This window comes from Peromyscus californicus, unplaced genomic scaffold (genome assembly GCF_007827085.1).
Source record: "Peromyscus californicus insignis strain IS unplaced genomic scaffold, ASM782708v3 Scaffold_19__1_contigs__length_69161282, whole genome shotgun sequence".
In the NCBI taxonomy this organism is placed as follows: Eukaryota; Metazoa; Chordata; class Mammalia; order Rodentia; family Cricetidae; genus Peromyscus; species Peromyscus californicus.
The window spans coordinates 45327309-45399397 of record NW_026294491.1 but is presented as its reverse complement, the minus strand read 5'-3'; positions in this window follow the sequence as shown (position 1 = coordinate 45399397).

Here is a 72089-nt window from a genome sequence, read left to right as displayed (position 1 = left end):
AGATAATTGTAATCATATAAAATGACTCAGTTCAATGATTCCAATGTGGCTTAAAGATAATGAATCTTTTGTATCATTCATCTTGGGAATATTAACATTATTGAGTCTTATGACTGCTAATGAGCTTTTTGCAAGGAAAAAGCATAAATTACAGACACGATATTTTGATTGTAATAAGGATGATGCTTTAAAAAGCAATTAGTATGCCTGTGAGTAAATAGCAGATTTGAAATTGACTTTGATCACAAGGAAACTGAATATTTCAAGCATCATAACCATTTTATGAAAATTAATCCCTTAGTAAATCTAGAAAAGTTGCAGAAGTTTTAAATAAAATACAGCTAAGAAGATTGTCATGTATCAGTGGCAGAAGAGCTCTGGAAAGATAAGGGGAAGGATCTATTAGTATATGGATAATCAACTTCTATTAGATAGTGAGAAGTAAAAGGTCTACTATGTAGAATCCCAGAAACCTTATAGGAAAACATAAACATGACATTTATGGAATTAATTGAACTGTATATATGAGGTGTGTGATTGTGTGCATGTGTGCATGTGTGTGTGTGTGTGTGTGTGTGTGTGTGTGTGTGTGTGTGTGTACTCACTCACTCTTTGTGCCTTCACTTGATGGGTTGATATTTTTAGGAGTTAATAGCTAACATAGGAAAACAATCTATGCTTTTTTGGTTTTGGAAAACTAAGTCATTCTAATAAAAAATGCAAGAGTGAGATGTATTAGAATAGTTTAATGGATGATAAATGTCTTGGAATTTCAAAAAGGGGTCTATTTCACTGATGCTAAGACTACAGGTTTATCACAGACTCTGGCATAGAAGTGATACTTGAAACCCAGCATTTTTGAATCAGGATTTTTTTTTTTTGTGAACTCCAGGCCAGTCTGGGTTACATAGCAAGTTTTGGGGAAGTCAAGGCTATATAGTAAGATCCTGCTTCATGCAAACAAACAAACAAAAATAAGATTGTATTTTATTTCAGGTAGTAGCAATAATAGAATAATTGTATTTTGTGCCTCAGATAAAATTTATAAAATGTGGACCAAAAGTTTTACTGACAAAAGGACTAAAATGGGTGGAATATAGATATAAATTTGGATATAATTTGTCATTTCTTTCTTCCATATTTTCTCTCCATTTTTCTTCTGGTCATTCACATTAAACTAGCTGCAACCCTGCCTCATCACAAGTGTTCTTTGTGTCTAGTTGAAGGACAGAATGCAGAAACATCATTGGAACTCCCAATTTCTCCTGGCTGAAGAAGCCCACCTTCTCTTCAGCATTCAGAAAACAGATTTGGCTTGGGCCTGGGATTCTATATTATACATGCAGTTTTAAGAAAGTCATTTGTTATTTCAGAAGATAGTTATCATCACATGGAGCCCATAAAACAGAATTGTGGAGACTCTAAATCAGGGTATTTTGTAAGACATTACTGAGGTCCTGCAAAAATACTCAATAAAATATTTGCAAACCGACTCCCAGAACACATCAAAAAAATTGTCCACCATGATCAAGAAGGCTACATCCCAGAGATGCAAGGATGGTTCAACATATGAAAATATGTCAATGTAATATACCATATAAAAACAAACCGAAGGAAAAAAAACACATGATCATTTCATTAGATGCTGAAAAGGCCTTTGACAAAATTCAACATCCCTTCATGATAAAGGTCTTAGAGAGATCAGGAATACAAGGAAGATACCTAAACATAATAAAGGCAATTTACAGCAAGTCAACAGCCAACATGAAATTAAATGGAGAGAAACTCCAAATGATTCCATTAAAATCAGGGGTGGGCAATGGAGGGTAGGGGGTGGGGGATGAGAACAAAAGGGAATGGGATGGTTGAGCTGGAACAGGGATGGAGTGGGAAAGCAATGAAAGAGATACCATGATGGATGGGGATATCATGGAGACAGAGAGAAACCCAGTGCTAGGGAAGTTGCCAGGAATCCCCAAGGATGACTCCATCTTGGACTACTAGAAATATTGGAGAGGGTGCCTGAACTGAACTGGCTTGCCCCAGTGATCATATTGGTGAATACCCTAACTATCATCACAGAGCTTTTCTCCAAAGACTGATGGAGGCAGATGCAGAGATCCACAGCCAAAGACCAGACAGAGTTCCATGAGTCCAGTAGGAGAGAAAGAGGAGGGATTCTATGAGCAAGTGCATGGATCATGATGGGAAAACCTGCAGAGAGGACCAAACCAAACTAGTGGGAACTCATGAAAGTTGGATCAATGGCTGTGGAGCCTGCGTGGGACTGGACTAGGCCCTCTGTATGGCAAAGTAATTGTGTAGCTTGATCTGCTTGGGGGGCCCTCTGGCAGTAGGATCAGAATCCATCCCTAGTGCATGAGTGGGCTTGTTGGAGCCCACTACCTAGACTTCCATACATTTACTATGAAACATTATATTAATTATCTGTTTGTATAAAATATTTATGTTAAAATACATTGTACAAATTTTAAAGTCAATATGCTCATTCTTCAAATGCAATTTTTGAATTATTTCTTTTGTTTTTTTGATATTATACATGTTTTCAAAGCTAACCATTTGGTATTGGATACCCAGTTGGTGTGCTTTTTGTTGAGTAAGACCATTTCTCCTTTTTACAGCATTCTCTCATTGCCAGAAATTTTTTGTGTAGGACTGAGATTTCTTTGGACTTCTCTCCATTCACATAAGCATGTCTATTGTTGTCCTTGTTCAGTCTTATTGGTGAGACTTATGGGTGTAGCTCCTGAAATTCTTAGTAGGAACAATCTCAGAGTAAACTCACTGATTGTCTGACTCTTTTCAGCCCCCAACTCATACCCTACTTCTTCTCTCCACCCCAACACTCTGCTTCTGCAATGATCCCTGAGCCTTTTAGTGGCAGCATAATGTTGTAGTTGTATATACCTGGACTGGGTTCTACAACTCTAATTTTTGATTAGTTGTGGCTTTCTATATTGGTCTCTATCTGTTGCAAAAACCAAACAAGTTTCTTTGATGAGGTTGCTGACTACACTTATATGTGCCAATAAAACAGATATTTAGAATATATATAGGCATTATGCTAGTTTAGTAAAGTGGTGGTTGTAGGATGTCTTCCAAGATCTGTGACTTTACTAGCCCTGGATAGTTGACTGACTTTAAAGTACCGGGTGTAATTTTCCTCTTGTTGAGATGATCTTAATGATCAGCAAGGCAGGATAACCCTAAGGATGCAGTGTTAGTACACATGTACTAATTGTAAAAAACAGCTCTTTAATTGTATTCAATTATTTCTACAACATAAAGTATAATGTCAAAGATCATTATCTTTATTATTATTTTAAAATTAATCATATTAATATTGGGGTATTTTTTAATTTAGTCATAAGAAATTGGATACACAAAATATCATAAAATGTACTAAGGTAATTTGACATTAACATGCATTGTTTTTAAATATACTTTTTTTTAATTTGAGGAATTCATTCATGAAAAGTGTACTTGCATCCTTTCTGTTATAACTCTCCAACATGTCCCCTCAACCACAATCACCTATTCTCAAATTTATATGACCTCTTTTCTGTATTTTATGTTTGTATTTGTTAGTTTCTTTTTGTTGTTGTTGTTGTGATTAAACATCATGTCCAGAACAACTTATAGAAGGTAGAGTGTATTTTGGCTTAGGCTTCCAGAGGGACAAGAGTCCAATCGGTGGGAAATCATGACAGTACACAGAAGGCAGGTCTTCTAGAGCAGGAAGTTCATTGTGGACAACTTCGGTGGCAAGCAGGAGGAACAGAGAGAAAATGAGGAGCTGGAAAAGCATTTTACTCTCCATGTCTGCTCCCAGTAACATACTTTTTCAGCCAGTTAACACCACCTATATATCCATAATCATTGCTACCAAATGAGAAGCAAATGTTCAAATGTACACGACTATGTGGCCTTTTAAAGTTGGATTAAATGCATTATGATGTAGCTAATGATATACACATAAAATGTATATCATTAGCTTCAGTATTGGAAGCTACTCATTTCCAGTAAGAAGTACTTCTTGGGGAGTTTTGTGTGAAGCAGTCTTGCTGTAAGAAGTATGTCACTGGAGGCAACTGTTAAGTTTAAAAATGCTACTTGCAGTTTATTTTTTCTTCTTCTTCATGATTTCAGTTTGGGTTGGGAGTGCTCAGCTTCCCGTTCCCACCACAATGCCTGCTGATTGCTAGTATGCCTTTACTTGGCCATGATGCATCATGGACTCCTATTCCTCTAGTAGAATAAGCCAAGATAAATCCACTCTTCCTTAAGTTGCCTTGATAATGATGTTTTATCACAGAAAGATAACTAATTATGTTTGATTGCTGTAAAGAGACACTATGAAAGTGTCACCATTAAGAGACACCTCATAAAAGGAAACATCTAATTGGGGCTTCCTTACAGGTTCAGAGGTTTAGTCTATTATCACCATGCCTGGAAGCATGGCAGCACACAGGCAGAAATGGTACTTGAGAAGTAGGTGAGAGCTACATCCAAAGGGGCTGACCCAGGAAGAGACTCTGGGCTTGGCATGGGTTTTTGAAGACTAGGAGCCCACACCCAATGACACTCTTCCTCCACACCCACTAATCCTTTCAAATAGTGCCACTCCCTTGTGATAAAGCACTCAAATCTATAATCTTTTTTTTTTTTTTGGTTTTTTTTGAGACAGGGTTTCTCTGTGTAGCTTTGCGCCTTTTCCTGGAACTCACTTGGTAGCCCAGGCTGGCCTCGAACTCACAGAGATCCGCCTGGCTCTGCCTCCCGAGTGCTGAGATTAAAAGGCGTGCGCCACCACCGCCCGGCTCAAATCTATAATCTTATAGGGGGGCATTCTTAGTCAAATCATATATATATATATATAAATTAATAGTATATATATAAATAATAACTATAATATTATATTTATTTTCATTTTTTTAGGTCTGATCCCTCAGGATTGTGGCCTCATCCTGATTAAAAAAGAAAAAAATAATTAAATAAATTGATTATCCCTCCCTCAATAGCCACTGACTCAGGTAGCTCTTCATCTGGCAATAGCTTTTTTTCATTGTACAAAATTCAAATCATTGTAAATGTATTAATATTATTCCTATAATATATTTTATTGACTTTGGATTTCAAGATCTTAAAAATTTTGTTTTTCAAAATATAGTTTATAACACTTTATATATAATTTGTAGCCCATATAGCTAAATTGAAATTAACTAAATAAATCTGTAGGTAGATATGATTTATGGCTGATGAATTTTATTGGCATAGGAATTTAAATAAATATAATTTGCTTATTAAAATAATACCTAGTTTGAGTGTGCATTCCATTCAAATGAATAAATGTTTTTAGAATATACTTAGAAAAATTGATCCATTTGAGAGGTTGTTAAGACTAATTTTGAATGGAAAGAAATATGAACTTGAATTGTATTATAAAATATCTGATAAAGATGAAACTTAAATATGATATTATAACCCACTGTCAAGTGGCAATTTAAACCTTTCCAAAAGTGTGAGATAATGGGATATCTGAAAAGATAGGCCATATTCAATATAATTGAAATGATGTTAGAACAGATGAGACTCTCCTGTTGAAGCAATGTGAAACTGTCATTGAAATTTTTTCATATTTCAAAAGAAACCCCTCTAGCATATTAAGAAGAGTGAGATGGTTCATATAATTTAATTTAAGATTAAATTTTAAACAGTTCTTAAGTGTTAATATTATTATTACTTCCTTTGTATGCCTTTCTATCATTTACATTATCAAATGTGTTTACTTCCACCAAAGCAAGAGACTTTGAGAATATTGAGGTTTATTCCTTAGAAAAACAAATATGCAATTGAAAATATGGATGTGAAAATATAATTACAAAGTGATTTCTACTGCTGCCTTCTCAATCTACAGAAAGTTAATTTGCTTCATTATTTAGAGAATAATACCAAAGGAGAAGTATAAATTTGCAACAACTGTATTTTCTAATTAAACCATGAAAGTGGTGATTTTTTTCATCTGTTCATCAAATATAAGATTATAAATTCTGAGTAATAGACTTATGTTTTTAAATAATATGACTTTTGTTATACTACTTGTCCTGACATTATAAGAATTAAATATATAAATTACACTTTAGTAAATTTCAAGTAGGTTATCTCAGAGAACTATAACAAATTAATTTATTTTCAAAATATGGAAAAAAGGAGATATAGTATCATGATAAAAATTTCTATAATAGAAAATGTTTTAATAAAGATAAAGATATTCAGGGTAGACTGCAGAAAAGCTAGGTGTTCTAGTTGCTGTATTGGATCTGTTAGGATGAATTTTGCAGAGTTGTCAAGAGCATAAAGGGCATAAAGTTAAAAAAGAATAAGTTTAGAAAGAAGTAACTATGGCTTCTGTCAGCTCCAACAGTGTTTTAAAATTTAATAGGAAAGAAAAGTAACAGAAAGCAACTGCTTAGCCTTAACAAGTCTGTACATAATGTCAGTGCTCACAAGAAATTGTGTGTTGAATTCTGTGAGGTCTCGCAGTACTATTCTAATGCAAAATTTGAACAGTTGCCAATTTATATAAAATTAATTAAATTTAAGTCACTGGGAAAAATTCAGTTCCCTCAAAAATTTAACATCAAATGTTACAGAACGAATTAAATCATATATTAAGCATATATAAATATACATTAAACATATATAAACTTATATTAATATATAAGCTAAGAACATTTTGATACCATTTTATTAATAATTCACACAGCTACATCTCCCTATATATGAGTATCAATTGTTTTTTGTTAATAAAATATAACTCATTATTATCTTAATAACGACAAAGCTGTGAAAAAAAATATCACCCCGAATGTACTCAGAAATTAGAAGATAGTCTTTCAATAAGTAAACCTGTGCATTTTGTTTGAATGTATAAGCTTCTAGCTCTAGGTTTAATTTATGTGAAGATGAAAGGAAATCATCAATTTAAGTCGACCCTCCCTACCTATCTCCTTTTTACCTTTCCCATTTGTTTTGGTGGCTTTCCTCTGTGATTGGCCAGGTTGGTCTGTGTGCCTGTGAGATGGAAACTATTCATTGCCGCACTGTAGTTTGCAGTCGTACACACCTAAAGATAATGGCTTCTCCCCTCATACAGTCCATCGGAGGCAAATAATTTAGCAGTGAAGTGTATTATCCCCTGATAAGCTTCCTGACCTATGATTAAATGTTGGTTGACAGTGTCTGTCTGGTACAAACCTAGGGTAAGTAATCGGCTGCTTTGAGTGCATGATTTCATTGGCTGACTAGTTGGAATTTCACTGCTCTTTCCCCCATCCTTTTGGCTGTATTCCTTCTGTCTCCACTTCTGCAATGTTCCCATATCTTCTTGCTAGCCTCCTGACTTCTGTGGGCACTCCAATTTAAATATACATGTGGACAGTGAAACTTAGTACACATATATGAGAGAAAGCATGTGATATTTGTCCGTCTGGGTCTGAGTTATCTCACCCAAAATGACTATTTCCACTTCCACACATGAATCTGATAATTTCATAATTGTATATTTCTTTATAACCAAAAAATTAATTTTTTAAAATATACCACATTTTCACTATCCATTCATAAGCTGATAGACAACTAGGCTGATCCTATTTACTGGTTGTTGTGAATAGGGCAGCAATAAATATGTTCATGTAATTTCTCTCTATTAGGCTAGAGATTCACTGGGTATATGCTCAGGACAAGTACACCTGGATCATTTATTATTTCTAGGTTTTCTAGTACCCTCAAGATTGATTTCCAACTTAACTACATTAGTTTACACTTCCAACAGCAATGCAAAAATGGTACCCCATTACCCACAACCATGCAGCATTCACTGCTATTTGTATGCCTGATGATGGACATTCTGACTAGGGTAACATGAAATCTTAATGTAATTTTATGACCTGCATTTCTACAATGGCCCAGGATGTTAAATATCTTTTAAAATGTTTGTTATCCACTTGTATTTTTCTCTTTTATGAACTCTCGTGGGATCTTCCCAGCAGGCAAGAAGAAAGTCAGCCCGGGTCCTTGGGTCCGGCATGTGGGCCTCCTCATTTAAACAAAATAAGGGGCAGAGAATTGAGAGAGTTAGAGAAACGGAATGGTTCATATGCCATGGAAAGACACATAAAGGACGAATTTAGAAGAAGGGAACTGGACAGATGTTGGAGGTTAGTTTGCCCCCTGGGTCTATGGTGACAGTACTGAGGAGGGAGGTCTGTTTGTACCAGGGACCACTGCCATGTCCGGATCAGGCTGCTACCAAGGGCCATGTGTATGTCTTGGGTCCTACAGTAGCCAGGGTCTGTATTGATATCCATGGCTCCTGTTGCTGTAGAGTGCCATGCTGACTCCAGTGGACTGGGCCACCTCCTAAGTCCGAGTTCGGGTCCACGAGCCATGCTGCCACGGGGGCCGTACTGATCTGGGGGTCCTTTGCCGTCACCTGGTCCCATGGTGACAACCAGGCCTAGGCTGCTGCCAAAGACCATGTCTGTGCTCATGTTTCTACAGCACCTGAGGTCCGTGTTGATGCCCATGTCCACACGGTGCCACCAAAAGCCAAGTGAAGCCTTGGGTCTGGGCTGCATCCTGTGGCCGTGTTGGTCCCCAGGGGCCATGCTGCCACCAGAGCCATCCTGATCTGAGTGCCTGGAACTACCACTCAGAACAAGGATGTCAACCAGGCTAAGCTGATGCATGAGGCCATGTCTGGGTCCGTGGCCCACATGCACCTGTGGGCTGCGTTGAACTCTGTGGCACAAGTTGCCACTAGGGCCTATAGAAAGGCTCAGGATCTGGTCCAGAGCCTGTGGTTTTGGTGGAGTCAGGGGGGTGGGGACACGCCACAGCAGGGGTCATACAGATATGGGTGGCCTGTGCTACTACCCAGGGCTAGCATGTCATCCGGGCCCAGGCTGCCGCCAAGGGCCAAATATGTGTCTGTGGCCTTGTAGTGTCCAGGGTCAGGATTGATATACATGGCTCTCTGGTTACCACCAAGAGCCATGAAGAAGCCCAGGGTTAAACCAGCCACCTGAGTCCAAGTTAATATCCGAGGACCAGGATGCATCCATGTCTGAGTGGCCTGTGCTGCTACTCAATGGCATGGTGATGTCTGGGCCTGAGCTGCAGCTGAGGGCCATGTCAGGGTCTGTGGTCCCACTGAAGCCAGGGTCAGTACTGATATCCCATGCTCCTGTTGCCATGGAAGGCCATGCAGACACCCAAAATCAAGGGCCAAGTTACTGTCTCCGGGCTCTGCTGCCGCGGGGGCAGTGGTGACCTCCAGATCCAGATGCTGCTAAGGATCATGAGCGGGCTTTGTGGAACCCACTACCTATGATGGGACACCTCTTGCAGCCTTGAGGCAGGGGGGAGGGCTTGGACTTGCCTCTACTGAATGTGCCTCCCCATGGAAGGCGTTGCCTTCTTGTGGGTGGGAGTAGGAGAGGTTGGGAGGGGGAGGCTGTGGGGGGGGGGGGGGGAAGAGGAGGATCTTTGGTGTGTAATATGAATGAAAAACATTTTCTTAATAAAAAATGTTTAGTCTTATAACTCCTTTAAAATCCTTTTTTCATGTAAAATGAATGAAAAAATTTTCTTAATTAAAAAAACAGAGAAAAAAAAGACTGTCTTTCTAGTTGATAACAATAATCGGTTCTTTCTTTGCAGCTGCAGTTACAGTCTATCAATTAGGAAGTTGAGATTTATTGCAGGTGTGTTGTTGGAATGACTCTGTTTCTTATTACTTAAGAAATAGAATGTGATCTTCAAATATAACTCCTACATTCAACATAAAACATTCTGTTGTGTATATATAGCTGTAAGAACAAAGAGATGCAGAGCAACCAAGATGAGAGAATAAAGAGAATTCAACATGAGAAAATAAAGAAAAGTAGCCACCAAGAAAACAGGTGTGAGTGTGAATTTTTTTACCCTAAAACCCCTCAGATAAAAGTCGTAAGTTTTGGGACACTGTCTACTTTTCCTTTGAGCTCTGTCTGCATCTAGAAGCTGGTTTCCCAGGCTGCAATAAGATATTAATTATTATTTTAGCTCAGTAAATGTATGGTAATCTCATTGATTCGTTTGACAAGCTTCAAGAAGGACAGTCTTAAATTTGTAATTGCTTCAGCTTTTGTGGATCTTATGAAAGATAATCAATAAAATATCCTTTTAATTTTTATTTTATGATAATGAAGTTATACATTTTCTTTTACTTTTTATGCATGATCATGTATCTTCAAGTTCTCTGCTGGTGACCTTCAAAACATTGTAGTTTTGATTGGTATCTCAATGTGCTACAGTATGTACAAAACAATTATTTAGAAATATTTTCCTTTTCATAATTAAAATGAATATTTTAGCATTAAGATATTTTTCTCTTTATAAATTACTGTTAATTTTTTATACAATAAATTTTGGTCATGTTCCTTCCCTACTCTATAAATATTTCAATAATTTATTGTGAATATTTCAAATGTATGAAAAATAAAAATATTTTTCTGTGAATAGATCTCCCTATTGATGGATTTTTATACTTATATAAATCAATATGTACATGATACACTTTATTTATATGTTAATCAATTTTATTTTCAGACTTAACTTTAGATGCATTATAGACATTACTTTATCCTTTTTAAATACTTCATTATAAATATCACTACAAAGTATTCCAGTTTATTAATTGCTCTTACTTTCCATGTGCATTATACAGAACTTAAATTGTATATGGAAAACTGAAAAATAATATTACTCTTGTGTTTTTGAAGTGCTGCTACTTTTTGAACTTTAGATTGTATTATTTTGTGATCATAAACTTTTTCACAGTATTGAAATAAAGAAATCTAACCAAAAATATTTATGTCTTATTTGGAAGATTTTTAATAACAAACAATCGAACAAAGAAAAAACCTTGGAGTTTTACCAGAAACAGACAAAAACAAATCTTTGGGTTAATTAAAATCAACAGTGTAGTCTTCAGTGTGATGTGTTTTAAAAATTGTTACAGCTTAACTATGAAAGCTACTTTACTGTCATTTTTGCAGCAATTATATTCTCAGGTGAAATATATTTTGAAAGGTATATTAACAGGTGATAACGTGAAAATCACTTTCAACAACAATTTACTCTAAGAAAAAATTTAAAAAAATATATTCTCTCTTGCCTAGTGTTGAAAACTTGAATATTCTTGATACTGCCCTATGAGTTAAAAGATTATCATTTTTGTCTAATGGAGGACTGCAAGTCACTGTCCTGTAAATAATTTCATATTCTTCACAGGTATAGAGAATCTTTCTTTTCTCTGTGGTTCATATTCTGGTCAGAATGCTATCATTCATGCAATCCTAAATTGTAGGCACATGTTTGGACTTCTCTTCTTAAAGGTCCAAACTTCCTGAAGCAGAAGGTGTGATAGCTTTTTCTTGCTGCCAGCTGAGCTGATTTGAATAAGAATGTCCCTCATGGCCTCATATGTTTGAGTATTTGGTCCTTAGGTGGTGGAATTGGGGAAGTGTTGTTGGTTTTTGTTCTTTTTTGGGTGGCCTGACACCCAGCTCCTCAATAAATCACACACAGAGGCTTATTCTTTTTTTTTTTTTTTGATGTATTTCTATTTTCTTTGTATTTATTTCATGACTTTCAAAGAGCTAAAGTGCAAAAATTCATCCATGTTTTCATATAACATTTAGTTGACATTTCTCTTTTAGGCTCTTTTAGACTATGATATGATCTCATTCTTTGCTTGTCAATAATGACCTTGGCAAGTTGGAAGAGTACTCACCAATGGTGCTGTAGAATAGTCTTCAGTCAAATTTTTTTTCTAAATATTCTCTCCTGGTTAGCCCAGGATTGTGGATTTTTGCATAGAGAATTTCAAAGGAAAAATTTAATACCTTTCTTTTCACAATGTATTACATTAGAAAAGTGTGAAATGCGGCCGGGCGGTGGTGGCGCACGCCTTTAATCCCAGCACTCGGGAGGCAGAGCCAGGCGGATCTCTGTGAGTTCGAGGCCAGCCTGGACTACCAAGTGAGTTCCAGGAAAGGTGCAAAGCTACACAGAGAAACCCTGTCTCGAAAAACCAAAAAAAAAAAAAAAAAAAAAAAAAGAAAAGTGTGAAATGGTACATTTTTACTCCACATAGTCAGTACATGCAGTGATTTCATGTTAAGTTTTATATGTAATATTTTTTTTATTTTATTTTGCAATACCATTCAGTTTTACATATCAGCCACAGATTCCCTTGTTCTCCCCCCTCCCGTCCCCCTCACCTTCCCCCCAGCCCCCGCCCCTCCATTCCTATCTCCTCCAGGGCAAAGCCTTCCCCACAGACTGAGGTCAACCTGGTAGACTCAGTCCAGGTAGCTCTAGTCCCCTCCTCCCAGGCTGAGCCAAGCAATCCTGCATAGGCCCCAGGTTTCAAACAGCCAACTCATGCAATGAGCACAGGATCCGGTCCCACTGCCTGGATGCCTCCCAAACAGATCAAGCCAATCAACTGTCTCACCCATTCAGAGGGCCTGATCCAGTGGGGACCCAGAGGCTTATTCTTAATTATGAATGTCCAGCTTTAGCTTGGTTTAGTTTTTAGCCAGCTTTCCTTGACTTAACTTATCCCATCTGTCTTTTGTCTCTGGGCTTTTCCCATTCTCTTACTTCTGTAAATCTTACTCTTACTACTTGAGTTGCTGTGTAGCTGGGTGGCTGGCCCCTGGAGACCTCCTTCTTCTCTGGCTCCTCAATTTTATCACTCTTCCATCTCTTCTCTCCTTCTTCCCAGATTTCTCCATCTATATAGTCTCTCTGCCTGGTGGCTCTGCCTATGCTTTCTCCTGCCTTGCTATTGGCCAGTACTTTATTAGCCCATCAGGTGTGTTACACAGGCACAGTTAACACAGCATCATAGAGTTAAACAAATGCCATAAACAAAGCTAACACACCTTAAAATAATATTCTACATCAGGGAAGGATTAGGAGGATGTGGTGTCTTTAGAGAAGCTTTGTCATGGGGAAATGAGAGGTAGGCCTCTGAGTTTCAATGGACTCATGCCATTTCCAGGTAGATCCTCATTCCCCGTTTGCTTTTCATTACGGGAGCTCTCAGCTGCTCCTCCAGTTGCCTGACACCTGTACTCCTCCATCATGAACTCTAACCTCTGAAACCTGTAAAAATCAAATAAATGCAAACTCCTATCACTTGCCTAAGTCATGCTATCTTATCAAAGCAAAAGAATAATCACTAGTATAGCATCTCTAAATGGTAAACATGACTCAAATAGGTCTGGATGGATGGGAGTCCGACACACATGGCCAGTCAAAATTTTCAGTGGATTCACATCAATCCTTTGGTAGTCCTTGATCTTCATTGTTCTCATTACAGGATGATTTAGTGCTTGCAGACAGTTCGTATTTTAGACATTCTCCTTATTATCTGAATGGGACAAAGACAACCAAGTAAATGTCATAATATAAAATAATATTGTCTTTGAAAAAACTGTCAGCCCTACAGTTTTCAATTTTGTTATTCCACTACAAAGGCTGTGCGCTTAATCTGTGACACATGTTTATGTTTACTGAGACCATCACAACTAGTACTTGCCCTCTTAACTACATGTTCACCAGCTAATGGACTAAATATGGACATAACTTTATGATAGAGGTTTTGCCTCTCTTAGTTGTATGCAAACTAATGATGCCAACAGTATAGTATATTTTCCATTTCCTCCAAGTATCTGATGCATAACAGGACCTTAATAAATATATGTTAATGAATAAGCAAATCACTTTGCATAGCATATTCAACATGTATGGATAGTATTTGATGAGTTATGAATTATTTGACTTAACAGGTTATTAATAAAGATAACTTCAAAATTTAGTAGATAAATATCATGGAGAAAGTATATTTTAATTGTAATTTATGTGTTATTCTCCATGTTTCATATATACTATGTTTCTATTCTACTTCAGTACTGTACAGTAACACAATTAAAACACATAGTACATTTCAGAAAATCATAGTGGTAAGAACACTCCAAACTTTAGTAGTACTTCTATTATTTTCAGTTAGTAGAAATAATTTTGTTAGAACTTTTTGAATCAGTGCCTTTCTACTTAATTTCACATTTTAAAAGGAATGGAAATAAATAAAACACTAGTAAGATTTTTTTAATGTCAAACTTCCACTACAAACATGTAATTATATCCTTTAGTGTACATCTATTTTGATGCAAAACTGATGCACCCACACTGCTACTGATTCAGACCAATCAGTATCCAGAAGTTCTTGTCATTTTTTTTACTTATGTTGTAACAACAGAGCTATTATTTCTTTCCTCCTTATCAAGATTATATATACTGCTATGGAATAAAAACAACCCCCAAATAGCATATAAACAGGTGCTGGTGTTTAATTAACAGTTTTTGAAAGTAATTACATGTTTAGTTATTTCCATACATGGAAGTTTGAAAGCTTCATTATATCCTGTGGTGTTTTCTTCAACATTGGCATGTTGCTACTAATTGGTCAAGAAAGGGAAAAAAAGTCTCCCATTTGACATTTAACCACATGTTCATTTGGTGAAGCAGCTGCAATTTTATAAACTTTCATTTCAGGAAAGATTAACACACAGTTCCATTTTATTTTATGGAAAAAGTCATTTTAAGCTATTAGTGCATGTTAGCTCTCAAGTATTTGATAATCTCACAGTGAAATAAAGGTTAACAATGTCTCCTGGATAGAATTAGCATCCATCAAAAGCATTGGCAGGGCCCATTTCTTATTATCAAAAAACACAGCATGAGATAGAGAACAAATTGTACTCTTACTGGTATTGGAGTTTTCTGAAAAACAAGCAAAATTGAATGCAGCCTCAGGGATTCAGACAATTATATGCAGTCTTACTGCAGGATTTTTATAGCACTTTATACTACTGAATTCATAAACCAAGATGCAGAATTTATTAGGATTGCTGGTACTGATATTGTTAATTATTTTGTCAAGTCATAATGTGGGATTCATCTCTAATGTAGGAAAACATCTATGTGTAAGCTACTCAAGTTAACCTTGGGTGTGGTTCCATAACTTCTGAATAATTTAATATCAAGATTTGTGATTTATAAAAAACATTTAGGTATTTACTATTATATAAAATGATAAAAATCTAAGAAATAATTATAAATTATCATCTACTGGCCAATGCTGAAAGTCTCCAAATATGGCTTGGGTTAAAATCTACTATTATTGTTTTCTTGTTTATACTTTTTAAATATATTTGAAAAAGAAAAGCTTGAGGAAGAGGTCCTATATCATTGCCTGTTTTGTGACTAGACATCACTTTAATGAAGTAACAAGAAAGAAGGGTGGTAAAAATCTAAATTTTTTAACCAGTAGGTGATAAACATGTAGAGATAATTTTTCCACTAAATAGACATTTACAGTTGTTGATGCAAAGCAATGAATAGAACTTTTAAAATTTGATAGAACCAAATAAATCATAAGTTTATGCTTTTCTGAATGTTGAATTATATAAGACAATGTTGTGAAACTGATATAAAAAGGGAGAATTTGAATTACTGACTCCATAGAGATACATTTACTGCCAGTACAAGGGCATCTATAAGTCAGTTACAAAGACAGATAATATAACATTCTGGAACTGATAGATGTGGAGAAAGGATAAAGAATACAAATGCTTTAGTTATATAAAGCATCATAAAGAAAACTATCTGTGTCCATGTGCATGTGTGTGTATGTGTGTGCATGTGTGTATGTGTGTGAACCTTTGCTTTTGTGTTACCTTGTCTGAGTATGTGTCTAGACTAAAACATAAATTAAAATTGAAGTAAAGAACTTTCATGCTTTCCACTGTAGAATTTGGTGTGTGTGTGTGTGTGTGTGTGTGTGTGTGTGTGTGTGTGTGCATGTGTTATTCACTTAACCCTAAGAAATAACCCTCAAATGGTTTATGAAGATATTCAAGGTGAAAATGAGTGAATGGAGGAGTTGAAAATTGAGCAATTCAGGGAAACTGATATCATGTCTAAACTACCTTATTTTTTTTCTAACCCTAGCTCGTCCTTTGACAATGTCCTGACAAGTATGTTATGTTCTTAACTGTGCATAAAAGCTTGGCTAGAATTTGCACAGAAATCTCTGATGAACAGCTAGTATATTATTGAAGCTTTCCTTGGATTAGATGCACATGCATTTGCAATGTTGGAAGTGAGATAATTAAATATATTATCATTTATACTCACTTTATGATGCTATAGAATGTATTCATTTATTCCTCCTAACAACTTCTAATTATGTGTTTATTATTATGTCACAAGGAAAACATTAAAGGGTTAATTTTCAATAGGATCAAATTCCTGAAAAATGGTAGACATTACCATATGACAGAACAATTCAGTTTGTAAGGATCCATCTATAAAAAATGGTAGTCCACACTGGGAGGGCATTGATGAGGCACGTGTTTATTCTGCATCTGAAGTACTTAGGAATAAGGGAATCATGGGAAAACAGTAAATAACAATCCCAAAACAAGGCAGGTAGCTGTTCCATTCTGAAGTTTGAAGGAGCCAGATGTGTTTGGAAGATGCTTTGCTGGTGATGTAATTCAGCATGCACACAGGCAGTGTGTTAGCAGCACTGTTAGAAGCTACAGGACTGTGTGGTTCAGATTCTTTGTTGGGCTCTAATTCAGGTGATGATGTATAGTAAAAAAAAAAAAATTGGTTAGAACTTGAATTCTAGCTCCCACAAACAGAATAAAGCCATTTTATACCCAGGTCCAATTAAAAATCCTAAAATCATTTGTAGAAGAATACTAGAGTTCCTTGACAAAGAGAAGTGGAAGATATTCCCAACTTCCAAGAACAAAGGGTTTCATTGTTTTTTGTTTGTTTGTTCAGTTTCCTGTGTAGCTGAAAATCCATGAAAGCTAAGTCCACCTATTGTCAAAATAGTGTTAACAGTAAGCATTGTCATATATGACTGAAAAGCCTTCGATATTTTAGAGTGATTTCAGTACTCTCAGGCATGAAGTACAACTGCATAGCCACCAGCCTTCAAAGAACACAGGGAAACTCATCAATAATACCGATGTTGTTAGTATGCACCAGAATTCTTGAAAAATAATATAAACTGTGTCTGCAAAGACTGGTTGACAGATTAGGATTGCAGTAATGTGGAAAAGTTCGAGTGTTGCAGGTACAGAGGCTAATTACATTAACTGACATTTGGTGACTAACAGTCTTGTTACCTCTCAGCTCAGGTTGCCAATAATATATTCTAAAATTGGCTTTCTTTGTCCTGTTACTCTATATCATCATAAAGCTCCTTCCACACTGGAACATGGAACCTGTGGCAAACCAACTTCGAGTTTCCTGTATATTGGGCACATAAATTTGCCTCGAGAGTGAACTATCGCTTACTCTCTCTGATATGAAAACTATGATTTGCATAGGCAGTAGCCCTCAAGCCAGATCTTTATTACATACCCTCCCTCATTTCTCAATGGTATGACATAAGCTGTACACTGCTGGAGTGACATGGTGTTTGAGAATGTGATAGGAAAGTGGTTAGAGAAGATTGGAGTCCTTAATGTAGGGCTCAAGAAAGTGTGTGTCCTGGGGAGTAGGCAGATAGGACACAGTCAAGTTGTATTGAAATACTCCACATATAAATTTACTGCCTAGGAGATCAGGGAAGGACATCTCACATGCTTTGCATATTACTCTGTGAGTGTGCTCTGAAGATCCATAGACATGAGCCATCCAGCATGGAATCTCTCTTCATGTCAAGAGTTAGCAAACATTATGGTCTGTGGGTCCACAATCACCTTTCAGGTGCACATTCAAGTTTTTAGATGTGTGTACTCTCCCTGGTTTTTTCCTGTGCTCTGCTCATTAGGCAAATTCAGAACCCAAGTTCATCTCTCTTACATTGTTGCCTCGTTTGATTTTACTGTGCCAATCTCATATAATGTCTACCCTCTGGTGGATTAAAGATTGATTGTATGGATTATTTATTTAAAACTGTTTATTCCAGAGATAGGTCTATTCTTTCCATTTATTTACATTTTCACACCACCTTCTGACATTGAAGTAATTACATAATACACAGTGGACACCACTCAAAATTATTTAATGTGATTAAAATGTATACAGTATTTTAAAAAACATATTTCTTCTTACAATTTGCTATGCTACTTTTGTGTTTAAATGGTCTATAAGCATCTATATAGGTTCTAGAAAGCCCATATATTTATTGTTATTAAATTAAATTTAAATTATACTTTAGTAATTTTCTTCATTACCTAGAATAATTCTTGAAATCTTAAAAATAGTTTATAAATACTATATAATATACTCGTGCATTTTGGGGGCAAGTAGATGGGACTAGAAAAAAAATCAATGTAAGTGAGGTAACCCAGACCCAGAATGGCAAATATAGTATGTATTTGATTACATATGGATATTATGTAAATCAAACCATAGAGTCCATAGGGCCTAGACTGCTCAGATTCCTAGAGGATTTAACTGAATTCAAGAAACTTTAGTCAACAGTTGACAATATTTCTGAAAACCACATACTGTGCTGGCAAGGTCACATGACAAAGAATGTTTGGGAAAAAAGTGCAAGTACTTAAGGGAAATGCTGGGACTTGCTCTCACAGTTTCTCAGTTCAATTAAAAAAAGTGTTGTGCAGGCACCAAGTCTGCTGCTAATAGTGCTGCTGCCTGAAAACACAGGTGAGAACCAAGAATCCACATTTAAAATAAACTAAGATGCTCATTGTCACTGCCAAATATCAAGATTCAGAGCAATCTAAAATTCAAAGTCTTGAATATCTCTACCAAAAGTTAACTAAGAAGACAAAAGCCCTGAGTTAGGAAGAATCAACTTGTATTCCAGGAATAAAAATTATTTTGCTCAATATGAAAATTGGGAATTATAAAAAGGATAAAGCTGAAGAGAACAAGCTTTTCATGTTTATCTCTTGAATTTTTTCATGGAATTAAGCAAGTAATGAAGATTCTTAACTAAGAAGGAGATTAGTACCAGGCTTTCATTCTTCAATTTATGTTACAGTCTGTGGTCATAACTGTATGCACTGATTCAGATAGATTCTTATTATCGTCATAAATGGGTAAAAAACCATGTTGGCTTTTAATACCATGACCGTGATAGAGGTTAATCATAAGTTACAGATTCAGTTTAGATTTAGAAAATATGTTTGACAAGATTAAAGACAGAAAAAAAAGTATTGTGCAATATGTAGTTGTATAAACCGGGATAACACCTGACAGGTTTGAGGAGAGGAAAAAGATTGCTTGATGATTTGTAATTATCTAAGTCAGCATAGGCTAAGTTTACCTGTGTGGAAATACAACAGAGGACTTCAGGCTGACATGTTTATGCTCATTATTAGCAACAGGGGACTCTGCTTCAGGTTGATAGAGGAGGTACCATCTGCAACACACTGGTTCATGACTGTTGTCACAGAAAACATAACTAGAGGTGCTAGGTGCCCACTTGTTTACATCGCCTGCAGTTCATGCTCATCTTCACAGTTGTCTTAGGTGCCAATATAGTCAGAACCATTTTTCGGATCCAATTTAGTGTCAAAGTGTATATGCAAAAGAACAGGTAGAACTTTTACTGACTACCAACATTTAGTGTGATAACATACATTCACAATGATTTTTCTTAAAATTCAGATTATAGCATGGGCTTGAAACTCACTATGAGTGAAGACTGTTTTCATTCCTCAACCTTATGGATATTTTCCAGCCTCAACGTCTTGAGTGCTGATTAAAAGCATGAGATACAATACAGTGATAAAAATAAATTTCAACTTGTAACTCAGTTTAGAATAGTTTGTTTATAGTCATGCTTTATTTTTTTTATAAAACATTAAATTGCTAAAGAAATAATTTTAAATATGGGATCAGAAGATCGTATCACTCTTGGCTGATAATTATTTCCCATGGAGTTTGAGTCGTTATCTTCAGTGATGTGACCACTAGTATCGTACCCATTCTCAAGGAAATAAGCCAGCATACATCCTTAAAATCAGTCATTCACAAAAATAAAAAAAGACACAACAATACAAAGGGTTTTGGGAGAAACAACACAAAGGGATTCTAGTGGGGAGATATATTAAGGTAGTGGGATGTATATAATTGAAATTATATGCATGTATGAAAGTGTCTAAAATAAATTTATTTTAAAACATACAATTAGTACTCAATAAAATACCATTTATTTCTAACATATCATGAAATTGATATATAGGATTATATCTTAATAGGAAGTGTTTCCTTGATTTGGAAATATAAGCAGTATTACCATCATATATTTGCAAGACTTAATTTAAACACAAAGTTTACAGTCTATTTTAGTTTCCTGGGAATTAGAGAATGGTAGAAAATCCCTAAAAAAAGTAACTAGATTTTTAGTAGAACAATAACTTATATTTAGTTCTTCTTCTGGGCACCAGTAAGAAAATATTACATTTTTTTTTCAGTTTAATCTTACATTTTACAAGTAATTTAAAACACTGAAAGCTATTACAAAATACTAATGACAAAACGCCTGATTAGATGACAACAGAGTAAGTCCGTAGATTATCAAGTTTGTTTGTTTACAAAGCTATTGTTTTTCCATTGCTTATGCACAAAGAAATGGGTGAGAAGCATGTTACCTCCAGCAGTTCCACTAATCAATGGTATTAGTAGTGAGGAAAGGATTGCAAGAGGCAGTCAAGGGAATGGCTATATCAGATTCTTCCTGACAGATAATTGTGGTTTCAATAGTGAATACAAAGCAGGAAATGATCACAAGAGAGCAGTCTTCAGTATCTGCAGACACAGGATGGTTCAGAATTGCTCAGAATACATCATGTTGTGTGCTTTTGCTTACTGGGTGAATGAATTTTCATTCTCCATTAATGAATAACAACTTTTTTGTTTGTGTGATTTACTTGGGAGCTAGGTGGCAGCCCCCTGCCAAATAGCTAAAGAGTGAAAAATAAACAACACCACCCAGGTCCAGTTTGAAGAAGAGTACATTGTGCCTAGGGATCCTTGTTTAAGACATAGACTCATAGGCAATAGTTTCAGGACAGGTGTATTCAGTTGAATGAATTCTTCTCGAAGGTCAGAAGGCCTGGGGAACAAAAAAAAAATCTGTTCTAAATGACTGTTAGGACATTACTCGTCATCTAATTAGTATAACATGGGATAAAATGAACTTAACATGACATAATGTAAGAAAAGTAGCAACCTTTAAAAAATGATGACTGCATAAGGCAATAGGTCTATATGTTCAAACAAAAGTTAATTTAGAGTTTTTAGCATACAAATATACACTCTTTGCCACCAAGATCCTGTTTGCTTACTTAAAAACAAAACAGTGTGTAGCTAGAGTTTTCCTGCCTTGCCCACAGTCAGGACAAATCTTTGTCACCTGCCAGTCCCATAAGCCGCTCAGACCCAACCAAGTAAACACAGAGACTTATATTGCTTACAAACTGTATGGCTGTGGCAGGCTTCTTGCTAACTGTTCTTATAGCTTAAATTAATCCATTTCCATAATCTGTACCTTGCCACATGGCTCGTGGCTTACTGGCATCTTCACATGCTGCTTGTCATGGTGGTGGCTGGCAGTGTCTCCTTCTGCCTTCCTGTTCTCTCAGTTTTCCTCTCTGTTAGTCCCGCCTATACTTCCTGCCTGGCCACTGGCCAATCAGTGTTTTATTCATTGACCAATCAGAGCACACATTTGACATACAGTCCATTCCACAGCAACAGTGTATAATCATCATTAATAAATCATATTTTTATAAAGTCCTTCCTCAAGGTGGGTGTTGGCACACGCTCATATGATTCAGAGGTAGGACAATCACTACAAGTATGTGACTAACCAGGTAAACAAAACCAATTCCAAACTAGCTGTGGCTACATAGCAAGGTCCTGTTTCATAAAGCACAAACAACTCTCACTTAATAACATTTTGATATTGTTTGTAGTTTGTTAGTTTTGGGGTTACTGAATCTATTGTAATCACACATCACATTTCATAACTTTTCATACAATGAGTCAATGTAGTTTCCTGATCATATCAGAGGGGCTCTTGCCCTGTCAAAACTCTATGAATATTCTTTTATGAAATAAGTAGAATTATCTCATAGTAAGTTGATTTGTTTAGGACCAATACTGTGTCTGGTAATACATTTTTTTTTTTTGGTTTTTCAAGACAGGCATACATTTTTAATGTCAAAACACAATGTAAACAGAAGGGAAGCTTCAAAATAGCTTAGAAGAAATCTGCAATGAACTAGACAGGTAAGTGTGATTTTGTAAATTTGGTACATCTTTAGAGACAAAAAAGAAAAAAAAAAAAGATGTTCCCCACCCACAACCTTGAGAGGGTTGGCAGATGCTCACAAATGTTAGGCTCAATCTGGAGCTAATCCCTAAGGGCTAAATGACAACTCTTTCTTATGTTAGTTGTGTGGATTTTATACTACTTGTCACTCTATGATTAATGGTTTGTGGGAGAAAAATGTCAGTAAAAATGTTCAGTGAATGGGTAGAAGGTATGCCATAGTGATAAGACAATAGACAAAATCTGCATCAAGAGAGATTCTTCAGTGGATGTCAGTTGATACCTTGCAGAAAATTTCAGCATCTAGTTTTATGCCTTTAATTCCACTTTGGATTAGAGATTTCAGCATTTAATCATTACCAAAAATTGTTTCTCTAAATGTCATTTTAACAGTGATTTTTAACACTGTTTTACCAACCCTGTCCCCAGTGAAAAGTAAACAATTGGCTAGGCACCAATTCCTGAATGATTCATGCTTCAAACCAAAATAATTAAGTCATCAGTCTGCTTTCTTTAGCTATAATCATGAAAGTCAAGAAATTTCAAAACTTGAGATTCTCATTGCATGTCATAATTAGTTAGACAGCAAATATAATGAGCTATTTGTTTGGCAAAACTTACACAATCAAGTATCTTACAACATAATTGGATGTGTAACTCTAAAATATTACAATTTAATATTTGAATGAAATTTTATAGAAAATGTTTCAGAGTCTACTTTATAACTCATAGTACCAAAGGTGTCATCCAAGAGAAACTTATTCATTGTGAACCTTTAGAACAATCATGTTTGGATCTGTGTACTCTGTAGGAATGTCTAGTAAGAGGTAAATTTAGCCCACAGTTTGGGTGCTTAGGTGGCCGATTACAACAGTGCAGAACAGAGCATCCAGAATGACTCCTATATTGCAATACAGGAGTGGTCTCTGACTAGCCCTCATCAGAGTGTCTTCTCCTTCTGTAGTGTGCAGTGTTTGCTGCTCAAATTTCACATATTTTCATTTTATACTTTAGAAAGTAAAAGTATGTGTTTAGAATTAAGTAATATCCATTGTGAACTTTTAAGGAAAATAGAAAAGATCAAGGTAGGTTAGTATATATATATATATATATATATATATATATATATATAATTGTAAATAAATATGCCTATGCTACTTAAGGAAAAATTGGACAATAGAATTAGAATTAATCTAGCTTTAAGTATATCTATAGTAAAAATTTCCAGTAGTTCATCTTTTATTGTCAAAGATTTTACTTGACAATTATTTACTTGACAATTATATTACTCTAATAGTAAATGCTTTTCTGTCAAGTCTGCACTAATTTTCTAAATTCAGTTCCTATCTAGTGGAGATAATCAGTACAATCTCCTATGCATTTACTTCTTCACATTTTAAGTTTTTGATACTTGAGTATACTACATTTCTAATAAAACCCATTTTATATATAATTGTGAAAACAGGCAAGTAGGTTCTATGCTAAATGTCTCTTAATGCCTCTGTGACTATATTGTTTATGACATTTCCAATGTTTTCATCTATAATTATGAAAACTTAACTTACTGAATAGTATTTTAATTTTAGCTTTCATTTTTATTTGAAATCACTAATAGAACATTATCACAGCAGGACATAGATTACAGTATTTTAATTTTCTACCTTTTTGTCCTTATCCTCAAACTCATCTGTTCAGCCAACATATTCTTCAGAAGTCAGTATGTGTAATTCTAATAAAAGCCATTTTGATTAGAGTGGGATTGAGATTGTAATACAGCCAAATGCCCACTCTGCTAGACCTTTCCAATTTAAACCTTCCTGAAGATTCAAGAAACACTGGAACTTTTGAAACAGGACCTGGAAACTTATCAAATCATATGTATGCAGCAGAACACTCATTTTTAATTAAATCATGATTTATTTTCTAGAAGAATATTTTTAAATGAGAAAAATTCATATTGAGTGGTTATTAAATTTGTTACCATGTATCAAGAACTAACAAACTAAAATTTTGTTGTTTCTTTTGAGACAGGAGTTAGAGTAAGATGATCATGCACTTTAGTTTTTTAAAATGCTCCTTTACTGAAGTAGTTTCTCATTCATCACTGAGATACGCCATCATGTAAATATACACAATTGTCAGATGTCAATATTCTCAAAAAATGTTAAGAATGTTTCTTCTGTTGTAAATTTTCTGCTTCCAAGAAAGTAACAACTCTCACTGAAATGATACTCAATATATTATGTATTTTTCCATGACATTCATTTTAATCATAGTAATTTTGTGCATGAAGAGAATTGTCCTGACATTATAAATATTTCATGTGGAGTTGATTAAAGTCATGTTTTTAATTTTGTCCACTTAAAATTTTTAAGTAAGGATTTTGCCAGTAGGATTACCTAAGGAAGCATTATATAGTCTTTTTGTCATTCATCTTTGAAAATGAGAAGTGCTGATTATTTCTTTTGTTCAGTTGTTACAAGTGATTGTGCCTTCGTAAAGATAAACTGATTAATACTAGTCATTCAAAAGACCTCTACCCTTGGCAAACACTGAAATGGTAAAGTGTCTCTTGTGCTTTTACAAATCCTTCCTTCTCTCCGACATTTTATTTGGTGTTCTTGAATATTGAAAGTAAGGCTTTGTCTTACATAATTACTGAAAAATCAGACCCCATTTTTCCTCTTTAAGATAGAACTAAAACTATTCAAAAATTTTAGTACTTAAGAAAATGCGTAATGATATACTGTATTTCTATCATGAAAAATATCATATCAGAATTATCAACAGAAGGAAGAAATATATCTTGATTAAACTAGAATTTTATTGAAAATTACAAAACTGTATATCTTGAAAACAAATAGGGACAAAGAAATTATATATATATGTTATATATGAAGAAATTATATAAATGTAATTTCTTCATATATAATATATATTCCTAGCAAATACATATATATTGTTCATCCTTAATATAAAATATAGGTGCTATTTTTGTATGTATTTGTATTTAAAAGACATGAATATCATTAATTTTTTTAAGAAATAATTTAATATGATTACCAGAGTAGACCAGTTCAGGCACCCTTACTACTATTGCTAGTAGTCTAATCTGGGGTCATTGTTGTGGATTCCTGGGAATTTTCCTAGCACCAGATTTCTCCCTTACCCCATAACTTTTCCCTCTATCAAGATATCTCTTTCATTGCTTTCCCACTCCATCCCTCCCCCAGCTCAACCATCCCCTTCCCTCAAGTTCCCATCCCCCATTCCTTCTCCTCTATAGCCCTCCTCATTCCCTGTTTACTCATGGAGATCTCTTCTGTTTCCCCTTCCCAAGATGATCCTTATGTCCTTCTTAGGGTCCTCCTTGTTTCCTAGCATCTCTGGAGCTGTGGGTTGTAGCCTGATTATCCTTTGCTTTACATCTAATATCCACTTATGAGTGAGTACATACTATATTTGTCTTTATGAGTCTGGGTTACCTCACTCAGGATGATTTTTTCCAGTTTGATCCATTTGCCTGCAAATTTCATGATGTCATTGTTTTTTACAGCTGAGTAAATACTCCATGTATTTGTGTATATGTACCACATTTCCTTTATCCATTCTTTGGATGAGCGGCATCTAGGTTGCTTCCAGGTTCTGATTATTACAAATAATGTTGCTATGAACATAGTTGAGCATGTAGCCTTATGGTATGATTGAGCATCCCTTGGGTATATGCCCAAGGGTGGTATCATTGGGTCTTGAGGTAGATTGATTCCCAATTTTCTGAGAAGTTGTTACACAGATTTCCAGAGTGGCTGTACAAGTTTGCACTCCTAAGAACAGTGGAGGAGTGTTCCTCTTGTTCCACATCCTCTTCAACATAAGCTGTCAGTGTTTTTGATTATAGACATTCCGACAGGTATAAGATGGTATCTCAGAATCATTTTGATTTGAAGTTGTTTTGATGGAAGCAGATGAAGAGCTCCTCAACCAAGCACCAGGCCAGCTCCGGGAGTCCAGTGAAAGAGTGGGAAGAGGCATTATGTGAGTGATAACAGCACCAAGTTCATAGGAACTCACAAATTTTAGACCAACAGCTGTAGAACATGTATGGGATCAGACTAGTCGCTCTGCATATGGTAGACAGTTTATGTAGCTGGTTCTGTTTGAAGGGACCCTGGCAGTGTGATCAGGATCTATCCGTGGTGCATGAGCTGGCTTCCTGGATCCCATTACCTACGGTCAGACACCTTGCTCACCCTTGAGGCAGTGGGGAGGGGCTGGTTTCTGCCTCTACTGAAAGTATCAGGCTTTGCTGTCCCCCAGTGGGAGAACTTTCCATTTTGGAGGATGGGATGAGGGTCAGGTGGGGAGCCTAAGCAGGGATGGGGGTAGCAGGAGGAGGGATCTGTGGTTGGTATATAAAATGAATAAAACATTTAAAAAAAGAGCTAGTTGGGAAAAGCCTATGCTAAGGCCAAGCTTTCATAATAATAATAAAAAAGAAATAATTTAATATTGGCCATAGTGGCACATACCCACAATCCTAGCATCCCAGAGGCTGAGACAGGAGCAACAGAAGTTCAAGGCCAGCCTCAACTACATATTGAGCTGAGGACATCCTGAGCATCATGAGACTTGTATCAAAAATAAATAATCAACAATCAATCAAAAAAATTTAAAAAATAAATCTGAAAGATTCAAAAGGAAAAGTCATTTTAAACAACGTTTTTATCCTATTTCTTTTAAATGGTTTTGTTGTAAAATTATATTTAAGGAATACACCTTCATAGAAATACAGACGACGACATCTGTTCCACACTCTCTTTTGAGAAAATTTTCAGGTTGTATGAGGTAATTCTTTGTTGTTTGGGACTGTGCTGTGCATGATGAGATATTTTATACACTTACTTTGTCTTTTTATCTGCTATACGTGAGTGTCAAATAAGTGAATACTTTCATAGACTTTTGAGATTAAAAAAATGACTCTACTTATTGCCAAATGTTCTGTGGAGGGCCAAAGCTTCCTGTCAGGTAATCGTTGGTTTACTACAAGGCCTCTCTCACAGCAGTTTCCTGACTCAGTGTCCTTTCTCTACTTGGCACAGCTGGCCGACATACAACTCTTTCACCCTTTGTTTTTGGCAGAGGTTGATGAGACTTTTGTTCCCATTTCCATTCTGTACACGGAAACTTAGGTTTTAATCTATGTATCATGTGTTCCAATCCGCATAGAGTGTTGAAATAGTCATTGAAAACATAAAGCCATGTAATATTTCATTTTAATTATTGACCTTATCATGAACAGAAATGGACGTATGTTTTTAAAAAGTCAAATATTCAGTTATTTCAAAACAATTATATTTGTGAGTTCCACTTACAGACCATAGTGAATATTAAAGATAGCTATTTTGAGAATGTATTAGTTGTTGACTTGCAACAGTTAAAATTTTCTGTATTTGTCTACAGTTATTTATTTTAGAATGTGAGGGAACCAGAATAAATGGGACTCCACAAATTCAAGCAAAGTAATTCTCAGACAGTGGAAGCTCTGTGTAGGTGAATGCTGGCTCATACTTGCTCTGTTTTCTTATTTATTTATTTATTTATTTATTTATTTATTTATTTATTTATTTTAATTCTATATAATTTAGGCAAATGCAACAATATACCTGAGACTTTGGATATTCATTTGAAAACACCATCTAAAGACAAAGTGCCGTAATTCTCACACTGAAAATGTAACTTAAATATATCCTTCATGTAAGAGACCTGCCCTGCCTTTTAGAGTTTAAAATTGCTTCACAGTACTGTTCTCCTGGGGAATTAGAGTATCTAATACAATGCTAGTGTAAAATAGACTTGAAACTGAAGATGATATCTGCAGTAGTTTAATCTATTTTTTCTTTCTCCATGGAGATGAAGAAAAAAGAGAATAGGAAAGACTGTATGGAAGTGTAGAGTAAAAGCAGGTGAGGGAGAGTACCTGTATCCAATTTGTTTTTGTGTATCACATATACAAATTTGATTAAAGTTGAACTCTAGCATTTACAATTGTAGTATGGAATCAATAATAAAATCTTCTGTCTATTGCAATACTTAATTGAAATAATGAAATACGTTAACATGATCAGTATAGGAGTCACTGTGCCGGTACCTGTTATTACTAATATTAAATTATTATAGTTAGTGGGGAAAGGTGTGTGGTTCACTGTCAAAGAGAAAGTCCTTTGCTATCATAAGGCTCTGGCTTCAATCTGAAGTTCAAAATTCAAGTCCCTGATAAATAAGTTGGCAGACAGATAAAAAGATAGACTGGTAGATAGTTAGGTACATATATTATAACTGCCACTCTCTTTACATAATAGTGACAAATATTTTTGCACAATTATGTAAAATTTTGCTACAGAACTTTGAAGGTGTGTTCATTGCGGTTAAAACGCATTTAAATACTTGTTGATCATGGAAAACTATAATTTTTATTTTTTCAGTGATAAATAGTTTTATTTGTATTCCCTGAGTCAAATGTAGTAATTCATTTAACCTATTACCATGATTTGAGTTGGTATGCCAAAAGCTAAAGAGAGCATACCACAGGAACGTTCCCTTTAGTGTATATTTTAATATTTGAAAGCCGATAGGCATAAATCACTCTCAAAAAGCCTGCAGGGGGGACTGAAATATTCATTGGACAATCTACAATCTCAGCTTCCACTAATTGAATTATCTGATAATTGTGTGGAGCTGTGATGTAACAGAAGACATTTGCTACAAATACTTCACACCCACTCTTCCAGAAAAATGTTGACAAAATATCAAGTATTTGGAGAAAGCTTTAAAATATTTTGGAAAGGTCATGAATATGAAGCACAGTATATTGAGAGATTTTTTAATACAAAAGTAACAAAAGATGATGGACTTCTATTTTTAGTAAATTAATATGCTCTTTGCTTCAACTCATTTCATTCCGGTATTTCAAATAAGTGTCATAAGTGTTTATGAGTAAACAATGAAATCATAACATGTAAAATAAATGATTGAAATTGGTTTTGGTTGTTAAAGTAATTTTAATTAGTAGGATGATTCCTAATAACCTAACTTCATATCATTTACAAGCACCACTTGATCATAATATTAAGGGGGTTCAAATTTGATGAAAGAGCATCTGTTTCAATCAGCAACTGGAAAAAAAATAGAATCAGAAGTGACCAGTTATGGTTCTCATTCACGTACGTTGTGTTCTAACATTATAGGTGTCCACAGAGAATGATGATGTACACACACATATGTGTATGTATGTGTTAAATACGGTATGAGGCAGTGTAGAAACAAAATGAACATGACAGTGCCTAATGTCTGCTGTGTTTCAAACTGAAATATTTCCTGGGTAATGCATGAGAGGTACTCTTTTTATTGAGTTTCCTCTGTATCTCTTTAAATATCACAAATATTCAAAATTCATTCTGACCTCCTCCCCTTGTCTCTGAACTTCTTCCTCTTCTGTTTAATGTAATGCAGGATGTATAAAAGCAACGTGTAAATGAAATATCAGTGATTATACCCATAGCAAGGTACAAAGAATTCCCCTATCAATTTACAATCCATGTGATTAAGCCATGAATAATATATATTAATTTCTAATTATGTTCTAAGATAACTCCTTAAGACATCCATTATGAGAAATCCACTTTTTAAAGAGTTGAAATGAAGTACCAAAATTACTCATTGCAATGAATTGAATAGATTAAAATATGTCAAATTATACTTAACCACAAAATTCATTAGATGACATTTTAGTGCTTACAGGTTGAAATATTATAATGTTAATATATTATTGGAGTTCAGGCTTACCTCGAGATAAAAAATAGCCTCCAATACCACTATAATGAGAGAAAGACACTGGGAGTGTTAGGGTGACATATTCAGCAGTAAAAATTTATGTATAGGGCATGAGTATTATTAATATGAAATAGTGGGTCTATGTTTTACAATGGAATTAAGGTTAAATTCACATTCCAGTACATGCATACTTTTAGATGCACTATCTCCAGTAGTTTCCTTTTTAGGCAGAACTATTAATAGCTATGGAATGAGTACTGAATGTCCCTCAAAGGACCCTACATGTTTTTAGCCTATGTCACCATGTTTTGCATTGGGGAAGAAGTATAAGGTGATCCTGAAGATTTTTAAAATGTAGGGAAGTGTGGGAGTATCTAACTTCTTGCCTGTGTGTCCTTTAAGGAGGGTGTGAAGACCCACTCTGGTTTCCCAAACTCATGCTGTGACTGGTTCGCTTGGTCATATACCATTTTACATCTTCACAAGAGGTCTGTAGCTATAGGACATCCCACTGCTGCACTGCAATCATCAGAATCACGTCTGGAATCTAATTGTAGCACACAGAGCTCACTAATGTAACAGCATGCTAAGAATGTCATGTGATAGCATGTGAATTGATCATCTAATACTACTTCAAAGAATGCACTATAAACTTTTTCAAATAAATTATATTATCTCTATCATCTATCACTCTTCAGCTCTATTTAAAAATTCTATAGAATCAACCATTTTATTTCAACAAAAAGATATTTTATATTCATTATCCTAAATCTTATTAGTCTCTTCTTGACTTTTATAACTTGTTTCCTATAAATCTTATTGACTTCTGATTACTACAGTTATTTGGCCTATTGAATTTTGTTTGGAAATAAATCTTTAGTAAGTGCAGACTCAGTCATTATTTAAGTAACATCATTGATTATATCCTTAGTGTTTTCAGTTTGAGTTTAATTAACTTAAACTTCATAATGTTCTTTTTTTCCAATAGCACACTTGGATTGTTAATACATCCATTGCCCAGTTGATGAGGCTGACTTTATAGTGATCCTTCAAACCAGTCATTCCTTCATGTGTATATAGTTCCTTGTGGTTGATTTTGGGTAAATTAAAAGTACACTGTTGCACATTTGTATGTGTGTGGAGTTAAGTTATTGGACAAATTGTATTCTTAAATATTTAGTAAAACTCTACAGTAAAGGCTATACATAATGTAGATAAATTTCTATACATACACCATAATCACCAATTTTACTCTGCCACATAGGCTGTATTCATGCTCATATGTTGAAAGATGAGAAATCCCTCTACTGTTCTTTTGTCTCCTTGTTCTGCAGATTACTTCCCTGGAAACATGGTTCTATTGCTTGATGCACAGCTCACTTTCACAAACCACCAGTAAGTTGGTGTGATTGAACCTTAAGAAGACAGGTACACTTGGAAATAATCAGAGCTAAGTGAGGGAACGAAGTAGAAAGTGTAAGCTAACAGGATCAGTGCTCTTGAGGGAGAAGGAGGTTAAGGATGATGATGAGGAAATAATGAGATTATTCATTTTTGTCAATCATCATATACCTAAGAAGAGCCATTTGAGAATATAATAAAAAGAAAGAAGCCATTAATATGAAAGAGAACAGGGGCTGAGTATGTGGGAGGAATTTGAAGGGAGGAATAGTAAGGAGGAAATTATAAAATTATATTGTAATCTCAAAATATTGCAAAATAATTTAAGAACTTAAAGCTCTTCAACTGATTGATTTTGAAAAAAAATGTTTGTAAACCGATAAAATAATGCTCGTTTTGCAGCTTAGAGATAGGCTCTTATGTAGATCTAAGTACATTTCCTTCTTTTTTAATTATGGACACTCATGATATAAGACTCCCTTTTAGAGCCAAGAGGTGATGTGCATAAATTTAATCTCTACACTTGGGTGGCAGAGGCAGGAGGATCTCTGTGAGTTCCAGGCCAGCCTGGTCTCCAGAGTGAATACCTCAATAGCCAGGACTGTTGAGCTGGCTGTTTGAAGCCTGGGGCCTACGCAGGGACAATTTGCTCAGCCTGGGTGAAGGGAGGAGGGGACTGGACCTGTCTTGACTGAATCTACCAGGCTGAGCTGAATCCCCAGGTGAGTCCTTGCCCTGGAGGAGATGGGAATGGGGGGTGGGTTGGGGATGAGGGCAGGGGGGGCGGGAGGAGGGAGGACAGGGGAATCCTTGGCTGATATGTAAAATTGAACTAAATTATAAAAGAAAAAGAAAAAGAAAAAATCCCTTTTAGTAATTAAAAAAAAAAAAAAAAAGTAATCACAAGACAAAGTTCCCAGAGAAAGCTGGTATCCTGATCTCAGAATTCTGGCTTATATATCTTTAAGAAAAGAAATTTTTGTGTTTTTGTTTGTTTTTTTGTTATTATGGTAAGGACACATGAACTTTTCAGAGAAACATAACAAATATGTTCTGCACAAATATGAGTGTATTCTCACAGTTTCTACTGTTATCTCATTAAAATGACACTTGGAAAATATTTACACTACAATGTCTATAAAACTGCCTTTTCACATATAAATTTATTTTTTGAAAAAAAGATGGATTGTAATTTTTAGAAGCTCTTAAATATATTTTAGTTAAAAATCTAATCGCTTTGTTTTCCTTCTCACAGTTCTTTCCTTCAGTCCCTCCGAAGTCTCTATCATACAGCTCCTTCTATGCCCCTACCACCTCTGAAACTGATAGTCTTTTTTTCTTTCATTATTATTATTACATATTTCCACATATAACTAAGCATAAATAAGTAACTACCACCAGCTGAGTCCACTTCTGTTGTTTGCATGCATATGGTTCAGGGCTAACTACTCTGTATTGGATAACTAATTTGGGTACTCTTCCACAAAGAGGCTAATTCTCCCTTTCTCTTCAATTATTAGTTGCTTATAGCTCTTTATCTATGGATGGATCCCCATTTGATTTATCCCCCTTCTGCATTAGCATGTTTGTTTTTTATTGACATGGTTGCGGTCTTTATGTAGCCATTCTATGAAAGACTGGTTGCCTTCATATTTCAGGTTACAATGTCTTATTTCTCTCTTATTATAATATCCTCTTTAGTTATTGGTGACCAACAATTTTATTATTCCTTTCTATGTTTAAAATAATAAATGAAAGGATAAGAAAGGAATTATACAGGGAAGTCACAGTAATCAGTCACTTGACTTGTCAACATTGAGTTTAGTATATCATAGCAATATTTGAAAAAAAGGTTTATGAGGTATTAAACATTGGTGAAGATCCATGTATCCAGGAGCAGGTCTACTAGTTGAGTAAGGATTAATGTCAGAGTGTTAAATGCACACACAATTCTACCATTACCTCCAAAACTGCTTGTTCATCTGCTTTTACCCAGAATAGATATTGTATTCACTTTTTGACAACAACAACAATAAAAAAAAGTGTCAAAACTCAACACCATACTTTTAGGCAAAATAATAAGTTTGAACAGATAGATCAGGAATAAAAACCAGTCAGAGCTGGAAGGTTTTGCTGGCATAGTTATTTTGCCAAGTCAAGTGTGTATAATTGGTGTTATATGGGTTTTAATGGGAAAAGTGTGCGACATGAAACAACAGATAGGTAACATAAGAAGACAGGAGGAAAAGCAGAGAAATAATTGAAATGTAGTAGCAAGAGAAAGGCAAACTTCAACTGAAATAAAAGTATCTCCAGAGGTCCACAGGTACACCAGATACTTTGAGAAAAGCACCTCTGAGTGTCCTGATATGATAAAGAGCTTCCAAAATCAGGAACAAACAGAAAACTGTGAATATAAAGAGAAAATACTCAAGAATCATGGGCACCTATAAAATGTACAAATGGGCAAAGTGAAGCAGGAATGGAAGAAGAAAAATACATGTTTGAAATAAAATAATAATTACAGTGAAGAAAACTGTAGATTGAAGGAGAGAAAACAGAAATATGTTAGAAACAGCCAACACAAGTCCAAAGTCCACAGTAAGACATAACATATTTAAATTCCAAAAAATAAAAAGTATGTATTGAAAGAAGCAAGACGAAAGAGAAATAATACCAAGAGGAAACAAATACAAAATTACATCTGACTTTCACTTGAAAGCTATGAAAATAAAAATAAACAGAGCAAAGGATAGAACATGTAGAGGAAGAGAGAGCCTGACAATATAGACATCAGTACTATTCAAAATTATGTTTCAAAAAAAGAAGGAAAACAGACGTTATCACAAAATTCCCGTGAATTCATTTTAGTAGAACTGCCCTCTAAGAAAAATTAACTGGACATTTGTGAAAGAAAGGCCATAATATAATTCTGAAATGTAGACCTACATAAGTAAAGAGCACTGGAGTGAATAATTGAAAATAAAATAAAAGCAGTTTTCTAAATTGTGTCTAATAGATTTATTTTAATTTACACAAGCTAACAGGATTACACCAACTCCTGAGAGTTGCCCTTTGATCCACAGACCATAACACATATTCACCAGCACACACAAACACACAATACACACACAGTATATATACATATTTATGTATACATAATAATGTATACATATATGCCTGGCACACACCTTTAATCCCAGCACTCAGGAGGCAGAGCCAGGTGGATTTCTGTGAGTTCGAGGCCAGCCTGGGTTACCAAGTGAGTTCCAGGAAAGGCGCAAAGCTACACAGAGAAACCCTGTCTCGAAAAACCAAAAAAAAAGTATACATATATGATAATATATGTATGTAATATATAATGTACATACACATACATGATAGTATATGCACATATATTAACATATGATATCCATATATATATATATATATATATATATATATATATATATATGACAGGAACTAAACAATTCATAAACAAACAGACTAGAACTAGACTGTTTTATCATGGTTATAAATGAGTGCTTTGAAATCTTCAAAATGTGATTCAGGATAAAGGACTTTCAATTTCATGTGTAATGCTAGACATGTTCTTTAAGCAATAGCTAATCAGTCTGTAGAAGTCTGCATTTCAAGTCTGAACTCTGACTTATTTGGGATTGTGGCAAAAACTGCATTTCTGAGAAATGAGACCATACCTGATTCTTGGTAGAGAAATGATTTTTGACATTATGGTCCTTCCTAGTTCACATACCAGGGATAGTGTACATCAAAATATTAAATATTGTCAGTTACTAAAGCTTAATAGGCCAGTGCCAATTATAGATAATGATGTACAAAAAATATTTATTTTTATAATCATATAGGTTTAATATTAAACAATGAAACATTTAAATTGTGATATAAACTTCATTCCATCAAAGTTTTCTTCACAAAACACTATACAACAAATTTACATATTTCCTTCAGGATAAAAATTCACACTGTACTTTGAGATAATATTTATTATTACTACATATCTGTAATCCATACAAACTTTAAATTTATTGTTCTTTCTATATTAAAATGATTGGTGATATGACTTAAATAATTTAGTAGAAAGCCAATGCGAAATGTGCATATTGTTATCTAAATTAAGTATATTTAAAATTATACTCTAACCAAAGATATTTTAAATAAAAGTCCTTTGTCAGAGGCTTTACTTATCTCACCTATCTATTCCAATTAGCTCCAACCCTGAGAGCTTAAGCCTTTTTCCATGAGAAAGCCAAGAATGTAAAATACTTATGCACCATTAGACGTTTTAAGATTAAGAATATTATTATCCTTAGATTATTTCGCTACTTATTAAATTGTGCACATTGGGATAATGATGAATGTAGTGATAAAATTTGCTCACTTAAGGAAAAGTGAAAATCAGAAATATTGCTACTATAAAATGTAAGTTATTTGAAAGAAACATAACAATCTTTTTTTCTTTGCAAAAATTTCAAAAAAAAACCCTTTATTTTTAGTGCTTAATGCATGTAAAGATGGATGACTCAATCTTGGAGGAAAGTGATACCAAAAATTTCACTGGAAACATTCTGAAGAAGATGACATCTTGTGGGTGTACACAAAATTGAAAATAAGAGGCATTGCTATTTGGGTCAAGTTGTGGTTCAGAAGAAACATTTGGAAAAGTGAAGTAAAAGTATTTGGACAGATCAAAGGAAACTGTCTCAAGTGAAATTAATTTCCAATCTAAAATATAGTAGCATTTCCATTTCCTACCTGCAGATATTTCCATTAACAAAATGTTTCCATTAGCAAAGTACGTACTTGCTTGAGGTATGTCAATATGTTCCCTAGAGACATTACGTTCTTTTGGTAAGTGATGCCACTGTGCTGAACTGAAATTTATTTGTACTGTTTAATTCAAATAGCAAGCTGTTAAATCTTATAATATTCAGCTCTAAGGATTCTATAACAGTCAATTAATTTCTGACCTGGGGGCTGAGTTTCTTAAATGGAAGAAAACACATACCACATGTATGCTAGTGCAGATGTGCACAGAGTTCTGAAAATGTGCAAAACTGCTGTTTCAGCAGTATATGAGTCTCTCTCTGTCTCTCTGTCTCTCTGTCTCTCTGTCTCTCTGTCTCTCTCTCTCTCTCTCTCTCTCTCTTTCTGTGTGTGTGTGTGTGTGTGTGTGTGTGTGTGTGTGTGTGTGTGTGTGTGTGTGTGTGTGATGTGTTTAGACACCTACAGAGGCCATAAAAGTTCAGCAGATGCTCTGGAGTTAGAATCCAGGCTCTTGTGAGTACTAAGAGCCACTCTCAGGCACTCTGGAGGAGCAAGCAGCCATGTACTCTTAATTGCTGGATCATCTCAGACCCAATTGCCACCTTTTACCCACAATTTACAAGTACCACCAGACCTTAGTCTGAAGCCCATAGTGTATTCAGCATAGGAAATTGCTTCCCCTATTCATTAAAGTTATCAAAGGTAAAGTGAGAGTCTGTAATATTTTGGCAGTCTCTTGGACAATCTCTTTTTTTTTCTTGGCCACTCTTGTGCATGGAGCCTGTCGTATGTGTGGCTTAACTACCTAGTTACACCCCATTGGAGAAAAAAAAGATGTTTTCTTTCTCAGCAACTATCAGTTGCAAATAGCTTCTTGTTATTGGTGGGAAACCAAGTACATTTCCATCTTTCAGTGCTGAGATCTCACTTGTCTGGAACATATGAAGGGTTGTTCATGCCACTCAAGATTCTGAGTTTATATAGACATAGGTCTTTTTGTTTCTGCAAGAAAGATTATTTGGAATCAAGTATCACCTTTGGTTCTTCCGATCGTTCCACCTCTTCTTCTGCATAGATGAGGGGCCTTGAGGGGAGGTGTTTGATGAAGCAATTCCATTAAGACAAGGGTTAGAGTTTCTCCCTCTCTGTACATTGCCAATGTATGGGCCTTTGTGTTAATTTCCATCTATTTCGAGAATATGCTTCTGTGATGAGGAATGATCAAGGCACTGTTGTCTGAGTACAGCTATATGTCATAAGGAGTCATTCTAATATCATATCATTCTTCATTGTAACAGAAAAGGCAACTATTCTGAAATTCTTATGAAACCAGAAAAGACCATGGGTAGTCTTTTCAGGAGGACAAAGAACAACATGGGAAAGGATTGTCATTATATATTTGAAGATATATTTCATAGCCATAACAACAAAAACAATACAGTACTGGCACAAAAAAAACCAGACCAATGACAGATGTAGACCAATGTAGACCAATGACAGATAACTGAATACCCAAACAGGAGGATACATAACTTCAAACATGTAATACTTCACAAAGATGCCAAAAACATACACTGGAGAAAAGAAAGTACCTTCACAAATGATCCTGGAGAAAATAGATGTCCATTTGCAGAAAAATAAAATTAGAGCTGAATTTATTACCTTGAACATAAACTAACTCCAAATGAATGAATAAACATCAAACCTTCTAGAAAAAAACTAGATATTTTGTAACATGATATAGGTATAAGAAAAGATTTTTGAATAGAATTCCATTTACCCCCAAAATTAAGGCAATCATTTGACAAGTGGGATTTCACAAAACTAAAAATCTTCAAAACTGAAAAAGCAATCAACCAATTGATAAAACAGCTCATGGAACTAGAGAATTGTTTTTCTAGTTACACATCTAACGTTGCGCTAAATCCAGACTATGAACAGAACTCATGGAAACAAGCTAACAAATAATTTTACAAAATGGTTTTCTCAAGAACTTGGAACTGAGCAGAGTTCTTGAGAGAAGAAATAGAGCTATAGAGAGGGTAGTAACACACTGCCAGTGACCTGATAGTGGAATAGGAGATAAGGTGATCTCTTGTAGGGGAGCAGAAAGGGATACACACACAGTGGATACTTTCCTAAGATCCATGATCTCAGTAAGCCTAGCAAACTTGCTGGTTTCAAGTAGCAGGCATGATTTATCCCCTGTTGAGTTTTTTCTTAAGTGTAAACTTTTCTTAAGTAACAACCAAACCTCTTGGTTGTGACCAACATGAATGTCACTGACTACAGTTTTGTACATTTTTTTTTGCCATGTTGCCCTTTGCCCTAGTTCATAGATGTTGTAGGGCCATATAATTATTTGTCTCCCTTGACAGCTCACTTAAAAATTTTAAACTGAGGAAGTTAGGTCAAATGTTTTTCTTTCTTCCTTTATAAGCTTGATTTAGTTGCTAGGGAAATTGATTTAAATTTTCAACTATGTGTGTTTGGAGAAGAAAATTCATGTGTTTAAATATCATTTACATCTTTCTACCAAGAAAACAACTCATATGTGTGAGTGTGTAGGCTTAAACATGCCAGATAACAGGTTAGAATGACATTCTACCTTTAGGACACTTGTGATACTCTTCTATTCCTCAGTATTTATCTAGTTCTTTGTCCTGTCATAGTAATTTTTAATTATTAGAATTCATATATATATTTTCCTGAATTAGAATTCATGTGTATGTCTATATGGGATCCCTTTCCTTCTACTGGGCCAGCTCATCATCCAGCCTTGATGTTACCGCATGTACCCAGTCTTATTGTAGCATATTTTGACACGTTTGGGTGATGTCCCTGGGAATTTTCTGAGGGGAGATGGTATAGGTATAGTATAGATCTGGGGTAGAGGGGAAATAGGGGAGGGAGAGATTGAGGGAAGAGAGGGAGTGGAACACACAGTCAGGATGTAATATATGAGTAAATAATAATAATTATTAATAATAATAAAAGACCTTAAGTAAATTTAAAACAAGAATTATATCTCTAAGTTCTTCATTAATTTTTTGACAATGTGTAAAAAAGGGAACATTCACTTTGAAAAATCTTTTTTTTATTTTTGAGATTATAATTTTTGTTTGTTTGTTTTTCGAGACAGGATTTCTCTGTGTAGCTTTTCAACTTTCCGGGAACTCACTCTGTAGCCCAGGCTGGCCTTGAACTCACAGAGATCTGCCTGCCTTTGCCTCCCGAGTGCTGGGATTAAAGGTGTGCACCACCACTGCCTGGTTTGAGATTATAATTTAATAACATTTTTCTCCCTTACCTTTTTTCCCTTAAATTCCTCACACATATAACCCCCATCCTCCTCCAAATTAATGACTTCTGTTATACTCATGTGGGTATATGTAATTGTGTATACATATGTATCCCTGATATAACCTACTCAATTCATATAATGTTACTAATATTCATAGTTTTAAGCCTGACCATTGGGCACTGGATAAATAATCAGCATGCTTTTCCCTGGAGTAGGCCGTCTTACTCAGTTAATGTAGTTATTTGTGTAGGGTTGAAGCCTCATGGACTTTTCCCAACTCAGTTTAACATATTTGGTGGTATACACCTTGTTCAGTTTATATTTGGGCAGTTAGGTTGGTGAGATTTTATGGGTTTTAGCTTTGGGTGTTACTAAGAGACACAATCACATAGAAATGTCTTTGATCCTCTGATTTTACTGCCATTCCACCCCCACTTGACTCTATCCCTGAAATATTCCCTAAGCTTTAGGTGAGGGAGTGTTTGGAATGGGCTCCACAGCTTTGCATTTTGAGTGCATGTTCTTTTCTGTAGTGGTCTTCCTCAGCTGCAAAGAGAAGTTTTCTTGATGAGGGTTGAGGGCTGCATATTTCTGTGAATGTAAGAAAAAATGTTTAAAGATTTTCATTAGGAAACATGCTTGTTTAGTGAAGTAGTGGTTGTAGATTACCCTCCAATAACCTTGATTTCCGTACCATTGAGTAGTTATCTCCATTTCCGGTGCCAGGCATGATTAAACATGTCTTAAGTCCAATTAGAGAGCAGTTGAGTACTAGCAAACTATAAGCCCAGTATTTCAACCTCATGGTTATCATGCCATTCTGGTTATTGACACGATTCATAGGCAACATAGATGGATAGGACTGTTCGCTCCCTCCACACGTTGGAAACTTGCATGGTGTCTTCTGTTACCATGAAGTCTAGTCCTTGTGGAAGGAGCATTCAGGTCAGTTCCAGCTTAGAGACTCCCAAAACATATAGCCTATTGCTGTTCCCCTTGGTTGTCAATGCCCTGGTATGAAAGGTAAGCCTTATCGCTGAAGATACCATGCACCCCAAAAACAAGGCACAGAAAAATATTCATGTTTAAAAGAAGTAACCATCTGTTTTCACAGTTTCTGTTACAAGAAGCATATTGAACAATAAGAGGAAAACAAGGAACTTAAACACAAAGCCCCCTTGCTAGAAAAATGCTTCAGCTTCCATTTCTAGCTACTTAGAGAAGCAAGAGTCCATCTCTGTTTATCCTCAAAGTTAATGGCTATTACTTGTTGACAGTTTTAACAGATTCACTTAGAAGAATCTGACTAGATTGCTCTGACAGTATCAGTAGGTGTTCTCACCCCCTGCTCAAGCAATCTATAAACCCAGCATGAGGGATCATGACAAAATCAGTTGTGAGACTCACACAATGGGTGAAATCTGCAGCAAGTCTGCATTTTTCATGAATTGGAGGGGGGAAAGTGGCACAGCAGTTAATCACAGCATGATAGCTTTAAAATGACTTGCTGATGAGTTCCCCCAAAAAAGTCCCAGTAAATCATGCAGGAGTCAGAAAAAACTATTTACTACATGTAATAGAGCATGTTTTCTGAAAAGGCCATTTATAAAGCATGGTGCCACTACATTGCCATTCTGAAGAAAGGTCTAGATACTGCTTTATATATTTGCAAGTTTCATTGAGTTGGTAAGGAAATTGTACAAGATTATCAATCGCATAGTTTGTTTTGGAAAAGAAAGTATATATTCTTTAGTCTACCAGAGAAAAACAACCACTGTGTGTGTGTGTGTGTGTGTGTGTGTGTGTGTGTGTGTGCATGTGCACACATGTGTATGTGCTTATGTCCTGGCAGCCTCAAGCAAGGTAGGTGTTGAGGTTTGAATGACATTTTGTCTTTATGATAGGTGTATTCTTCTTTTTCTATCTTTTCTTGTTCACCCTCATCCTACACTCATTTTAAATTATTTGAATTAATACAATTTTCTCTAATTCTTCAATTAGATATTCCTATAACATGTCATTAGTAACCATTGTCAAGCTCAGGAAGTACCACCCACAATTAGACACAGTATCCTTCTTCAGCCTCTTCTCCTTTGAATATAAAACCAGCATATCACCTGAAAGACAAATGTACATGAAATATTTGACCACATAAAGATTAGTTTGCCAAATTTTGTCATTGATATATTTAACTAATTATATTTATTTTTGTAGCTAGAGTTTTCCTGCCTGGCCCACAGTCAGGACAAATCTCTCTCACCTGCCAGTCCCACAGTCCTCAGACCCAACCAAGTAAACACAGAGACTTATATTGCTTACAAACTGTATGGCCGTGCAGGCTTCTTGCTAACTGTTCTTACAGCTTAAATTAATCCATTTTCATTAATCTATGCCTTGCTACGTAGCTCGTGGCTTACCGGCATCTTCATATGCTGTTTCTCATTGTGGCAGCTGGCAATGTCTCTCTGATTCAGCCTTCCACTTCCCAGCTTTATTCTCCTCCTTGTCCCTCCTACACTTCCTGCCTAGCCAATGGCCAATCAGTGTTTTATTTATTGACTAATCAGCAACACATTTGCCATACAGAACATCCCACAGCACTCCCCCCCTTTCTTTTTTCAAAAAGGAAGGTTTTAACCTTAACAAAGTAAAATTACATATAATTTGGGAATTTGGACGTAGCTTCTCTTACTACTTCCTGCTGGAGGGGGGTGCTGTATCTTATGGGGACACAAAGAAAATTTTAGGATTATGGAATAGTCCATGAGGGTGTATCGTCTGAGCCAGTTGCCTTGAAACCATTCTGGATGTTGGATCATCTGGGCCATGGTGTCATCGGAGACCTTCAGGGGGTCTTGGCTGGTCAAACCTGATGTATCTTAATCTGGAACAAATCCATAGCCTCTGGCTTTCTGTGGGAACAAAAGCAGAGTCTCCTTTCCAAAGCAACATATCCTTATATCCAAATTTTGAAGTGAAGGTACCTTTAAAATATACATTTTGGCATAACTCAATAGCTTTTACAATCAAATGTTTTTCTGCAGTTAAAAATCCCAAAGACAACACAATCCAGATTCTCTGTGTAATATCCATCTTACGTGGCTTATTTTCTATATTAATTTTACTGTCTCTTTAAAGACTTTATTTTTTAAAACTATGTATTTGTTTCTATAACTGTATATATCACCTTTTTTGTCTCTTTCAAGCCTATGTATATTTTACACACATTGTAAACTATTACATCTGAATCTGTCTTATTGTGAATCTATTGCCTTAAACTGCAGCAGCTGTGGCTGCTGGCTCCGCCCACATCAGCTTCCCAGCATGGCGGTGGCCAGTTCTGGGAGCTATCATGGGTCTATGCTTTTATTCAAGATGTGTGTAGCCCAGAAACCTTTTTTGTTTTGTACTAGCAAAGTCTAAATCCACCATGTAGCTTAATGTGCCACTTGCAGAGGCCTCATTCCCGCCATACAGCAGGTCGAGCGCGCACGCTAGGAACCCACCAGTAGCTCAAACCGGCAGCTGCCGCTCATTTGAGAGAAACAATTAGGAAGCTGTTTTTAGCTCCATTTTAGAATCTTTTTTTCTCAGTTTTTAGGTGGAAACTCTTGCCACCACATTGGATGCCATTTGTAGCTAGAGTTTTCCTGCCTGGCCCACAGTCAGGACAAATCTCTCTCACCTGCCAGTCCCACAGTCCTCAGACCCAACCAAGTAAACACAGAGACTTATATTGCTTACAAACTGTATGGCCGTGCAGGCTTCTTGCTAACTGCTCTTACAGCTTAAATTAATCCATTTTCATTAATCTATGCCTTGCTACGTAGCTCGTGGCTTACCGGCATCTTCATATGCTGTTTCTCATCGTGGCAGCTGGCAATGTCTCTCTGACTCAGCCTTCCACTTCCCAGTTTTATTCTCCTCCTTGTCCCTGATGGCCAATCAGTGTTTTATTTATTGACTAATCAGCAACACATTTGCCATACAGAACATCCCACAGCATATTTTCTTTTTTGATTGAAGCTATAACTTAGTAAAATTCAAAGAATCAAAATTCATGAAAGTGTTTTGAAATCTTAAATTAACAAGGAGATTCAAAAAGTAGGTGGAAGTTCTGAGGAACCATGAATGTAGGGACAATTTTAATACAATATTAGAGTAAGATGAGTCTCATATAATGATATTGCCTAATGGCTACATTCTTATACAATTCATTTTAATTGGTCCCAAAACCAGAAATTAATATATAAATTTATTGAGTCCAAGCTATTCATTTTTATCTAATATCAAAATCAAACAGTTATGTATAATCTATCTAGAACTTGAATGATGCTGTGGAGCTTCCTAGGAAAACTTCCTCAGGATATTGTAACATTCAGTCGTATATTTGCTTTCTCAAAACTTCTTATTATTTATTGGTAGTTATTACCTATCTTTTCCATCCAATTATAGAATCAGAACAGATATCATTTGATACACACGTATGTGCTTTTAAAAACCTTGTATTGTAATTAAAGCATACTTCTATTTTATTATATACAACTATCAACAGCTCTATTATTTCAATTGACCCACCAGTTTTGGAAATGTGTTTAAATCATTATTTGAATGATTTCTTTGGAATAGGAACTTACTTTGATAAAAAGAAATGGCAGTCATTTTTCATTTCATGCTTTCTATTCAATTCTAAACTATCTCTTGGATATGATCTTTTAAAGTATGAAATCACATAACCTTAGAGAAATGAACACCAAAGTCATTATGTATAATTCTCTTACATTGCAGATAATGAAATTTAGACACCAGAACTTTAAGTATTTCTTGGGTCATAAGGTAGCTCTGATGACACTGTCTAAAATCTGTGGGTCACTTCTAAAATACTTTTTCTTTTACTTTATCAAGCTGTAATCGGAGTCAGATATATAGGTGCCTTACATTAGGTCACTAAGTTATGGGTTTAGGCATAATATCACTGACATCAGATATAAAATATGTTCACTTTTCAAATTCTGAGATATTAAAATTTTATTACGTATTCTAAAAGATACACAGTGTTCTGTAGTATATTGTTGAAACTGGGTTTTTCTATAACAAATGAATTTGGATCCTGTATGAAAATTTTGATAAATGTTAAATTTTATGACTAATTGAAATATAATTCATAATTTTCAAATTACCCTTCTTCTATAAAGTACTCGACAACTTACCTGTATATTTAGTGAACAAACTCAGGAATAACAATTAGCATCCTGTTGAGTATTGAGAAATAAAATAATTTTCAAATGAGACTTGAAAGAACATTATTCAGATTCAATTTTCCCCAATATAATGAAGTATAGAAATGATTTTCTTGGAATTAATGGCATTGTTTGTATTAGAAGTAGTAAAAACCATGAAGTTGCAGATATAATCTCAAGGGTTTCTCTCAAGTGGGAGCTCATTATGCAAATGTTTGACAAGTTAGCCAAATTATCCAGACTGTCATTTTATTATCAATGGAATGGATGAGGGGGATAAAGTCTATCCAAATCCTTCTAGAGCTAACATTGAATAATCAGGGAAGAGACTGTAAGTTCACAAAGAAGCAGTAGCATTGGATGTACATGGTTCACTTGCATGGAATTTATTCAGGCAAAATAAAGCAGTATCATTTTATTAAACTCGATGAAGCATCACTGATCGGCGTCAACTTCAAACCACCCACAGATATTATAATTGCCTTGGCAGTCTTAGCCAATTAATATCACATTTTTACAAAATTAAAGTATTTAAACTGTACTTCGTGCAGAGGACTGTTAAAATCCCAGCCCATTTTATTTTTAACTGTTACCAGAGGAAACTTTTAGAACTGACTATAGAAATGAGTCACTTAATTAGCATAGTATTTATTCCATCTCATTTTAGTAAAGCAGATTACATGTAAGTCATATCTATTGAGTGTACTCTCTTTGAAATTTAAAATAAAATGGTCTTAGACTTTTCTCTAAGTCTGCTGGGAATTGAACACCTAATCATCCCAGAATCTTGTTAGGAAGTTGTGAGAGAGCATGACAAGTGCTATTCACAAGCTCCTTTTCAGCTCAATTTTGAATATTTCATATATGGTTTGTGGTTTCCACTGTTTCATCCATCCTGTGGTGCTCTCACAGTAATATATTAAAGACAACTGTATGGGAATGCAGCAAAGTAATGTACAAGTGCCCAACAACACATATTAACCCTTCCTCTTTTCAATCTTTCATTGTTACTAATTGGGTGCTATTAGCTGTGCTGTGTGCTAGTGTGACACATTATAACTTAATGTTTCCTTTTCACTACTTTATTTCACATAAATGAATGGATTTAATATACTAAGAAAATGAAAAGGGAAGTTATATTGAGAAAATTATAGAAAAAGTATGCAAATTATGCATTTGAATTATTTTTAATTTCTTTTTTATTTTATTATCATATGCATATCCATGATAATGGGTTTCATTTAGTCATTTCCATAGATATATGCAATATATTATGATATATTAACTTTCTATTCAATTCTGGTTTTCTCATCCCATTCCACACCTGCTGATTTCTTCCTTTCTTAACTTTCACATTGCTCTCCCGCCCCCACTCCTGTGATCCACTGGGTTTAATTAGGTTTGTGCTCATAAGCATTATAGGAGGAAGAGCCTAAAGAAAGCATGTAGCTGTCTCTAAAGCTGAGTTGTGATAACTGTCACATGGACACCTCTTTCTAAAGTTACACTGTGCTTAAGTGTGTAAAAGAAACAAACCACAATGTCAGACTCCGGGAGCTTTGACCCAGCTTGAAAAGGTGGTGCTAACTCAGTTTCATTCTTCACCTTATGTGGATTGTCTCCCTGCCAGCCACGAGACTTGCAGGGTCCCAGGCAAAGCATGAATAGGGATTAACTACAGGAGCATGAGTAATATAACATTAGCTACATCACTGAAGAAAATGACTCCTCTTTCCCTAGCAGCCATTAACTGCCAACGCTTCCTCAGGGATGGCTTTAGCCCTGTAAGCCCTGTCCCTTAGCAGCCATTAATTTTGTATAAATTCTCAGGTAAAGGTGGGTCTTAATGAATCCCTTTCCCATACGTGTATGTGACTGAATGCTTTTGGTTTTGTTTTTTGAGAGAGGTTTTCTGTCTGTAGCCCTGGCTGTCCTCGATTTCACTCTGCAGACAAGTCTAGCCTAGAACTCAGAAATCTGCCTGCCTCTTCCTCCGAGTGCTGGGATTAAAGTCCGATGCCACCGCCACACAGATGTGACTTACTATTGAATGGAACATCCTGTATAGGCCTTGCAAAGCTACTGGGATCTCTGAGGGCAACTGAAATTTCCTGCCTGGAAGGCAGAATTCCACTTTTGCTTTGTCTATGGGTCTTAGAGTCTTTAATCTGTGTTTCTCTGATTCCCAGTGAATTGGAGAGGGTGATATAGTGTGATATAGATGTACCCATAAGGACTGAACATGTGAAATTCACGTAGTCTCTTCATCTTGACCCATTAGAGACTCAGAAATACTCACTGCCCTTAGTAAAAAACAAAACCAAACTGAAGCAAATAAAAATCACTGCTGATCAAAATTGAGAGCAGCAGCAATTTATGGTTGTAAAGATTAATATTTGGTAGTCATAACATGCCAGTTTAGTAAAATAACAGTTCTAGTGTCCTGTAGCCTAGGACCACCCCAGCCATCAAGTTTGACTAGGTTTTGGGAACCAAACATATATTCTTTCCCGTGCAATGTGCTTCAAATCCAATCATAATGCACTTGACTACCTCTGTAATCCCGACTCCAGTATTTAGTCAGTTTGATCAAATTGCCTGAAGGTTGATATTGAAACATGCAGGGAGATTAAAAAGCTTGGGTAAGGCAAGTTGCTATCGCAGAACATAGGGTTCACAGCTGGTTAAGGCTGTTGATGTCTTTTCTACCCCAGCAGCCTATATAGCACTGATGGTACTGTGAAAGCTAGCAAGCAAGAAGACAGCTTTTAACTCAGTTTCAACTTAATTTTCCTATGTCCTGAAACGAAAGAGTGTGGTGAACAGACAAGAGCAATGACAATATCCTGTATTGTTTCGGGGGCATTCAGGGACTCCCTGAAGAACAACTTCTCAACCCTTCAATAACTTGGGTTGTTAAATTCTGATGAAAATACAACAAATGTTATATTGAGTTCTCTTCACTTAATAAAGTAATGCTCATGATGTGATTCAACACTTCAAAATTATAAATATATACATTTTAGTATGTTTATAATTAGAGTCATGATTCTTAGTTTGACATTTAATCAGCTCAGAAGTATTTTGAACACTATTTTTAGCTCCACACAATTTTAACATACCATCTGAAGTTTTATATTAATTACAAAAATAGAAGGCAGTAATTAAAATGACATTATAAATATTGACTCTCTAGAATAAAATTATTGCATTATTTTTAATATATTTAAAAGACATCATTTAATACAAACCAACATTTGAATAGAGAAAAACACAAGGCTCACAAATTAGACATGAGTCTACAATAGGAGCCAACAATTTATTCAATTAGCATATATAGGATAATAGGAGTCTAAACCCAGAAATAATAATAAAATGTACAAAAAGATATCCGTAAGGTCTATTTTATGAAAAGAAATGATCAAGGGAACCTGTAAAATGGGAAGAAAGTGGTAATTCAAAAAAGCTGGACTGTTGAGTGTGAGCATAATTATTCATGATGGATGAGGGAGTCCAGTTTACCTATGTAACATTTGTAATAATAATTTGCAGTGCAAAATTATGACTATCTATGTAAAGGATCCAATGCAAAATTTTAAATGATTTTTGCCCTGCATAACCTTCTAAACTATCCATTTTTCTCAACCTATCTCTAAAAGATTGATGTCACTTGGTGGCAAAAAATTGTTAGACTTACACAAAGAGAACATTATTGCTCTGAGTGTTTTGAAATGAGTCCTATTATCAAGATAATGAATGAATCCCAGTAAAACACGATCTGACCTCAGATCTTTGTGAATCATCCCGTACAGCAATCATCTAGTTAGGACACAGGTAATAACAAATCAGAAAGGCCATTAGAATATCTTCTAAAAAGGATGTGGGCTACAAGGCTGTGGCTAGAGAAGTTGTTCATTACATATCCTGAGCATATGTTATAATCACTTGAAAGCTCTGAAAATGCACACACGTAGGTACCTTTCCAATTGAGAGACAATATAACGCCCAGATCTGCAAACAACTTATATGTGTATATGTAAATTGTATTACCCTTGACAGAAAAGTTTAATGCTTTGAAAGTCTTAAGAATTTCAAATTCTTAAGAGATGGCTCAGAGGTTAAGAACACTGGCTGTTCTTCCAGAGGTCCTGAGTTCAATTCCCAGCAACCACATGGTGGCTCACAACCATCTGTAATGAGATCTGGCTCCCTCTTCTGGCCTGCAGGGATGCATGCAGACAGAACATTGTATACATAATAAATAAATAAATCTTTAAAAAAAAAAAAAAAAAAGCCGGGCGGTGGTGGTGCACGCCTTTAATCCCAGCACTCGGGAGGCAGAGGCAGGCGGATCTCTGTGAGTTCAAGGCCAGCCTGGTCTCCAAAGCGAGTTCCAGGAAAGGCACAAAGCTACACAGAGAAACCCTGTCTCAAAAAAAAAAAAGAAAGAATAATTTAAAGGAGTGAAATACACAAGGGTAAATCACTTATACTTAAAGGAACATCCATTCACTGCTCATTCTCACATACATCTTCCAAGACTGATAGAACAGTAACATGGGTACAGAAAGGAATAGAAAATCTTTTGGCATAAAATTTATATAGGTTATAGATTTTGTGCTACTATAACAGAGATTAATATTTTAAAAAGAGTGACATTATAATGTATGATTTATTTGTCAATATTCTATGAAATAGCTATGTAAGTTTGGATATAATTTAAGACAGGGACACTATAAATAATGAAATTAATCTAACTATAAAGCTGAAATCTACTCAAGTATTAATTGACAAGATGCTATCAAACTTCTTGAAATTAAAGGATCACATAATTCATATTAATATTTAAGTAGGTAAAAATGTACTAAACGAAATATGTGTATCAAAATGTATTAAAACAACCTTTGGTAAAATCACTCTAAAATTGGAAGACATTTAAAGAACAATATGTTAAAATTACATTGTCTCATACACTTGTCTTTAGGTAAAAAGAACACATAAAGCAATTAAACAAGGTATGGAAATGTTATTACACAAAAGTACTCAAATTTACTCTATATTTGATTATATAAACCATACTAAAACATGATAGTCTAATTATTTTGTTAATAGTTAAATGAAAGCAGTTTTGCTGTTGGGGGCTGAGATATTAAACTACATATATGAGAAACTACTTGTGGTGATGAAAAAGAACCGAGCTTAGGTAAAGCTACCCCTGTCTTTTCTTTAAACCACAGAAGTGTTTGAATGTTCAAAGGTAAAGACACTGAGCATGATCACAAAGGAAAACAAAACAACCTTCATTAATTGGTATTAGGCTTTAATTAAAAATGATTCATTATTTGGTGCCTGCATCCTGACTTTGGTGTAATACTTTGTCACATTTTTCCTTAACATGTTGTGACATGTTGAAAAGTGTAAGACTTTAAAATGCCCCATTTTCTAGCTTCTGTCTTATTACAGTTTAGGAAATTTACATAACACAGCTGCAGCCTGTCCTGTCCTTCTCACCCACAGGCTTCTCCAAGCAAGGGCCAACTGAATTTCTTCTCAGTGTAGAGTAGACTGTATATCTACTGCTCAAATAGAAGGTGATTTCTCTCAATATTTTCCTTTATAATAAATCCTCAGTCAGGTTTATTCTTTTTGCTAACTTGATACATTACCATCTGTCATAGAATGCTGTGACACAGACAGCTATGCTCTCAGGAGATGAAAATTACTTTCAATTGACTCCAAAGCAACTCTTATAACCCCAAAACTCAGTTTGGGTAAATGTATATTTATCCTGGGTAGTTTTACAATAGCACAGTGTAATATTTCTTTTATGATTTCATTTTTCAATCAAACCTAAGGCTCCATTAAATAAATATATATTATCAGAAATGATTGTAATACACTTTATTTATATCTATTGAGATAATCTTCATTCCATATTAAAAAATGATACCACAGTAGCTCCAAATAATTTATAAAAAATAAAAATATACACACATTCACGTACACAGAGGAGGGGGAGGGAGGAAAGGAGGGAGAGACGAAGGGAGGGAGAGAGCAAGGGAGAGAGATAGAGGGGAGAAAACCAAAAGATCATCTACTCTTACAAAAGAGTGGAAATTAAGAATTCAGTGTATATTGGTACCAATGAAGTGGAAATGACAATTTAAAAAATATTTCTCTCGAAAAACACTAAACAATGAAGATTTAAAGAAATAGGTGGGTAATATTATGCAGGAGGGTCACTAAATAAAATTAGAACCACTTTATTGAGCAGGAAAATGATGAAAAATATACCAGCATCTAGATATATTTTACCTTACTCCACCTCATCATTAATAATTTTGCCTTCTTCACAAGTATAAGAGAAGTGAATTTGAAGAAACCAAAAGTCATTTCTCACACTTGATGGCTTAGTATTGTCTTCAACAGCTTAGTAATAAAATGTAAACATGAGTTCCAAAAACTAATTACCATCTACTGAAGTGGTTAGTTGGCAAAAAAATGAGCAATGTTTGAAATAACCTCTGTGGAAAATCATTAAATTGAAGAAAATTGTTTCAAAATTCAATGTTAAGTTTTTTTAATAAAATGCTTGAAAGATAGTTTCCAGTTAAGATAATTTAAGCATATGAAATACTTCTTTTAATTCATTTATAATAATGGTAGAAAGGATATTGGTAATTCACATGAATGAATATGGTCTGAGAACATTCTGTAATGTGTAAGGCCAAAGGGGAAACAATCATATGTGCAGGAAAATGCAAGAGAATACATAAAACATTACATGGCAAATTTATTTCTGGGTCCACCTTCAGGAATGTTGTTTGGCAATTTATAAATCTATTAAAGAAAGATTGCTAGTGATGGTGTGTGAAATAAATTCAGTTTATTCCATGAAGTATAATGAATTCGTTTATTTCATGGTCATTTTAGGTGTACCAGAAAGATAATGAAAACATAAATTTTATTATTCAGCCAGAAATCATCTTTATTACTTTTGACTGATGCTGATGATAACTATCAAATTCTATAGTCTAAAGACTATCTTGTGTAGTACTCTGTTTGCATCAGCCTTTTCAACATGATTACAACAGATGCAATTTGATTGCCATCTATCTTTTATGGTTACAAAGGAGAGTAAGTGCACTTGGAACCGAAAGATATTGAAAAAGAGTATTAACATGCATATTTGCAAATGAAAGGGTCACAGCATGAGGTATCTTTTGACACTAGTATTGACACCAGGGAAAATTAGAATATTTCCAACATAATTATAGTGAACTGTAAGCACCAACTTGAATGTCATTTATTCCTTCTGGCCAAACACTGCTCTTTGCATTTAGCCTTTATACCATTTTATGAATCAGGAAAAAAAAAACTGTCATTCACTTAATAACCTTTCTGATAGAACACTGCTGAGAACAATTTTGGCTAACGCTTCACTTGAATGTCCAATAAAATTTGAGTATCACTAAGATGCCAGGTGCTGAATCATGAGCCTTGATTCAATAGTTAATAGGACAGAGAGTAAAATGGTCAGGGTGATTAATAGGGAAGACAGATTTGTAGACAAATATAGTAAATTATGATAGCTTATGAGGGTTCTAGTGTGGACACTATATGGTAATGCTTTCTACCCGAGTAAAAGTGGGTAAGTGGGGATCTTTATGCTGAATAGGAATACTTACTTAGATGATAAAGCAAAACTATGTGGCTAATGGTGGAGCTAAGTTTGTTAAGCACTTACTCAGCCTGCACAAATCTCTGGGTTCTATCCCTAGCACTTAAGGAGCTGGGTGTGGTGATGTATATCTGTAAACCTAGCAGTCTAGAGGTGAAGGAAGAAGAATCAGATGTTTAAAAATTATCCAGGGTTATAGAGTGAGTTGGAGACCATCCTGGGCTCTGTGACATGCTGTCTTCACAACAACAAAAAAATAGTAACAAGACTTAAAGCTGAATCAAATTTAGAGAACTAAATCAAGAGGGTAGAAATACTGGCATAGGATTATTAAGAGAACAGGAGACCAACTTGCAAAATGCATGGGTTCAACGTGGACCTCCAGGGCAACAGTAAGGGTACAGCAGAGGTCACTCCTGTGAGTTTGCAGGTTTAACCAGAACAAGCAAGCTATGGAAGATATGAATGAAGATTTGTTCCACAGCTGCAGCTTGGCTGGGTCTTTCTAAATGCCCTTTGCTTCTACTGAGTTACCTTGATAGCCACCTGCCGCAGCCTTTGCACTAATGTGTTTTCCTTTCAGGTACTTAGTTGTAGTTCTGAGTGGTTAACTTGTAGATAGTAGGATTACCCCGAATTTATGTGACATAAGGAATGTTAATATACAGACATTTCAGATTAGAAACCTTTGTTTCCAGTACAGGCGAAATAGGCCAGTGGATAAAAGGACTTGCTGAACTATTCTGCCATCCTGAGCTCAATCTTGGGGACGAGAAGAGGAATGTCTCAGCAAAATTGTCTTCTGGTTTCCATGTGCAACCTGTGGCACTTGTATTCCTTCACACACACACACACACACACACACACACACACACACACACATGCACGCACTAAAGATAAATAGATTTTAAAAACAATTATTTAAAGCCTCAAATGCATGTGTGAAAGAATGGTAAAATGATAAAATGTTTGAAATCATTGCTAGAAAGGTTTTTCAGTGTAATCTGTGAACTCTAAATACTTGCAAAATTCCTATGTGAAGAGAGGAGCATCTAAGTCTGGGTGAATCTTTCACAAAGTACTTTTAACTGTTATTTTCCCACAGATCTGGAGATGAGGAGTCACTGATCCAGGGAGCTTCACTATCTGACTTTGTTAAGTCATTTTTGGGTTATAAATGGTCATTCTGTTACTGTACCTTCCACTGCAGAAGGAGAATCAGAGAGCTTTAGGCTCTGTTTGGAAAGACATTAAAATGGGCAGAATTCTCACATCTTAATTACCTCCCAAAGCTACCATCTGCTTCCATGAGCACGTTAGTGGTGAATATTTCACAAGAGACATGTTAGTAGAGATGCAAACATTAATCCCTTAACAGAAGGGTGTCATGCAATTAACAAGCATTTTTAATATATGCAGGTATTTATAAAAACTTGTAAACCATTTGTGACATAAGTATTTCCATTAATTTGATACCATTCCCAAATACATCATTAAATTTTCTGGTCATTTTTGATAAAACTGATGACTACACATTCATGTTTTAAATTCTGGAGAAAGCCCACTGCATCACTTTTATTCCATTTTTCTACACAGTTTTTAAGGGTTTTTTTTTGTCATAAAATTAAACACTTTGACAAATTCCCTATCCTATGTAAGGGGACATTCACACATACACACATACATACACACACACACACACACACACACACACACACACACACACACACTCACATATGTATCATCTATACTTTTATTGTGAACACTAACATATATCATGTATCTTGCTGCAATTTTTATTGTGAATACTGGCAAACCAAAATTGTTTCCCATTACTGAATTTCTTTCATAGTATAATATAATCTTGCAGATAAAGCTTTAAGCAAAATATGATAGATGTCAGCTCCTCGCTTGGGGAGAATATAACTAGAGAGTCGATTTTATATTCTTCTAATGATCCTTGTCAGAATTACTCAGTACAATCAGGACAAAGAAAGTTAAGGATAATAAATCAATCTGCTAGTGTTACATCATGCAAGTCTGGAGAAGAGCAGAGTTCAAGTTACTGCCTAAGCCTAGTAAATTTGAGTGACAGAAACAAAACTATTGGAAATATTTACTGTTACTGTAAAACTTCCACTTCAGGCTTCAGATTCTAAATACAAGTTTCATGTGGAGGAGGGCCTCCTGAAGTCCCACCCTTATCTGAGGAAGAATTGGCAGTTGATAGCCACTAGATAGAAAAATGTTAATTTTTTGAGGGATCCAGGCATTGAAAGAGGATACCTATACTCCATTACTACATCCACATATATGCAGGCAACATTAAACAGACCCAGTGAGAAAGAGAGACAGACAGAGAGAAAGAGAGAGCACACATATGAAGTTGGGAGGGACAAGTGGTGGAGAGCGGCCAGTTTTGTTGGTAATGCATACCTGTAATCTCAACATTTGGCAGGCAGATATGGGCAGATCTCTGTAATTTTGAAACCAGCATGGTCTACATAGTGAGTTCTAGCCTGATCTACATAGTGAGCTCCAGACTAGCCAGAGAGATCTGGAGAAATACTGTCTCACGCGCACTTGTGTGTGTGTGTGTGTGTGTGTGTGTGTGTGTGTGTGTGTGTGTGTGTAAAGAATCATGCAACAAACTTTGACCAGTCATGGAAGTGAGGTAAAAGTAAATCTGGAATGTGGATCAATTTTTTGCCCTGTGGTGGCACCCTGATCAAGAAGATTTATGTGAGTCACATTTGCACCTTTGAAAAGTGAAGGGGCCAAACAACTTCAGCCACAGAAGGACTCATTCAAAATGATGGACATGACGCAGAGGAGCCTCTGTAAATGCTGTGGAATATTACTTTAACTAAGCAAGGATGTGTTACATTTGTTTATGTTACAGAATATTAGTTTAACTATGTAAAGGTGTGTTACATCTGTTCAATTATTAAAAATGTGTTATTGTTTCACTTTGCCTGCATAAGGTACCTGATTAGTCAAGTAAAAAATAACTAGTTAATAACTAGGCAGTAGGGGAATAGGCTGGGCTGGCAGGTGGAGAGAATAAGTAGGAGAAGGAATCTAGACTTGGGTAAGAAGAGAGGAGAGAAAGAGGGAGGAAGAGAGGGAGATGCCCAGGGCCAGCCAGGCAGCCGCCAGCCAACCAGACACAGAGTAAGCAGTGAAAGAGGGACATACAGAATGAAAGAAAGGTTAATTAAAAAAAAAAGTCCTGAGGTAAAACAGAGGTGAAGAGAAACAGGTTAATTTAAGTTATAAGATCTAGTGGGACAAGCATAAGATAAGGCTGAGCATTTATAACTAATATTAAGTCTCCGTGTCTTTATTTGAAAGCTGGTTGGTGACGCAAAAGAAAGCCCGCTACAGAGTAATATTTTTAAACTTTTTCTTAGTCATAAATCTGGATAAACTAAAAAAAACCACTAATATGAAGGAATGTGGATGGAAGGAGAAAAAGAGCATATGGTGATATAGGGGGATTATACTTAATATCCATGATATATAAAAACTTTTCAGTAATATATATTTAGATTTATACCTCTATTTGGCAATTAGAAAACTCTTACACGTAGTAAGGCATCCATAGGTATTCAGCATCTAGACTACATAGCAAATGTTTGTTGTAAAGTTTTGGTGGTACCATCTGTTTATTTAATAGCCAATTATGTGGTATCAGCTGCACTTATCCTCTGTTTAATGAATAAACTTCACTGTGTAGTGTTGTATGCTTCTTTGTCAACAAAACAACATTTTATTATAAATTTATTTAATTTTTTTAAATCCCTACCTCAGTTTCCCCACCTTCCTCTTGCTCACCTCCTCTATGACCCCCAAAACAAGTTGTTTAAAGATATGGCCTACTATTAACAGAATTACATCACTTTTCCCCTCCCTTTCCAGTCTCCAGCCCTTCTAGGAACCCTACTTCCAAATGCTTCTCTGAACCCCTTTCTCAAGTTCAGGCTGTTTTTTTTTTTAAATTATTGTTATATGCACATATGTGTGCATGCTAGCATGTGTCAGTGAGTGAATGTGTGTATGTTTATGCATAAGTACAACCTGCTGAATCTATTTGTGCTGTTTGTATGCGTATGGATGGTATCAGGGCTGAGCACTCTGAATTGGGCAACGAATAGGGTGCTTATTGCAATGAGAGACTAATTCTTATAGACAGATAGAATCAAATGTGAGACTATCACTAATCAGGAATAAAAAAAAATCAGAAACTGTAGTTGAAGTTTTCCTGAGTCCCACCAGGTCCGTATCTGCTCAGACCCAAGTGACCAAACAGAGGCTTATAGTAATTAAAACTGCTCAGCAGTTAGCTCAGACTAACTACTGACTAGCTCTTACACTTAAACTCAGCCCATTTCTGTTAATCTATATGTTGCCACATGTTCTGTGGCTTTACCTGTGTGCCATTACAGGCTGCTCCCTGGACGGTGGGTTGGCATCTCCTGACTCAATCTTCCTCTTCCCTGAATTCTCCTTGTCTGCTTTTCCTGTCTATACTTCCTGCCTGGCTACTGGCCAATCAGCATTTTACTAAACCAGTGTACAAAAGCATTACCGCACTTAGATAGGGTGAGCTGAATATTAAGTAACTATTTTGCAGATAATTGAATTGAGACTCATATAGACTAGTATCTTTCCTATTGTCATGTTGAGTAGCAGGAGTATAACCACAGATGAGAGGGGGAACAGACGTGGAAGCTAAAATTATATTGTATTGCAGAAAAACAACAAAAAGTAAAGAAAGAACACACACAAACAAAATCTAAGATGAAACCTGTATTAGGCTATTCCACTAAATAGGTCATTGTTGACAACTTCTGGAAATCCTGGGCTAGGGCATTGAATACTACAATTGCAATTAAAATGACAACTGATTATTTCAAAACTTCAACACCTTTTGGTTTTCCCTATTCCATTATTATAATAAATGAAGAAAATATTTCCATATGTATTGGTACAGTTGACTCCTTTGAACATACTTAGAGATCTTCGCTTAAGTTTATCCAACTAGAAATAAGGAGTGTCTCACAGAGATGAAGCAATATTACTTTTAAAATAAGCTTGTGAGCATGATCACACTACAGTACTGACTTGTGGTAACTTCTAAGGACACATTTACTGTTGCGCTTTATTAGTTGTAAGGAACATCAGCATTTTAAAATATAATTTATATTGTATAAAGTTTTTCACAAAAAGACAGTGTTAATTCCTGTCATGTGTTGTCCACATTTTGCAACAAATAAATCCATTTATTTTGCTTCCAAATAATAAAATGAGATCTAGCATTTCCTAGGGCATTTAGAATTTAAATTGTGAAATTCCTAGTTGTTCTTCCTGAATAAATAGTATTATGCTTTATTCACTCAACTTTGTAACATGATTTGACTGCCATTCCACTGAGACTTCCACATTATTCAAGTCATGTGTACAGAAATTCTGTTTCTTCTGTTGGCTAAACAATTTAGCATGTGCTTCACAGTGACTTCATATATTACCTCTCATATGATGTCAATTTTCTACATAGAACTTTGCCTTTATCCTGCTCTCAGTTGATGCCTCATTTTCTTACTGCTGTTCATAGTTGGACTGGGTGGATTTCAGCCATGCCCCTGTGAAGTGAGTGAGAGAATGTCAATCTCAGTTTTCCTTCTTTCTCCTTATTATATATAGTAAAGGCATGCAGAACTCCTGGACTACGTCAACTCCAATGAGATACTTCATGAGGACAGATCAGTCAGTGTAGTAAAGACAGAGAAAACCAATGAATTCCGTGCTTCTCAGCATATTGGAACTTTTCTTTCACTACCAGGAAGATCTTAATAGCCTTGCATTCAAAGCACTGAAGGAGTTCTTTTTCCTTCTGAATATATGCTTTTTACTTCTTCTCTGTGGGATGACTTATTCCTAACAGGCTTGAGGACCAGCCTGTCCAAACAAGTAAAAAAGATAATTTTTGAGAGCCAACCTGGGTCTGCCTAAGGGCTTTAGCAACAGTAGCTGAAACATGATCTGGAGATGACCTGGACCAATGAGAGGCAGCTATGTCATACCAGCAGATGCATATTCATCAGACCTCCCCACAGGGTGGGGTGGAGGGTATATAAGGCTTACCTCTTCCTGAATAAAGTGAGCTTGTTGTTTCAACATTCTCCCAGAGTCTCCACCTACTTGGCCCCCTCCTCCAAAAGGAACAACAGCACAGGACCCTGCCACACTTCTCCAAGACCCAAATCCCCAATAACACTGGTTGAGGCCCAACCTACATGTGTTTTGCACATTTTCATTCAGATGAGGTTATTCAATTCCTTAACGAAAGCTTCTCTCTTTAAAATTATGCATAATACCTAATATATTGTAAATATTGAGTAAATAATATTGAAGAAATAATGACAAGAAAAATATCTGAAACTATATGGTTCAGATTGATTATCAAATTATTATCTAAACAATGATAGTTTCATTAAATTAAAGAAATAGGACATTCAGAACGATAGTGAACTAGTATTAGGAATGAATACTTTATGTGCAAGTATTGTACAATAGCTTACTTAGATCTAAGAGAGCTCAGAAATAATGTCAGAAAGAAAATTTAAATAACCAACAATGTAGGAAGTTATTTCTCATAATGATTGTCAAGTAAATTCGGAATCAGCAAATGGATTCTTCTTTGTATTTTTGATGTATTTTATTTAAGATCACTGCTTTGATCTGAGTGTGTTGGTACACATCTATGATTCCAGCATTCACTGTGTATTCAATCTTGTTATTGTTTCCTTTGCTGTGAAAAAGCTTTCTAATTTCATTTAATACCGTTAGTAATACTTGGGATTATTTCTTAAGCAACTAGAGTGCTTTTCAGCAAGTCTTTGCTGTGAACAGACAACTTCCAATGTATAAAATGAAAATGGCAACTTAGTTCTTTAACATTTTGTCTTAACTACTACTGAGTAAATGCACATTTAATAAGAGATGTGTCAGGGATACAACTTAGTATTATAGTATTTATTAACCATACCCAAGACTTTGGCATGTATCCCCAGAACCAAACACTACTAAGATGGAGGTATTATTTTAAGACTATTATTACCTAGCTATCTTAATATTATTTATAACAACATATATTAATAAATTTATTTGAGGTATAGTTTGGTATTTTATAGAAAGCTCTAATCTCAGATTCTTTTAAAATAGTAAATACTTGCTTACGGCCTATGATCAATGTTGAGAGTCGATAGTTAGCAGCAGATTTCAATTATATCTCTATTGAATTATTGCTGAGAAGTTCATCTGTTATCAAAGTACTCAGACAAAGAATAAAACTCAGAACTGAACACATCATATAATTTGAAGTGTAAAAGAACATAATGAGAGATACAGTACCTGCTAAGGCAAATAACAGGCAGTGTCTGAAACAACCAGTTTAAGACTTCAGGGCAAGAGAGAGAGCTCAGCTGAGAAGAGCATGTACAGCTCTTCCGCAAGTATAGAATATGGTTCCTATCACTCACTTGAAAAGCTCAAAACCACCTGCAGAAACAGCTCCAGGGCATTTTTCTGGCCTCCATAGGCACCCAGAGCTATGTACACACACAGGATCATAAACACATACACACACGAAAAAAATATTGAAATAAAATTTTAAAAAAACGGTCTAACATTTGGAAACATAATGGCTAGCAGCTTTATGGAAGCATGTCTTACTGAGATTGACTTACTGCATTCTTTTGTACAGTATTGGTGGCATATTATGGACATGTTGGTTAATGTAGTCAATCTATTTTATAATTCTGAAGCAATAGCAAAGGGTTATACAAAACTGTAACCATGTAAGGGATACGTACTTATAGACATAAAAAAATGTACTTATTGAAATGTGAAATGTCTTTTTTTCCTGGAGACAATAATTTTCTTCAAGTCAAATTATCACTTGAGCTGAATAGTAATAAATGATTGAAGTTAGTTTAGTTTTGTCACTTTTTGAAGTTATACCTTTTCAAAGTAATTAATAAGCACCGAAGTAGTTTATAATAAAATGTCTAAAAAATATTTTGTAGAGCTATGTCTCTGTTAAATGTAAATACCAAACTGACCCAGTAGCATTGTCTATGAATGCAGTTTATATTTTTCACTAGTATCAGATATAGAAAAATATTAGAACTTGTATTCAGTGCTTAATCTTTTCTATGGACATGAATTCATTATTGTTCTTTGTAAGTTTAATTTGAAACTATTAGGTGACTAATAAGTTTGAATACAATTTACACTTATCAATTACTTTAATCTTTTGTTTAATCTTAAATCTACTATAATAGATTGTAGTCATTGTAGTTTAATTAGATCATGTCTTTGTTTATATTAAACATATAGTATGTATATTGAAACTTAATTCAGTAGAATTTGCCTGTTGTAATAATAATTAATATAATAGCATGATACAAATATCTAATTTGACAATAGTTGAAAGACTATAAATATCTACTTGATATTGAGATATGATTTAAATCATTTCAATTTTCATATAGTTTATCATATAATTTAAGGGAGTAAAGTCAAATTTTGTAAAACTAATTAAAAAATAAATATGCATAGCTTTTTTGGGAAGGTATCCTAGTTTGACATGGATGGTGATGTTCTGTTCATGGCTGTTGTATTTATTTACTCTGCTTAGTTGTCTTTGTGGGGAAGCAATGCCCAAATAGTGATGTGCCATCAGCGTCTTAGCCATGTCTAGTGTCAGATTTTCATCAGCAATGAGCATGGCAGTGTTTTCTTTATTTTTGGATGAATTTTACTGATGACTTACAACCATACTTTCTTTTTCTCTATAAAAATTAAAAATTTAGCCGGGCGGTGGTGGCGCACGCCTTTAATCCCAGCACTGGGGAGGCAGAGCCAGGCGGATCTCTGTGAGTTTGAGGCCAGCCTGGACTACCAAGTGAGTCCCAGGAAAGGCGCAAAGCTACACAGAGAAACCCTGTATCGAAAAACAAAAAAACAAAAAACAAAAAAAAATTAAAAATTTAACGTCAATGTTTTCTAAAAATTGTGCTAACGGTCTATTGTATATGAAAATGTGTTTTCAACTTTTATTTTGTTGTGATAGATGGTACCATGATCATATAATCTGGTGGGATATATTCACTGTGATGAACACTGTGATTCTTTCCATTATGCTATTAAGACCTTTATTATTTTCAACTCTTCATTAAATTTTGTCATCATTCTCTGCAAAGAACTCCAGTAGTTTTCCTTCTGTGTCTTTAGGGCACCTACAGAAGTCATTCTATGACTTCTCTCCCATGAGCTTTTTCGACAACGCTGTTATCTTTTATCTCCAACAGGTACAAAGAAATAGGATTTCTTCAAATTTTCCTTAACCTCATTACTTGCAAGAACGTTTGAATTCATTTTGAGACTTTAAACACAGCTTTTGCACTACAAACAGAAAAAGAAGGGCTTTGGAAGATAGCTTGAAGGAGACAAGAGATGAAATAAAATAGGTTGGAAGAATGGGAGAAGGAGGCACACAATGAAGAGTAAGTGTGGGTTTGAGAACATTCTGGAAGACACCCCCTGATATATTAACATTCAATGTTGCTGTGATGACTTACCTTGGTTGTCAACTTAACACACCTAGAAAGAGATAACCTCAGCAGAGAAACTGCAGCAGATTGGTCTGGAAACATACTGGTGGGTCATATATATTCTTGATTGCTAATTGATGTTAGAGGGGCTAGTTCACTGTGGGTGGTACTAATCCTGAGCTTGGACTTTATACAAAGGATAACTGAATGTGAGTCTGGAAGAAAGCCAGTAGGTAGTGTTCTTTCAAGGTCTGTGCTTCACTTCCTCCCTTCAAGCTCCCGCTTTGTGTTCCTACCTTGCCTTCTCTCAATGATGGACTGTCACCTATATGATAAAGTAAATCATTTTCTCCTCAGGTTGATTTTGGTCTCTGTTTTAGCACAGGGTTTAGTTAGAGTTTCTATTTCGTGATAAAACACCATATCAAAAGTTACTTGGGATGTAAAGGGTTTAATTTTGGCTTATAACTCTTAGGTTATACTCTATCATTGAGGGAAGTCAGGGCAGGAACCAAGACAGGTGCTTTGGAGATAGGAACTAAGGCAGAGTCCTTGGAGGAACACTGCTTAATAACTTCCTCCCTTGCTTATTGACTTCCTCAGCCTGCTTTCTTTTATGATGGGGGACAACCTGCCAAAAGTTGGCACGACTCACAGTGGTTTGGGCCCTTCCACATCAATCATTAATCATGACAACTCACTGCAGACTTGCCTATAGACAATCTGAAGGGGAAATTTTCTCAATAGAGGGTCCTCTTACCAAACAACTCTTATGTCATCAAGTTGGCAAAAACAATAACAGGACAAACAGTAGGAGAAAGCAGTTGTTTTCTTATTTCTCTTTTTGTGATCCTATTGGAGGGATTCACAGGCAATATAGATTAGAGCTGACTGTGGATGACAAGTTCTTTTGACTCTTGATTATCCTAAGTAAACAGCCTCTGACCTAAATTTTAACCTGCAGAATAAGATCAGGTGGGAATTTCTGATTTTGGCATATTAACAGTTTTGATTTGCTGATCATTTCTGTGTCTTGGTTTTAGATTACTAACGCTCATCATGCTACATCTTGGAATTTAAACTTTGATGGAGTTTGTTCTCAGGACCAAATATTCTGACTGGGGAGATGATGCAGTAGTTAAGAGCACTAGCTTTATAAGCATGAAGACCAGATTTCCTCACCAAGCACTCAGGAAATGAAGACAACTGTTGTACCTCACAAGATTGCAACTCCAGTATTGAAATGGAGAAACATGATGTCCACGTTCATTGAGAAACCCAACTTCAAAAAGCAGAGGACAGGAAGTACAGGAAGACACCTGTAGCTTTCTGCCCTCAGCATCAACAGGCAAGTATGCACACCTACAAACACACAATATTTTTTAATTCAAATTTTTTAAAAGATTTAGACAATGTATTTTTATCATCTTAAACATTATTATTATATATAACCATACTTGTAAGTTTTCAATATTAATTAGTATTTAGAAAAGAGTAGTAGCTTTTTCAAAGATTAGAGTGTTATGATATGAATTGTATTTAATTATTTATTATTAAATGATTTATAAACTATGAGAAATGATTCTTGTACTAGAGATAACTTCTAGAACCATATTTTTTCTATTTGTAGATCATTGCATATAAAATAATTGTTTATAAATAAATATTTGACCCAGACATGATAAAATAGTAAGAATAGTCAAATCAGTACATTCAGAATAAGACTGAATACTAATAAAATATGTATAAAATATCTCCAAGAACACATGCATATTTTGATAAAGATACTCATATCAAAGTATTTTCAGTCTGATTTGAATTAAACTTGGTGAAATCATTTCAACTGTATAAGATTATATGATCTCTTATTCTGCAAGCTAATTAAAAAACTAAATATGTACTTCTAGGTGTTGTAGAAGTTATGTTTGATTCTACAATGTTCAGATCTTAACTAATGTGATGTCATTTTTGTTTGTTTAATATTCTTTCCATATATTTCAAAAAGACTTTTGAAACACTCGATTTTTTGAACATGGATATATTTGATTTACCTAGCCAAATAAGTATTTGCAAACGTAATCAAGCTCTAACAGTAGTTTCTAATAATTAAATTCATTTAAGAGCAAAGATAAGCTCATAAATAGTCCAGATAAAATCAACTTTAGACAAAAGCTGAAACTGTTACATGTCTAAAAACTAAATTTTGGAGAGATATGAAGTTGAAATATATATATATATATATATATATATATATATATATTTAAAGTTAAATAAGCATTTAAGATGAAAGATGCACTAAAATATCTTATGAAGTGTTCAGCACAACATACTGACTTAACTGTGATTTGACACATAAAATATTCATATGCAGATATTCTGCTTTCTGTGTTCAGTTTGAGTATCTTCTATAAGAAAAAGATTCATATGGAGTAATATTGACTCATCCATCAACAAATATCAATAACCTTTAGTGTTCTTGAAACCACATTTGTTTGCTGAAAACAATGAAGATAGCATTTAAATCAATTTAGAATTCCTGAAAATTTGCATATATCCACATTCCCATATACTTATATAAAAATACGTATGTACATATGCAGCATGAATCCTAAAGGGTATTAAAATAAAAACAAATCCAGAAGCCAGATAATGGGGTGAACGTGAAAGATCAGAGAAGCAGAACAAGCCACAGCTACCTCACCTTGCCAATTCCTCAGCTGATCCTGTTTCCTCAACCTGGAAGCCTCTGTGTCTTCATCCAAATTGATTTCAGCTGAACTGCTGCTCTAAAGTCTAAAAGCTTAACCAGTCTTTCTCTAGTTCTTGGTTTTCATGCCTTATATATCTTTCTGCTTTCTGCCATCACTTCCTGGGATTAAAGGCATGAGTCATCATGCCTGGCTGTTTCCAGTGTGGCTTTGAACACACAGAGATCCGAATGGATCTCTGCCTTCAGAATGCTAGGATTAAAGTGTGTGTGCCACCATTTTCTGGCCTCTGTATCTAGTGCCTGTTCTGTTCTCTGACCCCAGATAAGATTATTAGGGTGCACAATATTTTGGGTAACACACTATCACCACATACATATATATGTAGGAATAAGAATGGACATAATTTTATACTTTTTAGTTTTATTTGTGTTATTGATATATTAATATGTTTGTGAATGGTATGACCTAAATTTGAGAGGTAGTTAAGAAAAAAATTATTGTAAGAATTCTTTTATACTAAAGATGTTAATACATTTCTATAAGATATTTTGACAATTAATTTACCAAAAAATATATTTAATATGCTAATGCAAATGATATTTTACCTAAATGAGGACACAATAAAAATTTACAACACCTTTCTCTAACTTTTGAATTAATGCTACTGCCTGCAATGCAAAAATATGTCTTCAGATGGCTAGAGAGTTATGAGCACATACTGTCTTTCAGAAGAACCAGATTCTATTCCCAGTATCCATGTTAGGTGGCTCACAACCACCTGTAACTCCAATCCTCAGCAACTGACACCTCTGTTTTCCATGGGCATCTGAACTCATGTACACAAACACCTCCACACATACGTACACAACATTTACAAACTAAAACATAAGTCTTTAAAACACGTGTTCATATTACTTTGGTTTGCCACTGGCACTGACTTGCATCTGAAAAGCTTATTTTATAATCAACACAGTTAAAAAGAATTAAGTCTCTTCAAATAACACTTCACTTGGATCAAGGACTTTAGAATTATTGATCAAAAACATAACTTGTTGAATATTTGATATTTTAAAATCATCCTTCATCTTACTAGTATGGCCTGGTTGAGGAGATAAAAAGAAATTCTGAAGTTTGACATGTGCTTGTGGATCATCCATCAATCAGTTTCTTTATTAGCTAGTGTGTTAAGCCACCAACATGAGGCAGACATAGAAACTCTGTTCCAACCACTATAATTCAGCAGACTTGGCATCATTATAAGAATTGTGAACAAATGAAGAAAATGCAGACTTGAGGCTAAATAAGCCCTATGTCTTCTTATGTGTTTTATTAATCTATAATTCAATAAGTATTGCTGATTACATCCAAGGTTCCCATTCATTATGAATGGAAAATCTTTCTGTGTGGAGAGTTGTGGGATTACACGGATATGAACTTCCTCAAGCAAAGATAAACATTCACAGTCATAAGAGCATTAGAGGAGGCTTCATAGCTTGCATGTTAAATTGCAGGATTGCAGGATAGCAGCAATGCTTTTTTGCTTCCTCCTTTTTGTTTTCATTATCCTGTGCTTACACATCAAATGCCTGTCAGAGGTGTTTGAAGGGCTGTGCTTCAGAGAGAACTGGATCAATAGTTGGTTCATGAATATTGTTAATAGTTCAGGATTTACATTTTTGTTCACGTCAATCTTTTTCCAATGAATATAATTACATTGAGTTTTACAGCAAGCTTTTATAATACTTATTTGTAAAGAAAATATGTCTTTGCATGTGGTTATGTTTGGCAACCATCAGTTTCATGTCATTTTGATAACTAGTGATACAACATATACTTGGCACACAGAAGCACTGTTTTAATGACAGTATACCTACCTATAGGTATGAGCCCAAGATTTGCTGATATGACTGTGTTTTGTTTTGTTAGGTTCCAATGGATATTAAGAGAGCAATGAATTGCATTTGTGCAGTATGCTTGAGTGCTTAAAGACCTTTTATGAGTAATCATTAATTCCATGTTCACAACCATATTGTAGGTAGGAACACAATCATTAGTATTTCACTGATGTAAAACCAAACTGAATGCCCAAAATGAAAGCTGTGTATCTGAGTTCTCAAAGATCTTTTATGAGCAATCATTGAATTCATTGTTCTCAACCCTGTTGTAGATGGGAAGTCATAACATTTCTCTGATGAAAAACCCAAAACATAATGTCAAAAATAAAAGCACACAAGGAAATCCATGTTGAGCTGCTTATCAGAATTTCAGGTCACAGAGAAATTTTAAACTTCATAATTTTCTCATTGAAATTATCTAATTTACTGTCACTGCTCAGGGTGAGAATGGCAGGCTGCAAGTTTGAAGCCAGCAATTGTTACATAGTATGACGCAAGTTCAAAATACAATAAAATAAATTTCACTCAATTTTTATAGTGTCTGTCCTCTGATTATTTTCATTTTTAATTTGAAAGGTATGAATCTTCTCAAATGTAAATTGTATCTCTGTGTGAAAGAATATGTGTGTCCACATGAAAATATAGATAAATACACAAAGGTTACAGAGAATCCGGAAAGAAAAACTAGAAAAATGATTGAGCCACACAGGTTGCATTCCTAAGGATTGAGATCACAGGATATATTCCAAAGTACTGAGATACACAGGTTATTGTTCCAGCAGCTAACACATTATTTCACTTACTTACATTCTCCAAGCTTCATCTGTACCATGAACTACTTCCATTTTGTAAGGCTGATATATCTTCTAGCTTTCTGTCTCCGTTCCTATTCAGACCTGTATTGAGAACATATGAATATATGTTCATAAGTCATTTCTCTCTCTGACTAAATTGGGTATATTATTTAATGAAATATTTTAATAAGGTTTAAATAAAATGCTTATATCACAATTTAATTTTAGAATACACATGCTGTTCTATGTATGCTCACAGTGACTATGTTTATTGGGGTTCCTAAGTCATCATCCTCTGGGGTAGGGAAATAATTTAGTGGTAAAAACAAATGTCCCAAATGAAGCTTGATCCTTTGAAACACACAGCCCTCCCCAATGAATTACTATTAATAAATTAATGCCTGTAACCTCAAGATTTCAATACTTCTTTTAGGTTTCAATCTATCTTGAATATAATTAACTTTTCCAAATGAAAGCCTAACTAAATGTCATTGGTAGACACATTTCTTCATTTCAAATAGACTCAATAATAAACCACTCAACTGATGAAGTAATCCTTTGAAACTGCTACTTTAATAGACTCTTCCTCTATTACTGTTTATTTAAGAATTTAAATAATTAGATTGTATTTTTAGCTCATGTGGTACTTTAATTCCTAATCAAAATAAAGAGAAAAAAATTAGGAAGAAATATATCTCCTGCTGCCTTCCCCAAAATATTTCAGAGAAACATTGTTCCCAAAGCATGTGTTTTGAGGTCAAATAATTTTGGAAAATGTTGAATCTCATCAGGAATGCACCTGCCATCATATTTTTGTGCTCCAGCTGCAAGAATGGAGATGGAGAAGTAATAAAGTTCCCATTTACAGAAACAGGAGCAGCATGACCCCCAGTGCTCTTGTCAAGAACACTGAGAGTAATAAAATACCTAAATACAATGAAAATAATTAACTTAAAATATTATGATTTCAAGAAGTTTTCCATTTCTTTTTATTCATTTCCATTTACCTTACTTATCCTTTATACTGCATCAACTCTGACAGAATTTTAAAAAGAACTTTATTTCTCTATCCTGAAGTTTGGTGCATGTTGCTGCAGTATCAAGATTAGTATGACTTGAACACTGTGAATGAAGGAAGAACAGTGTGAGGTCAGAGATTTAGCAAGATGCCAGATCTTGTAAGGTCTTGTGAAAGTTATTAAGGTGTGTGATGTTGGATGCTAGAGAAGGTCATGGAGAGGTTTGCAACAAAACAATGACTTAGCTTCTCTGTTTGAGCAGATTTCTCTGGGTGCTGCTAAGTAGATGCCAGAGAATCCACTGCTTAACTGCATACTTTGTTGAGGTTCCCATGTCCTACACACATATTTGGGAAACTGGATTGATTTATTCTCTGTACCCCACTTTGTTTTTTTGTTTGTTTGTTTGTTTTAAGGTTAAATGAGGAATGATTGTAAAGTACCTCACGACACTGACTGAAAAAAATGAATACTAAGTACAATTATGTAGTGGATAACTATAATCCATCTTTTTTTTATTTGTATAAATATAGAAGGAGTCTATTTAATTTTTAAAATACACTTTTATAGCTGCTTTTATAGATCTAGCAGGATCTACTAGAATCCTGGAGCTATCCAACAATCAAATGCCACTATTATTCTTAATCCTAGGCACTTTTTTTGTTTTCACTTTAAAAATGTTTGCCTTTTCCTTTTATCTAAACCCCCAACATATTTCTTAGGGAGCAGGGTATTCTAATAATTGTCAACCCTTGTTAAACACTTACTTTGCTAGGAACTGTTGAAGTACATTTTGTTATTCTTTTTAACAACTCTTTGAATTGGTTTCTATTTTTTTTTTATTACCACTAAATTAATGAGGACATTGGCACACTGAAAAGAATATGTAAATTTCTCAATTTTATACAGTCAGTAAGAACAATGCAGGGGATTTGATTCAGACTAAGAATGTAGGAACCTCACTCGGTTATCATTCACTTCTCAATTCATAGGTGAAAATCTATGAGCATCATCATCTTCAGCAGAGTTCCAGCTGCCAGCAAAGTCCAACCTCACCGGAAATTTCCTTGGCCCTTGATTCCTGCATTATTCATCCTTTGTGTCTTTAGCTCTCAAGCTCCACTGGCTCATTCCATGAATATTCAATCATGTTCTTATCCTTAGCATATCTGAATATCTCTCCCAATAGCAATCTTCTCAGTTTTATTCTAACATATTTATTAGCACATAATGCCTGTTTTTTAAACTAGTGAATTTTTCTTCAAAATGAATGCTCAGTTTCTTATCCAGGAGTAAACACATTCATATTGTGTTTCACATGACAGATGAAGTCCAAGTTCTTACCTTGCCAATCCTTATCATATTCATCTTTCTTTCTACTGGGCCCTAATTTTCCAATTTTCTGTATATTCCCCAATAGAAAGAGGTATAAGCAGACAGAAACTTTGGTAGATTCTTGAAAATGGGTTGCACAGTACTCATGATAATTCACATGCACCCACTTAACTGCTATTATCATGGCTGATGGTACACATATTTTTAAACATCCTGGCAACAGTTTCCCATCCCTCCTCTCCTCTCAGTCTCCCCCTACCACCCTCCTCTTTATACACCTCAAATCCACTCCATTTCTGTTCCAGAAAGGTTAAACCTCCTATGGATACCAACAAAACATGGCATATCAAGTTTCAGTAAGACTAAGCACCTTCCCATGTTTTAAGGCTGTGGAAGGGGACCCAGTGTGGGAGTAGGTTCTCAAAATCCAGCAGAAGAGTCAGAAACAGCCCCTGCTCCCACTGTTAGGAGTCCCACAAGAAGACCAAGCTACACACCTGTAGCATATGCAAAGTGCTTAGGTTAGTCCCATGCAGGCTCCATGGTTGTCATTTCAGTCTCTGGGAGCCCCAGTGAGCTAAGGTTAGTTGATTCTATGGGTTTCTTGTGGTGTCCTTGACTCCTCTGGTTCCCATAATCCTTTATCCCTCTCTTCTGCAGGATTCCCTCAACATCACCTAATGTTTGGCTGTGGGTCAGCATCCGTTTCCATCAGTTGCTGGATGAAGCCTCTCTGATGACAACTGGGCTAGGCACCAGTCTCTAAGCGTAGCAGAATATTATTAGTGTCATTACATTGACTTTTCCTCTTCAGTCATATCTGGTTCTATCCTAGGTCTCTGGTTCATCCAGCCTGTGGGTCCTGGTGTTCTAGGCAGTGTCAGTGGTGGCCTTCCTCTCCTGGCATGAGCTTTAGGCTAGACCAGTTATTCATTGGCCACTCCCCCAAACTCTAGTCCACACTAACCCCAGCACATCCCCTAGGCAGAACAGACTGTAGATTTAAGGTTATATAGCTGGATAGATATCTCAATCTCTCTACTTGAAGTCTTGCCTGGTCATAGGAGATGATCAGTTCAATCTACATATCCACTACTGCTAGGAGTCTTAGCTGGGGTCATCCTTGTAGATTCCTTTGCATCAGGTTTCTACCCGACACTAAAATGTCCCCCTTTTCCACTAGTCTCTTTCAGTAACCTCCTCCCTCCATCCCCTTCCAACCTGATTGCTAACGTTCCCATCTCATATAGCCCACAGTCCACTCACAAAAGTTATTCTATTTCCCTTTCCCAGTGAGATCTGGGTATCCTCCCTTGAATGCTCCTTGTTACCTAGTCTCTCTGGGTCTGTGGATGGTAGCACAGTTATCTTTTATTTCACAGATAATTTCCACTTATGGGTGAGTACATGCCATGCTTTTCTTTTTTGGGTCTAGGTTACCTCACTCAGGATGATTTTTTTTTCTAGTTCCATCCACTTACCTGTGAACTTCATGATGTCATTTTTTTTGACAGTTGAGCAATACTCCAATGTGTATATGTAGCCCATTTTCTTTTTCCATTCCTCAGTTGAGGGACATCTAGGTTGTTTCTGAGTTCTGGCTATTACAAGTAAACCAATAGGGCAGTTTCTCAGAAACTGGGAAACGATTTACCACAAGACCCAGCTATACCACTCTTGGGCATATACCCAAAGGATACTCAATCATATCACAAAGACAGTTCCTCAATTGTGTTCATAGAAGCTTTGTTTGTAATAGCCAGGACCTGGAAACAACCTTGATGGTACACATTTTTATATATAGTAATGCAAATCAATTCACATGTATCCAGGTTTTAAACTGGTTTTTTTTGTCAGCTTAGTCATTAGTTTTTGCCCACATCAGTTTAAAGATTAAGTTGACATTTTTCAAAGCAAACCTTCAGACTTTGATTTTGAGCACTTTTCATTGAAATTGCCATAGTTTAGGAGTACTTAAAAAATCTGACAGTATTATT